General features: G+C 41.2%; 1 protein-coding gene and 1 pseudogene across 2 annotated transcripts; one reads left to right on the top strand and one right to left on the bottom strand.

Moving 5' to 3' along the window:
• The first annotated feature begins 18,658 nt into the window (after positions 1 to 18,658).
• On the top strand, positions 18,659 to 53,207 carry LOC308351514 (organic anion transporter 7-like). The gene is made up of 10 exons (XM_080817240.1): positions 18,659 to 19,376; positions 20,067 to 20,170; positions 29,312 to 29,466; positions 29,565 to 29,733; positions 31,072 to 31,195; positions 45,129 to 45,244; positions 46,404 to 46,618; positions 48,443 to 48,551; positions 49,241 to 49,444; positions 51,686 to 53,207. Exons 1-10 carry the CDS (start codon positions 18,975 to 18,977, stop codon positions 51,744 to 51,746), a joined length of 1,659 nt encoding a protein of 552 aa, XP_080673366.1. The 5' UTR covers positions 18,659 to 18,974; the 3' UTR covers positions 51,747 to 53,207.
• LOC308351550 (rRNA-processing protein FCF1 homolog) lies at positions 32,830 to 33,569 on the bottom strand (annotated as a pseudogene). Its single transcript has one exon. The product of its transcript is annotated as an rRNA-processing protein FCF1 homolog (transcript).
• Positions 53,208 to 53,432: the final 225 nt, after the last annotated feature.

Below are 53,432 nucleotides of genomic sequence, written 5' to 3'. Positions count from 1 at the left end.
TCCCTTTGCAATGGGATTACCAGTGAACACATTTCATTTACTTTGTGTTTTGTAGTCATTCTTTTTCTTTTTTTTAAAGATTTTATTTATTTATTTGAGAAAGAGAGAGAGAGCACAAGCAGGGGGAGCAGCAGAGGCAGAGGGAGCCCGACACCGGACTCAATTCCAGGACCCTGGGATCATGACCGTAGTCGAAAGCAGACGCTTCACCAACTGAGACACTCAGGCACCCCTTGTTGTAATTCTTGAAAGGATTTTTATAAAAAGAAAAACAAGTTGGGGAATGGATGGTGACATCAGAAAACAATGAAGAGATGCTAGAAATTATGGTAAATTCTCTGTCTTAATTGTAGTGTTAGAGCTTCTTCCTGGATACGGCCACAGACAGCCCCTTAAAGAAGGTTCTGTCAGCCCTCTCTCTCTGAGCCACATTCTTATTCCTTTCAGGATTCCCAGAGTCCTCGTTTTTATGGTAGCACCTGTTCAAAGTAGCCAATCTTATCATCTACATGAGGCGCAGACACAGATGAGGCCATCGGGCGTAGCTCCTTAACGACACCTCTGTAGTTCAGTAAGTCTTGTCTAATGCTACATAACAAGGCTCCCCTTCACCCAATTCCCATTACCATGCTCTGCATTTTCCTTTAGCCCTCTTACGATTTTGTTAAATTAGCATTTGGTAAGTGGAGCACAGGACACCGGATGTTACCCTGTGGTGCAGTAAAAGACCACAGGAGAAACTGACATAGAGAAGTTTACTACTCGAGGTCATACCTTGAAGGGCAACGTGGGGAGAGCAAGGCAGGTGCAGACAGAAAGAGCAACAAGACTTGGGGCCCAGGCCTTTATTAGGGGGTGTGGGTGGCGTGCTTTGGGATTCTCTGAGCTAGGGCTACACATTGGTCAGTGCAGACCAAAAGAGTAGGGTTTTGGTAATAAGCCCCATGGGGGGTCTTATTTCGAGGAGACTTGGTAGTTACTGTAGGGTGGGTGTTTGGAGACTTTAGGGCCAGGAATTAGCTTTAGAGAGTGGGGTAAAAGTTCTGCCCAATTGGAGAAACCACTTATTGTTTAAAAGCTTGAGGTTAAGTGTCTGACTTAACCGACACTTAAACCAACGTTTAAGCGTCTGACTGGCTCAGGTCCTGCTCTCAGAGTCCTGGGATCGAGCCCTGCTTCGGGCTCCCCGATCAGCGGGGAGTCTGCTTCTCCCTCCCCCTCTGCCCTCCCCCTGCTCATGCTCTCTCTCTCTATCTCAAATAAATAAACAAAATCTTTTAAAAAGTAAAATACAATAAAAGCTTGAGGAGCATGTCTCTGAGTAGGCCATTATGTCGCTCTCTGTCTGGCCATGGGGGGGGGGTCCATAAACTAGGTAGAAATTGCATGAGATCCCATGTTCTGCAGCTCATGATTGAACACTTGGGAGGTCTGAATCCATAATGTCTGGTGGGTCCAAGGGGATGAACAGGTAAGCTACCTGAGATGGTGGGTACATACCTAATTATCTCCAGCAGGGGGCAGCAGTGGACCGATGAAACACATTTGCCAGTCCTAGAGGAGTCTGTCACCCTGGGGCCCAAGTCTCCCCCTGGGAGACTTTCAGGGTTTTGTTTGGGAACAAAGGAGGTACTTATCTACCACCACTTTGGCTAGAGCCTGGGTGAGGGCTCCCTATGGGCCGTGTCTGCACACCCAGTCAGCGAGGACTGTCACTCCCCTGTGGCATGTAATATGGGCCTACTCAGCACTAGTGGGTATGGCATCTTGGAAGGAATAGTCATGTCTGGGGCAACGTCTGGTACTCTGGGAAGTCATTCGTGCGGGGTCTTGAGACACACATGTCTTTTGGATAAGGATCTGCAGTGTAGTTATAATGTTTCTGGTGCTGCCGATGTGTGTGTGCATGTGTGTGCAGGCACGAATGACCATAACCAGCATGTGTAAGTTGGCTATTTCTCTCAAAGCGGAGGCACCCCAGTTCGGCTTTCTCTGAATCATGAAAGTACCCTTTTGCCATTGTCTAGGCCAGACGATGAGCCCCTCGGCTACTTCCCAAAAGTCAGTAAAAATGAGCGTCCTTGGGAGTCTCATTTGTGTGGCCTGTACTGAGCCAGGCACATCATTACTGATTCTGCTAGTGGGACCGAGCCAGGAGAGCCCTCCTGACAGGGATAGGCCAGTAACAGGATGATAAGCTGTAGTGTCCCAGCGGGCTGCCTTGCATACAAGGATGTTGTTGTTATCAGTGAGAAATACAATTCCCCTTCCACTTTTTTTTTTTTTAAAGATTTCATTTATTTATTTGAGAGATAGAGGGAAAGCACTGAGGGAGAGTGACAGGGAGAAGCATACTCCCCGATGAGTAGAGAGCCCAACCTGGGGCTCAATCCCAAGACCCTAAGATCATGACCTGAGCAGAAGGCAGATTCTCAACTGACTGAGCCACCCAGGTGCCCCTCCCTTTCCATTTTAGACAGTTGGCTCCAGTGGGCTCCCTGGACCGCCAGAGGGGCTGGCATTGGGGGTGCTGCTAGCTGCACCTCAGTACCAGTGGGCAAGGGGCTCAGCATGGGGGAAGCCACATCCTCTTATAATTTGGAAAGGCCCTTAACATGAGGTTTAGCCCTTTCCTGAAGGGCCCAGAGGGACCTCTGGGGCCATGCCAAGCCTCTGCTGGGTTGAATCTCTGACCCAAAGCAGGGTAGCACTTTTGTGGGAAGCAGTAGACACTGTGAGCATATTATTGCCTCTTTAAAAGGGCCCTGTAGTCAGCCAAGATTTGGTGCTCACGTTGTGTGTACCAGGCTGCTGTCTAGGGCAGACGGTTGGTCCGGAACCCAGGAGCAACCAGATAGAGCCATGTTTAGACCAGCAACACCACCAGGTATAATCAGGTGTTGCCAGTAATTCAACTCAAAAGTCTGAGCTCAGACGGACTAAAGGCAGAGCCTGCTCTAAGTCACCTGACGAAGGTTGTCCCCGATGGAAAGAGCTGATTTGCTTGCAACGGCATCAGTGGGCCTCAGTAGAATGGATATGCATGGGATGTGTTGCCCACCAAGGGTGAGGAGATCTCACACGTGTTGTACCTGCTGAAGCAGGAGGCTTGATGGTGGGGTCGGTGTGTTCCAGAAAGAGGGACTCCGTGGCTCTCAGCTAGCCACCCTCTGCCCAGAAACCTGACAGGAGTGGCCAGGCCTTGGCTCTTACACTGGGCAATGATGCGTCCTCTCTGCTATAAATGTTGTGTCACCAGAAGTAAGTCTCCCTGTGCGGCATCCTCAGAGCCCCCTATGATGGAATGTCATCTATATGATGGCGAAGGGGGTGGCGGGTTAGTTTGAGTGGATTTGGATCTTGTCTGCAGAAGCTATGTGCAATGGGGGGCTACTCAGATCCCTGTGGGCAGCTGAGGAAAGGTATACTGGGCGGCCTCAAAAGTGAACACGAATTGAGGCCATGAGTCTTTGGTCAGGTGGAACCCGATAAGACATGTTGGTGACAGCTAGGACAGCAGAGAGAGGCCCTGAGCCTTTGCTCACCATATGTTATCTCTACAATACTGGGAATGGGGCCTCAAGCGCAGGAGCCTGTGCATTTAAGTTTGTATAGTCTATTGTTAGTCTCCATTCACTGGTGGTCGGTTTTAACAGTGTCTGGAACTCTTAAAGGGTGAGATGGTAGGCCTGATGACCCCAGGTCTCTAATGAAGGGCCAAAGGCCTTTAGTATTTTGTTTTGGCCAATATTTTGGTGTATTTAACATTTTCACTAGAGGAGACAACTGGATGGGTTTTCGTGGGAAGCTTCCAAGAGAAAGACCAGGAATTTGGGTTTATTCCCAGACATGTCACTGAGTGAGGGTCTTCATACCTCTCATAGGAAGAAAGAGAGCTAGGCGGCCACCACCACTGGCAACTGTTCCAGAAATACGGTGCCAGTAGACACGTCAAGATTAATATTTACTCCCTTTACAGTTTTACCCGCCATGCCTTGTAGACTGTGGGAAGTTTCCTTGGGGAATTGAGAAGGGTTGTTTGGAATTACCATGACTTGCACTTCTATGTCTAATAGGACCACCAGGATTGTAAATGGGTGTTTGTCCCTAGAAGGTGGGACAAGCTCCAGGGAGCCACTGAGTCCCTCAGGGTAATGCTCTAGGGGACTACTAAGCTGCAGTTGGGGAAGGGAAGTTTTGGGGGACAGAGGGGACCTTGAGACCTTGGGCCACCAAAATTGGGCTCTGTATTGAGGTAACTGCTTGTTTTAGGGAGAGGAGTTTGCACCAGGGCCATTCAGATACAAGGTCTTTAGAACCCTAACTGGCAGAGCTGCTCATATAAGGCACTCTCCTGTTTAGAATCATCTTAAGTGTTGCTTCTCAATAGGGTTAGCATGGGGCTCTGGGACCACGAAGTGGGAAGGGTATTCTACAAGGAGCGTTGCAAGGCCTAGAACCCAAGGGCTGGCACTGGGGTTGTGGGCTGTCTGTGTGTGCCCTGTAAACTCTGGGAGTCTGTGTGTCTCCTTCCTGGCAGACCACCATGTATGTTCCCTCCAGGACTCCTGAATAACATAGGAGGCCTCATGAAGTAAAGGAGTCCAGACTTGTAACTGGGGGAAGTCCCTGTAAGAAGGGACTTACAGGGGTCCCTGTAAGAAGAATTCTCTGGATTTGGGGTTGATTTGGGGTCTCTTTAGAATTAGATATATAATCCAGATCATCTGGGTTGCTATGTTCAAAAAAATGAGAAACCCGGGGGAGGAGTCAAGATGGGGGAGAAGTAGCAGGCTGAGACGACATTGGGTAGCAGGAGATCAGCTAGATAGCTTATCTAACCATTGTGAACACCTACAAATCCAACGGGAAATCAAAGAGAAGAAGAGCAACAATTCTAGAAACAGAAAATCGATCACTTTCTGAAAGGTAGGACCTGCGGAGAAGTGAATCCAAAGCGACGGGAAGACAGACCGCGGGGGGAGAGGCCGGTTCCCGGCAAGCGGCGGAGCAACGGAGCACAACATTGGGACTTTTAAAAGTCGGCTCCACGGAGGGACATCGCTCCAGAGGCTAAACCGGGGGGAAGCCCACACGGTGTCAGCATGGCCCCAGGTCCCGTGGGGTCACAGAAGGACTGGGGGTGTCTGAGTGCTGCAGAGCTCGCAGGTATTAGAGCGGGGAAGCTGGCTACAGCGACAAAGCTGAGGAGTGAGCTCTAAGCCCAGGGTTACCTTGTGCCGGTCGCAGGCTGGGTGGGCTCGGAGCGCGGCTGGAGGCTGTGGAGACGGAAGTGAATGGGCGCTTGTTCTCCAAGTGCCAGCAATTGACTGCTTTACTCCAGGTGCGACCGGAGGTCAGGGAGGCAGAGGCGGTTGGGGCTTTCCTCTGAGGGTGCACTGAGGAGCGGAACCCCAAGCTCTCGGCTCCTCCGGGCCGAGAGATTGGGAGGCTGCCATCTTCATTCCCGCCCTCCAGAACTCTACGGAAAGTGCTCAGGGAACAAAAGCTCCCGAAAGCAAACCCGAGCAGATTATTTAGCCCGGCCCCTGGCAAGGCCGGTGCAATTCCGCCTGCAGCAAAGACACTTGAGAATCATTACAACAGGCCCCTCCCCCAGAAGATCAACAAGAAACCCAGCCAAGACCAACTTCACTCACCAAGAAGAGTGGAATTCTAGAGGAGGAGGAAGCAAATCTTATCTGGACAAAATGACAAGGCAGAAAAACTCACCACAGAAAAAAGAACAAGAGGCAGTACCGAAGTCTGGGGACCTAATCAATTCGGACATTGGTAATATGACAGATCTAGAGTTCAGAATGACGATTCTCAAGGTTCTAGCCAGGCTCGAAAAAGGCATAGAAGATATTAGAGAAACCCTCTCTGGAGAGATAAAAGACCTTTCTGGAGAAATAAAAGAACTAAAATCTAACCAAGTTGAAATCAAAAAAGCTATTAATGAGGTGCAATAAAAAATGGAAGCTCTCACTGCTAGGATAAATGAGGCAGAAGAAAGAATTAATGACATAGAAGACCAAATGATAGAGAATAAAGAAGCTGAGCAAAAGAGAGACAAATAAATACTGGACCACGAGGAGAGAATTCGAGAGATAAGCGACACCATAAGACGACACAACATTAGAATAATTGGGATTCCAGAAGAAGAAGAAAGAGAGAGGGGAGCAGAAGGTATATTGGAGACAATTATTGGAGAGAATTTCCCTAATATGGCAAAGGGAACAAACATCAAAATCCAGGAGATGCTAAGAACGCCCCTCAAAATCAATAAAAATAGGTCCACACTTCGTCACCTGATAGTAAAATTTACAAGTCTTAGCGACAAAGAGAAAATCCTGAAAGCAGCCCGGGAAAAGAAGTCTGTAACATACAAGGGTAAAAACATTAGATTGGCAGTGGACCTATCCACAGAGACCTGGCAGGCCAGAAAGAACTGGCATGATATATTCAGAGCACTAAAAGAGAAAAACATGCAGCCAAGAATACTATATCCAGCTAGACTATCATTGAAAATAGAAGGAGAGATAAAGAGCTTCCAGGACAAACAAAAGCTGAAAGAATTTGCAAACACCAAACCAGCTCTACAGGAAATATTGAAAGGAGTCCTCTAAGCAAAGAGAGACCCTAAAAGTAGTAGATCAGAAAGAAACAGAGACCATATACAGTAACAGTCACCTTACAGGCAATACAATGGCACTAAATTCATATCTCTCAATAGTTACCCTGAATGTTAATGGGCTAAATGCCCTAATCAAAAGACACAGGGTATCAGAATGGATAAAAAAACAAAACCCATCCATATGCTGCCTACAAGAAACTCATTTTAGACCCGAAGACACCTCCAGATTTAAAGTAAGGGGGTGGAAAACAATGTACCATGCTAATGGACATCAGAAGAAATCTGGGGTGGCAATCCTTATATCAGATCAATTAGATTTTAAGCCAAAGACTATAATAAGAGATGACGAAGGACACTATATCATACTCAAAGGGTCTGTCCAACAAGAAGATCTAACAATCTTAAATATCTATGCCCCTAACATGGGAGCAGCCAACTATATAAACCAATTAATGACAAAATCAAAGAAATACATTGACAGTAATACAATAATAGCAGGGGACTTTAACACTCCCCTCACTGAAATGGACAGATCATCTAAGCAAAAGTTCAACAAGGAAATAAAGGCCTTAAATGACACACTGGACCAGATGGACATCACAGATATATTCAGAACATTCCATCCCAAAGCAACAGAATATACATTCTTCTCTAGTGCACATGGAACATTCTCCAGAGTAGACCACATCCTGGGTCATAAATCAGGTCTCACCCGGTATCAAAAGATTGGGATCATTCCCTGCATATCTTCAGACCACAATGCTCTGAAGCTAGAACTCAATCACAAGAGGAAATTTGGAAAGAATGCAAATACATGGAGACTAAACAGCATCCTTCTAAAAAATGAATGGGTCAACCAGGAAATTAAAGAAGAATTGAAAAAATTCATGGAAACAAATGATAATGAAAACACAACGGTTCAAAATCTGTGGGACACAACAAAGGAAGTCCTGAGAGGAAAATATATAGCAGTACAAGCCTTTCTCAAGAACCAAGAAAGGTCTCAAATACACAACCTAACCCTACACCTAAGGAGCTGGAGAAAGAACAACAAAGAAAGCCTAAACCCAGCAGGAGAAGAGAAATCATAAAGATCAGAGCAGAAATCAATGAAATAGAAACTAAAAAAACAATAGAACAAATCAATGAAACTAGGAGCTGGTTCTTTGAAAGAATTAATAAGATTGACAAATCCCTGGCCAGACTTATCAAAAAGAAAAGGGAAAGGACGCAAATAAATAAAATCATGAATGAAAGAGGAGAGATTACAACCAACACCAAAGAAATACAAACAATTATAAGAACATACTATGAGCAACTCTACGCCAACAAATTCAACAATCTGGAAGAAATGGATACATTTCTAGAGACATATAAACTACCACAACTGAACCAGGAAGAAATAGAAAGCCTGAACAGACCCATAACCAGTAAGGAGATTGAAACAGTCATCAAAAAATCTCCAAACAAACAAAAGTCCAGGACCCGACAGCTTCCCAGGGGAATTCTACCAAACATTTAAAGAAGAGTTAATTCCTATTCTCCTGAAACTGTTCCAAAAAATAGAAATGGAAGGAAAACTTCCAAACTCATTTTATGAGGCCAGCATCACCTTGATCCCCAAACCAGACAAGGATCCCATCAAAAAAGAGAATTACAGACCAATATCTTTGATGAACACAGATGCAAAAATTCTCACCAAAATACTGGCCAATAGGATCCAACAGTACATTAAAAGGATTATTCACCATGACCAAGTGGGATTTATTCCAGGGCTGCAAGTTTGGTTCAACATCCACAAATCCATCAATGTGATACAATACATTAATGAAAGAAAGAATAAGAACCATATGATACTCTCAATAGATGCTGAAAAAGCATTTGACAAAGTGCAGCATCCCTTCCTGATTAAAACTCTTCAAAGTGTAGGGATAGAGGGCACGTACCTCAATATTATCAAAGCCATCCATGAAAAACCCACCGCAAATATCGTTCTCAATGGAGAAAAACTGAAATCAGCTTTTCTGCTAAGCTCAGGAACACGGCAGGGATGTCCGTTATCACCACTGCTGTTCAACATAGTACTAGAAGTCCTAGCCTCAGCAATCAGATAACAAAAAGAAATTAAAGGCATCCAAATTGGCAAAGAAGAAGTCAAACTATCACTCTTTGCGGATGATATGATACTATATGTGGAAAACCCAAAAGGCTCCACTCCAAAACTGCTAGAACTTGTACAGGAATTCAGTAAAGTGTCAGGATATAAAGTCAATGCACAGAAATCAGTCGCATTTCTTTACACTAACAAGACAGAAGAAAGAGAAATTGAGGAGTCAGTCCCATTTACAATTGCACCCAAAACCATAAGATACCTAGGAATAAATCTAACCAAAGAGGCAAAGAATCTATACTCAGAAAACTATAAAGTACTCATGAAAGAAATTGAGGAAGACACAAAGAAATGGAAAAATGTTCCATGCTCATGGATTGGAAGAACAAATATTGTGAAAATGTCTATTCTACCTAAAGCAATCTACACATTTAATGCAATCCCTATCAAAATCTCATCCAGTTTTTTCAAAGAAATAGAACAAATAATCCTAAAATTTATATGGAACCAGAAAAGACCTCGAATAGCAAAAGGAATATTGAAAAAGAAAGCCAAAGTCGGTGGCATCACAATTCCAGACTTCAAGCTCTATTACAAAGCTGTCATCATCAAGACAGGATGGTACTGGCATAAAAACAGACATATAGATCAATGGAACAGAATAGAGAGCCTAGAAATAGACCCTCAACTCTATGGTCAACTAATCTTTGACAAAGGAGGAAGGAATGTCCAATGGAAAAAAGACAGCCTCTTCAACAAATGGTGCTGGGAAAATTGGACAGCCACATGCAGAAAAATAAAATTGGACTATTTCCTTACACCACACACGAAAATAGACTCAAAATGGTTGAAGGACCTCAATGTGAGAATGGAATCCATCAAAATCCTTGAGGAGAATGCAGGCAGCAACCTCTTTGACCTCAACCGCAGCAACTTCTTCCTAGGAACATCACCAAAGGCAACAGAAGCAAGGGCAAAAATGAACTATTGGGATTTCATCAAGATCCAAAGCTTTTGCACAGCAAAGGAAACAGTTAACAAAACCAAAAGACAACTGACAGAATGGGAGAAGATATTTGCAAATGACATATCAGATAAAGGGCTAGTATCCAAAATCTATAAAGAGCTTAGCAAACTCAACACCCAGAGAACAAATAATCCAATCAAGAAATGGGCAGAGGACATGAACAGACATTTCTGCAAAGAAGACATCCAGATGGTCAACAGACACATGAAAAAATGCTCCACATCACTCGGCATCAGGGAAATACAAATCAAAACCACAATGAGATACCACCTCACACCAGTCAGAATGGCTAAAATTAACAAGCCAAGAAATGACAGATGCTGGTGAGGATGCAGAGAGAGGGGAACCCTCCTACACTGTTGGTGGGAATGCAAGCTGGTGCAACCACTCTGGAAAACAGTGTGGAGGTTCCTCAAAAAACTGAAAATAGAGCTACCCTATGACCCAGTGATTGCACTACCGGGTATATATCCTAAAGATACAAACGTGGTGCTCCGAAGGGGCACGTGCACCCGAATGTTTATAGCAGCAATGTCCACAATAGCCAAACTATGGAAAGAACCTAGATGTCCATCAACAGACGAATGGATAAAGAAGAGGTGGTATATATACACAATGGAATACTATGCAGCCATCAAAAGAAATGAAATCTTGCTATTTGCGACAACGTGGATGGAACTAGAGGGTATTATGCTCAGCGAAATAAGTCAATCAGAGAAAGACAACTATCATATGATCTCTTTGATATGAGGAAGTGGAGATGCAATGTGGGGGTTTGGGGGGAGGTAGGAAAAGAAAAAATGAAAGATGGGATCGGGAGGGAGACAAACCATAAAAGACTCAATCTCAAAAAACAGACTGAGGGTTGCTGGGGGGAGGGGGGATGGGAGAGGGTGGTGGGGATATGGACGTTGGGGAGGGTATGGGCTATGATGAGTGCTGTGAAATGTGTAAACCTGGCGATTCACAGACCTGTACCCCTGGGGATAAAAATACATTATATGTTTATTAAAATAAATTAATTAATTAAAAAAACAAAAAAAAATGAGAAACCCATTGGACCATACCAATCTTAGGGAGAAGGAGTTGGGCCTCATCTAGGGTCTTCTGTTGGCGTGGAGCCTTTGGAGTGACAACTATGACAAAGGGGTGCGAGGTTTACATTTAGTGGGGAGCATGATAACTTCCTTAGGTGTTTTAGATACCAGCACCAGGTGTTCAAGCCATGCACAGCTCCGGACATTAGATCTTGTGCCACCATGCCCCAGAAGTGGGACCCATGATACCCCATAGGGCTGGGGTGGGGAGTGAGGTGTGATGGCAGCAAGGTATACAGCAATAGAGGGACCGCAGACCCAGTCTTCACTTGCCTTTTCGAGGAGCCATCCCTTCTCCAACCCTAAGCGCCCTGCCTGGTACCTTTATACAGCAGGCCCACACTTGGATGCAGGTCGCTACTCCCATGTCCCAGCCATGAGCTAATGCAACAGGGCCTTGAGAAAAATCATAGCTAATTTACCTAACAGTTGGCTCTACTTAGAGTTGTGAAATACACTCAAAGTCTATTCCCTTCTGGGGGAATTCACCCTCTGTGGGTATTAACAAGCAGAAGACACACCCACCACTGAGGTCTGAACTGAGTTCAGAGCATTCTTCCCTTTCCTTTAAAGATAATGCATGTTCACAACCAGGTAGTTTCATCGACCTATCCTGTAGAATCCCAAAAGTGTAACCACTTTCCTTTTTTTCTCCCTCTTTCTCTTGTCTTCAGTCCAGGCTGGCAGTGTTTCTGCCGGCATAAAACTATCTAGAAAGGGGCGCCTGGGTGGCTCAGTGGGTTAAAGCCTCTGCCTTCAGCTCAGGTCATGATCTCAGGGTCCTGGAATCGAGCCCCACATCGGGGTCTCTGCTTGGTGGGGAGCCTGCTTCCCCCTCTCTCTCTGCCTGCTTCTCAGCCTACTTGTGATCTCTCTCTGTCAAAAAAACCAAAAAACCTCTCTAGAAATGTGGGCCTTCCATGAAATCCACAGGAGTCTGAGTCATGAGACCACCCATCCCACCCAGATCTTTCCTTGTTAACCACATCTCCCCCCTGACTTCTGGAGTGATGGTGATTGATTTTCCAGGTCACACCTGAAATCACTTTAGCAAGTGATGGCCCAGGCACATTTCGGATGTTCTCTCCAGAACATTCTTTCTCATTTTTTGCAATATGTTTATGCCAAGAATTTTCAAAATATTCAAGTTCTGGTTACTGTTTGCTTACTACTTCTTCTATGTATCTCTCTCCTCTTCCATCTTACTATGAGAAGCAAGGAGAAGCCAGGTCACACCTTCAACGCTTTGCTTAGAAACCTCCTCAATTAAATATTCAAGTTCATCACTTACTAATTCTACTTTTCACAAAACATTAGAACACAATGCAACCAAATTCATTAAAAAAAAAAACCAAGGGGTTTTTTTTTCCTCTTCCAATTTCCAGTAACATGTTCTGTCCATCTGAAACCTCACTAGAGCCATCTTTAATAGTCACGTGTCTACAGATATTCTATTCAAGATGGTGTACACCTTCTCTAAGATAAAAAAACAAAAGACAAAAAACATTCTCTAAAGCTCTCTCTTTTTTTCTTCCTGATCTCTCAAAAGAATTGCCTTTAACATGCATATTTCTACCAACAGTTTCTTCAGGGCAATCTAGGCATTTTCTAGCATGTACTTTAAAACACTTCTAGCTTCTACCCATTACCAAATTTTAAGGCCACTTACTTCTATGTTTTTAGGTATTTGTTACCAAGGGTTAGAACTCCATATGACAGTACCAAAAACTGTACCAATACCCATGACAAGGAACAGTAGGGACAGAAGCTATACATTAAGCCAACAAGACAGGCTCCCACTGACATGTCTGAATTAGCTACTGCCACTGCTGAGTGTCAGAATGTTGGGTCAGTTAATAAGTCAATGTTGGATCAACAACACCATGCCATTTCTCCAGGAGACCAACTAGAACATGGACACCGAATTGGTCATATTAGATCTCTCTCAAGACCAAAGTGGAGTGATTCATCTTGACTGGAATCAACCCAGACTCTAAGTATTTCTCTTTCTTGCCTTTACGACTCAGCTAGAATAACTGTTCAAAGGCACAGAGGAGCACTGATTCACCAACATAAACGTATTCATTACACTTCATAGAGCCAAAGAAGACATGGGGTATGAAAAAACCCATTGCCTGGCAATGGGTTCATGACCACCACTTCCCTGATCCCCTGGTTGAAATTCACACTCTACCACATGGAAGCTTCCGGGATCATAGAGTGATGGGATGGCTTTGTTAAATTTAAAGGGCACTGGGGAGCCAGCTAGGAGATGATAGTACGCAAAAACTGGAAATTATTTCCAAATTAAATTACATACTCTAAATCAACGGCCACTCTATAGTTCTTCATTTCCCATTGGTAGAATAAATAGTTCTGGGAACAAAATGGTACAAGTTGAAATAGCCCCATTTACCAAACTCCTAGTACTCCACTTGGGGATTTTGTTCCCTTTGTCCCTGCAAATCAGGCTATGTATATGAGCATAGAAGTCCTGGTATCCAGAATGGGAACCTTTCTACCAGGAAACACAGGAAGAGCATCATATATTAAATTATGCCTACCCCCACTGTCATGTCCTTTTCCTGGGCTAAGAGGCCAGAATTCAAGGAAAGGAGTCACCAATTGGACTGGATTAATAAACCCTCAACGTCAGCAGGAGGTACAGCTGATCTTTCTAGTATGCCTACATATTCTTTTCCTCCAGAGTTGTTCCATTTGTGGGGGGGGGGACATCTTGTGGTACCTCCCTGTCCCACTCCGATGGTAAAGGGACATGGGAACTAGCCAGCCCCTGGAAAGAGCATGGTGTGTAGAAAGTCTGACCTCCCAAAGAGTAGGCCACTGCTCCTGGTATGACTCGTAGACCAGGACTGTGAGGGGTACCTAGAATATGTTGTAGCAGAGAGAGGGAGAGAGAGAGAGAGAATAAATAATACTCGTAGACCTTAGATTAGCTGCAATGATGGGATCTGTAGTTCACAGACTAATTTCCTCTTGTAAGTTTTCCCAGAAAGGAGTTATTCCGTGGTGATTGAATTTATTACATAAATCATATGCATGACCCAGCACGAGAGGTGGACTGTGTGGGTAGTTCCTGTACACCCCTAGATACCCCTAACCACTGGGAGTTTTGATATATGGTGGCTCATGGCAGGATTTAGCCCTTGGAATTGCCCTTGGCCAAAGGAAGGTATATGGTTCAATGTTACACCCCAGGGGCACTGCCTGTATCCAATAATCGGTCAATGTGGGGTTGCAATGGCTTATTCTGCGCCTCAGTTACAGACGTTTGTGAAGAGTCAAACTTGCCTTAAAAAGCACAAAAAGTTGGTTAAGCGACTGCCTTCGGCTCAGGTCATGATCTTGGAATCCCAGGATCAAGTCCCACATTGGGCTTCCTGCTTAACATGGTGTCTGCTTCTCCTGCTGACCTCTCTCTTCTCATTTTTTCTCTCTCTCTCAAATAATAGATAAATATTTTTTTTAAAAAAAGCAAAAACTTCTAGCTATAAAATAAATAAGCAAAAAATAAATAAAATGAACTTCCTGTTATAAAATAAACATTTTGTAAATATAACCAGGGGCAGCTGAACAGAACCTAATCTTTGGTTCACAAATTAATGTTGTCAAAGGAATGAATAAAGTAGAAAGTGACTTTGAATAAAAACCACAATTTCATTCTAAGTTATGTGATGTAATCTATTATGACCATCCAGAATTTTTCCAGTTTTCTTTGCACAGAATGTTATGTATTCTGGCAAATTTTCTAAAAGCAAGCATTTAAATCTTACAAACTGAAGTTATATCAATTTCTAATGTACTATGATTTTTCTCAGTTATCTATTAAGATGACTTTAGTTATATACTTACCTGGTAGAAAAACTGGATTGTTTCTGTATAGAAGACTATTTTCACATGAATGCTATTACAAGCATTTGGGAATTTATGTTGTAGGAGGTATTCTTAGAGGTAATAATGAATCATCTAATAATACGAACTTATGAACTATTTGACTTTTCAAATACATAGAGCATTGATGTTAATCATCTCTAAAAAGCTAGTAGAAACATTTCGTCTACATAGGGCCATTGGGGTCAGATTTATTTTAATGTCACTGAGCAAACAATTGCATTTACTTTAAATAAATTGCAAAATTACCAAATCTACTATTTGTATTATTGAACAAAATACATTACAGTTGTCAACTCTGAATTTCACTGGGCTGGTTTTTTTTGTTTTGTTTTTTGTTTTGTTTTGTTTGTTTTTTTTTTTTTTTTACTATGCTTTTGGAACTCAGTCTAACAAAATTAGAGAAAAAGTCTTCAGGTTTCTGCTCTGATTTATAAAGGTATGAAAGATGCCATTTGTATCCTCACAAAAAGGGGAAAAAACTACATTAACAAAAAGCAACTATTCTTTGAACCATGAGAGTGTTGAAGTCCAAGTTCACCCACCATTCCCCCAAGCTGGAGAGACAGAAAGCTACATAGAATCATAGCCTACCAGGAGTAGAAGCTCCCTGCTGGAGCTGGCAGGAAAATTTACAACCTAACTGAAAAATTACCACAGTGTAAAACCAGTTTGGGATTTAAAAGCTCTGAGACTGTGAGGCTCCCACACATTCACGGAGCCCCACCAAGTTCTCTGTGTGCAGATCAAAATAAAATACCTTTTCTTTCCAAGAGGAAAAAAAAACAAAGGAAACATTTTGAAATATACCCAGAGTCAGAGTAACTGCCCTTGGCTCTGCTCTCTGTAAAGAAGGAGGGTCCTGAAGAGAAACTAGGTTACCAAAGCTTTATCTGATGTGGAGAAAGGCAATCAACCGGCTTCAGCCCATCTAGCTTTTCTATCTCATATAAAAGGAGAGAAAAGAAAAAAACCCAATAATGAAACTCATCTGAAGATCACAGCACAGGGACTCTTACCCGCATCTCCCAAAGAAAAATAAATAAATAAATATATTCATATTATATAATGTTCTCCCTCCCCAGTATTCAACCATCACATCGACAGGGCTCTGGGACAAAAAACAGTGGATTACCAGGGAAAGAGCTGCACGACCCAGATTCTATATAAGGGATTTCTAGGAGATCCCATATAAGACCAAAGGCAATAAGAGAGAAGAACAAAGCTAAATAAAACCAAGTACGCTAGAGGAGGTTGAAGCCTCTGGCATATACAGATGCAGAAGACATTAAATACAGCCTATCATCTAGCCAGATTGACTTTAAACCTCACACTAAAAGCCTGTTCGTCTCCATCTGACCACTCGATGCAACAGACACAAAGCGAACATCAGATGGTCTCAGATAGGGCATAGATTTTTGGAATTATCAGACCAGGAACTTAAAATGACTGAGACAAAGCATGAGAGACTGTGGACACTGAGAAACAAACTGAGGGTTTTGGAGGGGAGGGGGGTAGGGGTATGGGTGAGCCTGGTGGTGGGTATTAAGGAGGGCACGTATTGCATGGAGCACTGGGTGTGGTGCATAAACAATGAATTCTGGAACACTGAAAAAATAAAATAAAATAAAATAACTGAGATTAACATGCTGAGGGCTCTAATGGAAAAAGCGGGCAATATGTTAGAACAGTTAGATAATATCAGCAGAGAGCTGGAAACTCTAAGAAGCAATGGAATGGAAATGCTGGAAATCAGAAACTCTGTAATGTAAAAGATGGATGCCTGTGATGGGCTCAACAGCAGCCTCATGGCGAAGTGAAGAATAAAATAAGATGAAATCAGAGAGGAAGGTAAACCATAAGAGACTCTTAACTCCAGGAAACAAACTAGGGGTTGCTGGAGGGGAAGTAGGTGGGGGGGGAGGGGGTAACTGGGGGATGGGCATTAAGGAGGGCACGTGATGGAATGAGCATTGGGTGTTATATGCAACTGATGAGTCACTGACCTCTATCCCTGAAAGTAATAATATGTTATATATTAATTAATTGGATTAAAAAAAAAGTATCCATAAGCGTGACGGCTGGTTGTTGGAAAACTTCCAAACTTAAATGCGAAGTGAAAATAGAATTAAAAAAAAAATTTTTTTTAAAGATTTATTTATTTATTTATTTGACAGATAGAGATCACAAGTAGGCAGAGAGGCAGGCAGAGAGAGAGGGAGAAGCAGGTTCCCTGCTGAGCAGAGAGCCCGATGCGGGGCTCGATCCCAGGACCCTGGGATCATGACCTGAGCCGAAGGCAGAGGCTTTAACCCACTGAGCCACCCAGGCGCCCCTAGAATTTTAAAATTTAACAGAATTGGTAATTGTGAGACAGCAGCAAACTGTAATAATCTTGTAACAGAAATATCAGGAGAGAAGAAGGAGGGAAAGGACCAGTGGAAACTTGAAAGTAACCATGGCTGAGCATCTTCCCAAATTAAGGACAAATACCACATCAAAATCAGTGGAAAGGCCCAAAGAAGATTGATTTCTTTAAAAAAGAGACACACGCATCCAGGTAGAAATTGTATCATTGTTGCCAGAGTTCGGGGGCAGGTAACCAGGATTGCATGTTAAGTCAACAGAACGGTTTCTTTTCGGAGGTGATGAAAATGTTCTAAAATGAAGTAATCGTTATGGTTTCTGAGTTTTCCCAGGTTTTAGACTTAGCAGAAAAAAAATACTCCAAAGCAGCTATTAAATATGTTCACAAAATACGTTTGAGAATGAAAGGCAGACATGGGAACAATGACCTCAAAGGATACGTCAGTAAAGAGAACGCATGACTTGGACGGTACAGTTGCTGAAGTGTTAAACCCACCAATTGTCTCAATGGTTGATCAAAATGGTAGCAAAACAGAATCATCGAACGTGAGGCTGGGGCAAGAGGGTATCCTTATGTCACACAAAGAGCAGAAAGAAAACACACTGGCAAATTCTCCAAGACAGCGTAATGGCCTTTGAGGAACAGAATGTAGCTTTTTCAGATTGGCTTCTTTGATTTAATAATTTACATTGGTTGCTCATCCATGTCTTTTCCTGACTTGATAGCTCATTTTTTTTCTTTTCTTCTTTTTTAGGGTGATAACCCCTTGTCTGGGTGGACCACAGTTTATTTACTCCCTTCGCCCCCCGAACAGACATCACAGTTGTGGCCAGATTTTGGCAGTGATGGAGAAAGTTGCTGCGCACATCCCTGTGCAGGGTTTTGAGTGGACGTAAGTTTCCATTTTATTTGGGTAAATACCAAGAAGCATGACTGTTCCCGTATTTTCTGTTCAGTTCCTCCATAGCCCATTGCGTGTTAGCCCCGTGAATGTTTTATACGGTCGGAGGGTCGTTATTTCTGTTCCTCTGTCACCAACTACAAGAAGAGACCCGTAGAGACCGTATCTTATCCACTACTGTGTTCCCAGCACAGAAAAGGTCCTCACAAAAGTTATCTGAAGGAATCAATAAGCCTGTGGAAGTCAGCCTCTTTAGGAACTTAACCACTGCCTTAGCCTCTGCCCTCTGTCACTCTCTACTCTGCCCACTTTTCAAGTTAACTTATTTTTAGTGTGAATTCGTGGTTCGATTTGAAGTGAAGCAGAGGGTCACTTTCCACCAGGGAAGGATTGCACCACACTTCACGTGCTTTTGTTTACTCGGGGTTATTTTCATTAACTCTTTTAATCAAAATCAGTACTACACTAAACCTTTAGGACTTTTCACAGGAAAATCAAAAAGCGTTCCCTTTAGGGGCTCTCAAGGGACACATTCTGCAAAGAACTGGGATCCTTGTAGTAGGTTTATTCTGTTATTTACAGATGTGGGGATCAAAGTCCAGTGCCATTTCAGGGCACTGCTGACGAAAAGACTTTTCACAAAGTGCACCTTTAAACAGTGCTGATGGTCAGCTGTTGGAAGCATCTCAGCAAAATACTTCTCTGGGACTTTAAAGAAAACAGCTACCCGCCTGATCCCCAAACAGTTTGGAGAATCAGCTTCCGTGGCCCTGGTGGAGGTGAAGCGGGGCCCATTGAGGAAAAAGTGGGGTCAGGATCAACACACGCTTGGTGTGACATAGTGAATGGAGACCCTTCTCCCTTTGAATTTTTCTAAATAAAGTCCTTTTGCCTTCCACGGGGGATCACTTGTTCCGCCTCGATGGCCTTTCAGGACCTCTTGGATCAAGTTGGAGGCCTGGGAAGATTCCAGATCCTTCAGATGGTTTTCCTTAGTCTCTCCAGCCTCATAGTGTACCCTCATGTTTCGTTGGAGAACTTCACGGCAGCTGTCCCTGGTCACCGCTGCTGGGTCCCCATCGTTGACAATGACACTGTCTCTGCTAATGGCACTGGGATCCTCAGCCAAGAGTCCCTCCTGAGAATCTCCATCCCGCTGGACTCAAACCTGAGGCCAGAGAAATGTCGTCGCTTCATCCATCCCCAGTGGCATCTCCTTCACCTGAACGGAACCTTCCCCAACACGAGTGAGTTAGACACAGAGCCCTGTGTGGACGGCTGGGTGTACGACCAAAGCTCCTTCCCCTCCACCATTGTGACTAAGGTAAGACATCCCGTTTACCTTTTGTGAGTACACAGTCTGGGTGTTTAGAGGCGGCACAAATAAAGAACATCCTTCAAGCCTTTAATCACCATATAGGTGTTCATTCTTCATTATTTCAGGAAGTATTCTTTATTAAATGCCACTGATTACGTATTTAATGAGTCTAAGGACTAAAAAGTAGATGTGACCTGCAGTTATATGGCTTTTATTCTTAGGAAGACCAAAGTTTAAGCAAGGAATTTATGTAACCGGTTAAACTTGTTACACTCGTGAATTAGAAACATCAGGATATTGATTAAAACCTCGGAGCACAGACTGTGCCCGGGAGCAGCCATGCGAGATCTGTAGTAAAACTCTGCCATCGGTAAAAGTTTAGAGCTTCTCCAATGATTGCATTCTGCGGCCAAGTTTGAATCACCGCGTACGAAATGAAACAAGGCATTAATATAGCCAACAAGTTTAGAAGAATCCTTCTAGAGGTAGTTGTATTTAGGCTGACACTTGAATGATAAAGATCAGCTAATGCAAAAAAAAAAAAAAAAGAAAAGAAAGGAAAAAGGAAGCTGGAAAGGAAGAAGGCAGCCTGATATAAAGAAATATATAAGTCATTTGAGTAGCTTCAATCAGGTTTCCACTGAGGGGTTATGAGGTGCTATGCAGCGCTCCTTTGCCGGTTTCCTTCTCTTCCAGTGGGATCTGATATGTGAATCTCAGTCACTGAAATCAATGGCCAAATTCTTATTCATGGCTGGAATGGTGGTGGGAGGCATCATATTTGGTCATTTATCAGACAGGTGAGTGTCTCTGATCAAGGGAGTATTTTGTTGAACCAACACATCATTCTTCCATGAAGACACACTTATTGTCAATTACACTGGCCTGCGGGCTTCTGTGGTCCCCAGGGATCTAGAAACCCATGGGGGTTCACAGTCAGTGTAGCAGGTGCTGTCAGCTGTGACTGCCACATACAGGACACAGAAACAGCATCTCCGTCAGACATGGGGACATTTGCGGACAGGGTTTAGAGAGGAGGTGACACAGCATGTGGTTTAGGAGGATGGGGAAAAGTTACCTCTGGGAACAGAGAGGATGTATCATGACATAAGATTTGGGCTATTTGAAGACACAGATACGTAAAACGATGTCCCAGACTTTGGCCAGGGAGGCGTGTTCAGTGCCTCCTGGACGCTGTGAGCTGAATGCTTATGGATTCCAGAACATGGTCACCATGTCCCTGTTTCCCAAGTGTGATGGGTAGGCATTCCTACTAAACTTGCTGTGTCCATAAATATATGTCTTGATGGTGTACAGAAAACGTGTTTCCAGTGACCTTGATTTTTGTTTTTGCAAAAACAGCACTTTAAAGGTAAGTTTTCAACCATGTAATTAATCTAATGACAACTGCCGTCACGATTTGTGGTGTTAGAAATTGGAGAATCCTGTGACTGACAGTACCACTTCTGAATTGCCAGCACCAGGCATGTCTCCTCTGGGGGTTATGGAGAATTAAGGTTCCCCTTACCACTTACCAACACGATGTCATCTGTTATGTCAGCTGGAAACTGTGAACTCTGAAGGTATGACAGTAAATGTAGCTTTTAATAGTGTTCCAAGTCAGAGTGTCCATTTCTAATGGTTCCATAACACAGAACCACCCACTTACAGAAATAAAAATAAAACCATATCTCTGCGGCTGATTCATTTTTTGAAAAGAATTCCAAGATCATTCGGTTGGTAAAATATAGCCCTTTCAACAAATGGCTCCGTGACAACTAGATAGCCACATGCAAAAGAATAAAGCTAGATCCTTACCTAAAGCCATAATAAATATTAACAAAAATGGGTTAATGACTTAAATACAAGAGCTAAAACCATAAAACCCTTAAAAGAAAATGGGGGAGGGTGAATCTATATGACTTTGGATTTGGCAATGAATTCTTTGATATGCCACCGAAAGCATAAGTGATGAAAAGTATCAATAGATAGACTGGTCTTCATCAAAAATTAAAAACTTTTGCACCTCAAAGCACATTATCAAGACAGTGAAATGATAACCTATGTAATGGGAGAAAATATTTTTTGTAAATCATATGTAAGCCGCAAAAATAGGAAAACAGACCAATGGAATGGGTATAGTATCGGGCATATATGAAGAACTCCTACTCTCAAAAACAAAAAGACAAAAAATCCAAATTTTAAATGAACAAAGGACTTGATCATACATTTCTTTTAAAAAGATGTACAAATGGTGCATAAGCACATGAAAAAGATGTTCAACATCATGATATTGAAAACAATGGTAAGTCAAAGTCACAGTGAAATACACTTCATACTTACTAGAATGGCTATAGTATAATATAACAAGATGTGGGGGGAGCTTCTGGGTGGCTCAGTTGGCTAAGCCTCTACCTTCAGCTCAGATCATGATCCTGGGTCCTGGGATTGAGTCCCATGTTTGGCTCTCTGCTCAGCGGGGATTCTGCTTCTCACTCTCCCTCTGCGCTCTTCCTTTCTCTCTCTCTCTCAAATAAATAAATAAAATCTTTAAAACAACAACAAACAAACAAAATACAACAAAAGCAATGGGGCACCTGGGTGGCTCAGTCAGTAAGTGTCTGTCTTGGGCTCGGGTCATGATCCCAGGTCCTGGGATTGAGCCCCATATCAGGCTTCCTGCTCAGCGGGGAGCCTGCTTCTCCCTCTCCAGCTCCCCTGTACTTGTGTTCCCTCTCTCGCTATCTCTCTCTTTCATAAATAAATAAAATCTTTAAAACAACAACAACAACAAAACCAAGATGGAAAATATGCATTCACAAGGATGTAGAGAAATTGGAAGTCTGCTGACAGGAAGGTAAGATAGTACAGCCACTGTGAAAAATACTTTGGAAATTCTTTAAAAAGTTTAATGTAGAGAAACCATATGACCTAGCAATTCCATTGCTAGGTATAAAACCAAAAGAATTGGAAAAGGGACTCAAAGAAATATTTACACAACAATGTCATTGCAGCATTATTCACAACAGCCGGAAAGCAGAAACAACCCAAATATCCATCAATGGCTGAAAGGATAAAAGGGGATCTGTACATCCGATGGAATGCTTTTCAGCCATAAAAAGAAATAAAGTTTTGGTCCATACGATAATACGGATGAACCATGAAAATGTTATGCAAAGCAAAATAAGACAGACAAAAGAGGACAGATACTGTATTCACTTCTATGAAATATCTAGAATAGGCAGATACATAGAGAAAAAGGTAGGTTAGAGATGCCAGAGGGTGGGGGAAAGAGGACTGAAACATTATTGCCTAATGGACACAGAGTTTCTGTTGAAGATTTTGAAAAGTTCTGGCAGTGGATAGTGGTTACACAACATTGTGAATCTAACTAATACCAGTAATTTATAACTTTAAAGTGGTGAAAATGGCAAATTATATTTTTTACATATTATATTGCAATGAAAAAGGAACAAAATCAAGAGAATAAGAAGACAAGTCATAGGCCAGGAAAAAGAATACTTGCAAAAGATTTATCTGAAAAAGGGGTTTTTATCCAAAATATAATCTTTTTTAAATTGTGTTATGTTAGTCACTACAGTACATCATTAGTTTTTGATGTAGTGTTCCATGATTCATTGTTTGTGTATAACACCCAGTGCTCAATGCAATCCATGCCTCCTTAATACCCATCACCCAGCTCACCTATCTTCCCACCTCCTCCCTTCTAAAACCCTCAGATTGTTTCCTGGAGTCCGTAGTTTCTGATGGTGCAGCTCCCACTCCAATTTCCCTGCCTTCATTTCCCCCTTCCTTCTCCTAATGTCCTCCATGCTATTCCTTATGTTCCACAAGTAAGTGAAACCATATGATAATTAACCTTGTTTGACTTATTTCCCTCAGCATAATCTCCTCCAGTCCCATCCATGTTGGTGCAAATGGTTGGTATTCATCCTTTCTGAGGGAGGCATAACATTCCATAGTATATATGGACCATATCCCCTTCTACAACCCCTATTGATCTATCTTCACATAGTCTCTCTCCTTGTCCACATGATTGCTAAATCCATCCAGGGAATTTTTTGTATTAGAAACTGCTTTTTCAGCTCTCGAATTTCAATAACTTTGGCTTACCCATATTGCTGTCCCTATGAGAATGTCTCTTTCTAAGCTTTGCATTTCATAGGTTAAAATCATAGTTTATTTCTCTTTGAGAATCGTTATATGACCACTTTAAAATCCTTGTTGGTTAGTCCCAAATTTTGTCTACTTTCAGCAGAAATCCAAAAGATTTCCATTCTCTAGGGAATGGAGTTCCATTTTCTTCGTTCTTCATGTAGCAGGATATTATGAATTATATCTTGAATATTATAAATAGTAAGTTGTGAAGATTCTGTTTCCCATTATTACTCACCAGTAATACTGATTCCTTTATTTTAGCAGATAATTTTCAAGCCTCGGACTGAACTAAAATCTATTTCCTTTCTTTTGAAGATTTTATTTATTTGTTTGACACAGACAGAGAGAGATCACAAGTAGACAGAGAGGCAGGGGCGGCGGGGGAAGCAGACTCCCCACTGAGCAGAGAGCCTGAAGAGGAGCTTGATCCCAGGACCCCAAAATCATGACCTGAGCCGAAGGCAGAGGCTTAACCCACTGAGCCACCCAGGAGCTCCTTTTTTTTTTTTTAAGGTTTTTCCTTAAAAAAAAAAATTTTATTTATTTATTTGAGAGAAAAAGTGTCGGGGGAGAGAAGCAGACTCCTGCTAAGCAGAGATCCCAACATGGGGCATGATCCCAGGACGCTGAGATCATGACCTGAGCTGAAGGCACATGCTTAACCAACTGAGCCACCCAGGCACCACTAAAATCTATTTCTTTTTTTTTTTTTTAAGATTTTATTTATTTATTTGACAGACCGAGATCACAAGTAGGCAGAGAGGCAGGCAGAGAGAAAGAGGAGGAAGCAGGCTCCCTGCTGAGGAGAGAGCCCGATGTGGGGCTCGATCCCAGGACTCTGGGATCATGACCTGAGCTGAAGGCAGAGGCTTTAACCCACTGAGCCACCCAGGCGCCCCTAAAATCTATTTCTTATGCAGAAGTTCCAACCTCAGTTCAGATCTTTGTCTGTAGTTGACCTGCTTTGAGCTTATTCTGCATGTGCGTACTCTAGGGGCTATTTAGGGGATGTGAGGTAGACACAATTTAAGGATCCTCTCTTTGCCACTTTCCCTTGCTGGGACCCTAACTCCCTTTGATGTTCCCAGTTTCCCACCTTCTGTGACCGGGTTCCCCAGATCACAAAATGCCTGCCATTCACTTCTCTCACTGTGTGGATTGCCCCTTGTTCCAGGCTAACTGCTCTGGAAATAGGATCTTCCCTGTATTGGTCTCCATCTGCCCTCTTCGACGAGAGCAAACACTCCCCACCACAATCCACCTGCTTCTGTTCACTCTCAACTAAGCTCAGGTAGTTGCTTTTTGTGTTCTGTACATGTGTCTTTTCTGAAAGAGTGAAAGACAAGCAGTAGGGTTTAAGACCTTATTCCTGTAATCTGAAATGTACCCATCAGAGCCTTTTAAGAGGATTATTATGATAGAATATTTTAAAAATATCATTCTTGATGCTCCATTGATAATTAAGTGGGAGAGCCGGAGTGGTGGTAGGGAAAACATTTAAGAGGCTATCAAAATAATCCTTAGGAAAGATGATGGGAGTTTCAATTAGGAAGGTGTCTTGGAAATGGTAACAAGTAGCTCTCTTTGGAACATACTTGGTAGGTAGATGCAACAGTTTCCTGATGGTTTCTGGTTTTTAAGAAGGAGGCTTTGGTGTGGCAAATAGAGGATCAAGGATTATATCTGTATCTTCAGCCAGAGCAAATGGATACATGCTGATATCATTTATTGAGATGAAGGAAAATAGGAAATGAATCATATACAGAGTAGAAAGTCAAGACTTCTGTTTGGGGTGTAATAAATTGGAAGTGCCTCTTAGTCATGCAGCAGGAGATTTCAAGTAGAGGAAAACAGTGCTGAGTATGGACTTGATTGAAAACAGTCTGTCCCAAATATAACCCCTGGCCAAGATTACACTCATCTAATAAATACCCAAGCCGCCATCTTCCCATGACTGTCCCATTAAAGGGGAATATATGGCCAACCAAGGAGAATCTAAAGTTTTATATATTTGAGAGAGGTAAGTGGCAGGGGAGGGGCAGAGAGAGAGAGAGAGAGAGAATCTCAGGCTGACTTCCTGCTGAGTAGGGAGCCCGCCAAGAAGCTTGATCTTAAGAACCTGAGATCATGAACTGAGCCAAAATCAAGTCAGACACTTAACCAACTGAGCCAGCCGGGCATCCTTAGAAACTACTCGTGTTTTTTAATTCATGCATGCTAAAAAAAACTAGGAGTGATGTGTCACGTGGTTTGTAACTGCCATTCAGATGGTTCAACAGAAAAGAACGTGTGTGTGTGTGTGTGTGTGTATTCACAAAGGCAAAGAAATACAGCAAATATAGCAAAATGCTCTCTAGTGGTGAATCCGCTTGAGATTTACAGCAGTGTTCATTTAAACTTTCATATCTGACAATTTTCAAAATAAAGAGCTAAGAACAAGTCCACTCAAGTGGGAGCCACATACATTCCGTTGTATGGAAGATTGTTTTTAAGACACTTGAAACTTTCTATTATAGTTTACAGAGCTTTAAATAAAATGTTTTAAATAAAATTGGTAAAAATGTATACGTAATTTTGTAACCTCTTTTTATGCACATGTTTACAGTTCTACATCATGTTTTCTTTTCCAATTAAAAAATATTTTAGACAGAGTCTCAGGGGGAGGGGCAGAGGAAGAGGGAGAAAAAGAATCTTAAGCAAACTCCACACCCAGTGTAGAGCCTGACTTGGGGCTCAATCTCTTGACTGAGATCATGACCTGAGCCAAAACCAAGAGTGGGACATTTAACTGACTGAGTCACTCTGGCACTCCTCAAATAAAATATTTTTTCAAATAAAGTTGAGAAAACTATACCAAAAATGATATACACGTACAAAACTTCTCTAGTTACATCATCAAACACAGTTATTCTAACATTACTGTGTTAGCCAAGGTAGCTAGTTACAGTAAGGACCCTAGAATCAAAATTGAGATTTTAATAAAATCATGATTCTCACTGTCTTCACGGTGTGGTGTGGGTCACGTGGCCCCCCCCTCCTCTGAGCAGTGGCTCAGGGAACCAGCGTCTTCCGTTGCGTGACTTTTTCACCTGCACCTTTTTTGTTTCCAGCCACGCTGTCCAAGAGAATGAGCAGGACCTAAGCGGACCTTGTATGAACAGGCCTGGAAGTGGCCTTGGTCACTTCTCTCCACAATCCATGGTCAGAATGCAGACCTGTGACTCTAACTTAAATAGAAGGTCAGGAAGAGTCATCTTCCTCAGCATCTGGAAAACAAAAAACAAAAAACAATGGTGAACATACAACCAAATTGCCCAATCAATGATTAATGAAACAATCGTCTTTCTATTTTGCATGGCACAAATTGTTCTTCCTTTGACTATCAACCACAGACGGTTGAATTATACTCATTTCATGAGACAGTGTCCTCATTAGTTTGGCTATGAATTCCTTTCATGTTTGTATATATGTGTTTCATTTTTTCCCTTATGTCCCAATCCCATTTCCTTCTTCCCAACAGGGGTCATTATAATGCATTAACTGTATTTCTTTAAATTCATATGTGCTTTTTTCAAAATAAATGACATTGGTTTACATATATTTTAATTCACAGAGGTATGTAAATGTGTTTTTTAAAAGATTTTATGTATTTATTTGACACAGAGAGAGATCACAAGTAGGCAGAGAGGCAGAGGGGTGGACTCTACTGAGCAGAGCGCCTGATGCGGGACTCAATCCAAGGACCCTGAGATCATGACCTGAGCTGGAGGCAGAGGCTTAACCCACTGAGCCACCCAGGCACCCCGTAAATGTGTTATTATCTTATACTTTCTCTTTTGTACCCATTGCTATGTTTTTTGAGGTACATGCACATTCCTATGTATACTTTTAGTTCATTCTTCTAATTGGTGCACGGTGCTCTACAGTGAAGATCCATGATGACGTTCCTCATCCATTTTTTGGTGATGGACAACCAGACTGTTACCAAATGCCTGCTGCTCTAAATATCACTGTATTTTAAAGATTTTTTATTTTGTTTATTTATTTGAGAGAGAGAGTGCACACGAGCAGGGAAGAGGGAGAAGCAGACTCCCTCCTGAGCAAGGAGCTGGACATGGGGCTTGATCCCAGGATCCTGGGATCGTGACCTGAGCAGAAGGCAGATACTTAACCAACTGAGCCACCCAGGCGCCCCTAGATATCACTACATGATATATCTTTAATACAGCTGCTTTTCATTTTGACTGACCAGACTTTCCAATAGTTGTCATTACATCGTTTCACTAACCATAGCATTTCTTTACCTAGATTTAATTCCATTTCAAATGGAAATGTGAGTGTATGTAATATAAATACTCAGAATATAAAAGATTTAACACTATGTTATAATGGAAATATTCTGCAAGCATAGCAAGGATTTCAGGGTTTTTGTGCAATCCCACTGGTTGTCCACTCCTGGTTATACAGAACCAGCACAGGTGTCTCGTCCACATTGTCCAGAGAAAGGTCCTCTCTCCCAGAAAACTGAAACACTGAATTCTCCTTCCTTTTTAAAAATACCTTCTTGGGGTGGCTCAGTTGGTTAAATGTCTGCCTTTGGCTCAGGTCGTGATCCTGGAGTCTTGGGATCAAGCCCCACATTGGTCTCCCTGCTCAGCGGGGAGTCTGCTTCTCCCTCTCTCTCTCTCTCTGCCTACCACTCCCCCTGCTTGTGCTCTCTCTCTCTCAAATAAATAAATAAAATCTTTTAAAAAATAAATAAAATAAAAATACTTTCTTCTTCTCTGTTTCTTTACCCTCATCTTACCTAATCTTTTCCTCTGACAATTCACTCTAAACTAAGTTCTCTGAGTTGTGGCTCCCTTCTTACTTTAGAGAAACATGTTCTAGGCCTATAAAGCCAGACTGAGCAGAGACAGGCTCTAATGCAACCCATCAGCAAGTTTGCTGTATTGTTCCCTGGATGTTCCTTTCATATAGTGTGTTCATGACCTGCATGGTCCCGGAGTCCCAAGTATAGATTTAGATCTTATCTTAGTGAGCTCAAGCTACCACAATAAAACACCAGAGACCAGGCAGCTTAGACAACATAAATTTATTTTCTCAAATTCCAGAAGCTGTGACGTCCAAGATCTAGGTGCAGAGAGATTTGGTTCCTGTGAGAGCTGTCTTCCTGACTTCAAGACAGCTGTCTTCTTGCTAGAGCCTCACATGGCAGAAAGAGGACAACAATCTATCTTCTTATAAGGGCACTAACTCCATCATAAGAACCGCCCTCTCATGACCTCATAGAAACCTAATTAGCTACCACAAAGCACATCCCCAAATACCATTTCACTGGGTATTAGGTCTTCAATATATGAACTGGGGTGGAGGCAGGGGATGCAACTCAGTCCATGGCAGCTCCCTCATGTTCTAGACACTGCACAGAGTCTAGTGTGTCATCTGTCTCTGTTAGTACAAGGGACCTTTGTGATGTGTCAAAATTTCCAGGATAGCAATCGGTCTCATATGGCTTCAGTGGGTCTCAAAGGTCTGGTAACAGACTGGGGAAGAAGCTTTGTTATACTCAGTATCTATTTACAAACAGGAGGGTTTCTTCTGGGATGACCTCCTGATGACTAGCTCTTGATTTTTTCAAGTTCCAAGGGCAAAGTTTCATTTATCAAAACATGCACTAAATTTCAAAGTGTGCCTTCTTTTTGTTAATTTTCCCCACAGGTTACTCTTATTCCCCCATCTAACCTGTTCCCATTCCTCAGGTTTGGGAGGAAGTTAATTCTCAAGTGGTGTTTCCTCCAGCTGGCCATTGCCGACACCTGCGCAGCCTTTGCGCCCACCTTTGTCATTTACTGTGTGCTTCGCTTCCTGGCTGGCTGCTCTACCATAAGCATCATGACAAATAATATCATGCTGTGTAAGTAAACACTTGGCGCCTTTGACATTTTCTAAGTCTGGACTTTGACTTTGAGATTCCATCTTGGAATTCAAAATCCTGTTTGTGTTTTCTGTCAGTTGTAGAATGGACAGTGCCCCGATTCCAAGCCTTGGGAATAACTGTGGCAGTCTGCACGCCTTGCGTAGGACAGATGATCCTAGGAGGACTGGCTTTTGCCATTCGAGACTGGTACACCCTTCAGCTGGTGGTCTCTGTACCATTATTTGTCTCTTTCCTTTTCTCAAGGTAAAGGCTTTATTTTTCCCTTTGTCTTAGAGGATCCTGGGATGCAAGATACATGGAATCAGGTCCTAAGAATTCTGTTTGGTTCTTAGTTGAGAACTCGAGCACATGTTCTCTTAGTAAGGTTCCTATGCACACTTCAAGAAACTGAATGGGTAGAGTTGCCAGATAATTTCAAGGACACTCAGCTAAGTTTGAATTTCAGGTAAACAACAAAATCTTTTTGTATAATACTCCAAATACTGCATGGAGCATAGCTACACTAAAAATTATTCACAGTTTATGTGAAATTTCTCTCTCTCTCTCTTTTAAAGATTTTATTTATTTATTTGACAGAGAGAGATCACAAGTAGGCAGAGAGGCAGGCAGAGAGAGAGAGAGGAAGAAAGCAGGTTCCCTGCCAAGCAGAGAGCCCGATATGGGGCTCAATCCCAGAACCATGGGATCATGACCTGAGCCGAAGGCAGAGGCTTTAACCCACTGAGCCACCCAGGTACCCCATGAAATTTCTCTTTATCTGAGAGTTCTGTATTTTTTATTTCTCAGCCTGATAGAATATAGGGTGTCTTATTCAAGTAAAATTTCAAATAAACAACAAATACTTTTTAAAAAATTTTTTATTTCTTTTCAGCGTACCAGTATTCATTGTTTTTTCACCACACCCAGTGCTCCATGCAATCCATGCCCTCCCTAATACCCACCACCTGGCTCCCCCAACCTCCCACCCCCCGCCCCTTCAAAACCCTTAGGTTGTTTTTCAGAGTTCATAGTCTCTCATGGTTCACCTCCCCTTCCAATTTCCCTCAACTCCCTTCTCCTCTCCATCTACCCTTGTCCTCCATATTATTTGTTATGCTCTACAAATAAGTGAAACCATATGATACTTGACTCTCTCTGCTTGACTTATTTCACTCAGCATAATCTCTTCCAGTCCCGTCCATGTTGCTACAAAAGAATGGATAAACAACAAATACTTTTCAGGACGAGTAGGTCCAAAATATCACATGGGAGATGGTTATACTCAAGAATTACTCATTGTCACTGTTTATCTAAATTCAGATTTAACTAGACACACCATTTTTATTTGCCAAACCTGGAAATATTCCCCAGAATAAGAGTGAGGGGCAATATGACTCCTGCTTTATATTGCCAGTAGTGAAAAGGTACTGCATGGAGAGGTCATCCTCCCAGTTTTCTAGTTATGGTAAAGGAGAACGTAAGTTTGTGTTTCCTGGTATAACAGAACAAGAGGTAGATATTAGATGGGAAGGGAGAGGCGTTTCAGGACAAAGCATATGGACACATGAGAGACTTGGCTGCACCTCTGTCTTCTTTGATCAGGTGGCTGGTAGAGTCTGCTCGGTGGCTGGTTATCACCAATAAATTTGAGGAGGGCTTAAAGGCACTGAGAAAAGCTGCACACAGGAATGGAAGGAAGAATGCTGGAGAAGCCCTCACTGTGGAGGTGAATAGGAAGAGGAGTGGGGTATGGGGTATAGGAAACCTGTGACCTTGGTGTCTATAAGGTGAATAAAAAGTGGGGACACAGTTCTGGCTTCGGGTCCTCTTACCTCATTGTCCTGGTTCTCAGTGGCCATCCACGTTGTCTGAGTTGATATAAAGAGAATATCCTGTTGTTGGGAACTGAACACAGATATTTTTACTCAACAAAAGCAGATAGCTCTTAGTGTTTATGATCATAAAGATTGTGTATTTGTTAAAGAAAGTAACACAAACGAAACCATTTCTTTCCATTCATATTCTGATGGCCTTTTTGAGGAGAGTAAGAACAGTAGAAGGGAGGCTTAGTGACCATGCAAAACAGAGCATGGCAACTTGGTCATACGCTCTTTCACTCATGGTAGTTACCCCGTGCCTCCCTGGAGAGAACGGCATTGGTCACAGTAGTCCACACATCTGCTTTGTGGAGTTTACATTCTATTTATTACAAGTTCCAAGAGCATGACAAGTTCCAGAGAAGTCTCCCTCCCCACCCTGGGCCTGGATGACAGTTATTGTTGTGGATCATTAAGTAAACCATTCATCATATCATGAACATGTACATTATTTATCAAAAAATTATAATGTTCTAGTCATGGTGCTTGATCCTAAATTGCAGTATGGGACAGAATTCCATTTTTATTAGTCTTAGTATTTATTAGTCTAGTATTAATAAGAGAAAAATCAGGACATCTTAAAATTAACACATATTATGAGATCTGGCTTCTTAAACTTTTAACTGTATGATAACGGTGTTGTTAATTATAAATACAATGATCTCTCAAACTTTTTCGTCTTGCATGACTAAAACTCTATACCCATTGAATAGCAATCTCCCATGTTCCTGCTCCCTGGTCCCTGATAACCACCATTCTATTTATTGTTTTATTTATTTTAATATTTTATATACTTCATATAAGTGGAATTGTGCAGTATTTTTCCTTCTGGGACTGCCTTATTTCATTTAACAAAACTTCCTTGAGATTCACCTGTTGTAGCATCTAGCAGGACTTCCTCTGTTTATGAATGAATCATATTCTGTTTTTACGTATGCATCACATTTTCTTTACCCATTCATCCACTGGTGGACATTCAGTTGGTTTCCTTGGTTTGGCTATTGTGAATAGTGCTGCAGTGAACATATGTGTGCAAATATCTCAAGATCCTGTTTATAATTCTTTGGGGCTTAACTTTAACCTTTCTGTTTGCAAGGGTAGGGGGATGGAAAGGATTCTCATAGAGACAAGGAACCATCATCTTCCCCTGTTTAATTGGAAAAGGAGAGGATTAGGGTCTTGACGGTCAAAGAGGAGCAATAAAACATGTTTGAAGACATGTTCAATGGCACATCTGAAGGATTTTTCTTAAAACCACTTTATGTGAGTGATGAATAGTGAGATTCTACCCCTGAAACTAATAATACGATATGTTAACTAACTTGAATTTAAATGAAATCTTTTTAAAAATCCCCAACTTTATGGAGGTATGACTAACATACAAAGAGCTGTCCGTATTTTTTTTATGAGCAATCATCTGATTTATTAAAAAGTGCAATATTTAAAATGATACAAAACATCAGTTTCAAAACAATACCAAAAAGTGAGTGTATTTAACCATACTTAGCTCATAACAGGAAAAGGGGTAAGAAGAATAATTCATGCTATAGCATGTTGCTAATATGAACCAGCAACAGAAAAAGCTGGTAAAGGAAGGCAGAGGAACTCTATCTTTTAAGAATTAGAACCGAGGGGCTCCATAATCATCTGGCATCCGCTCAATGTTGTACCATGGTTAGAAATGTACATGATGGGAACTCCAGGGATCTTCCGGATCCTTCGTTTAAGGTCTCGGTCAACTGTGGCCACGATGTAACACTTGTGCTGAGTTATTCTCTGCACTAAGCAGTCATCTGCATAGGTTCCTTTGTGTGTGCATGGTAATCGTTCAAATCTTGGATCCTTGGCAATCCTTAGAGCCACTCGATACTTCTGCCCCAGTTTCTCAATTTCAGCCATTACACAGTCAGTTATACAAGGGATACACTTGGCATAAAGACAGTCCATCATTGACTGTACTAAGTCAAGTTTGGCTTTAATGGAAAAGTTGATAAAGTTGGTATCAACCAGGATGTGGTAAGGTGGGCCCAGCTGTGTTTTATATTGGAAGACTAAGCAGGAAGGATGTTGGGGGACTTCTCTTTCCTTGAGTGCACTGGGATCTTTCTTTTCTTTTTTTTTTTTTTTAGGTTTTAATCTATCCTTTTCTTTAAGCCTCTGATCTCAGAGACAAAGCATTCGCTTCATAGTCGCATACTTCCTTGCTTTCTTTTGCTTCCCCATGTTCACGTAGTACTCTTGTTACGTATTTAATATATACAAGTTGATGAATCTGATAAGTACACATCTAAACGTCGGCACCACAACCCATGCAATAAACATATCCATTATCGCCTGAAACTTTCTCCTGCCCTTTTTACTCATTATTTTTGTGATAACACTCAATACAAGACCTACTAATAGCAAATTTTCAATATATGGTATAGCACTGTAACTAGAGACACTATGCTGTACAGGGGATCCTTAGAACTGATCTCACATAAGTGAAACTTTGTACCCTTTGACAAGTATGTCCCTGTTTCCCACACCCCCCAGCATCTGGCAAATACTATTCAGTTCTCTGCTTCTTTGTTTCAGATCTTACATCTTAGTCTTTAACCCTTTGTGAGTTGATTTTTGTGTACAATGTAAGATGTTTCCGGTTTCAATCTTTTGCATGTCAGTATCTGTTTTCCACAACACCATTCATGGAAAACACTATTCTGTCCCCAGTGTGAATTCTTGGCACCACTGTCCAAAATCAGGCGACCGTGTATGCTTAGTCTAATGCTATTCTGTTCCATTGGGCTATATGTTTGTTTTTATACTAGTACCATACTGTAGCTTTGTAATATATTTTGACATCAAAACATGTGATGCCTCCGGTGTTGTTTCTGTTCATAAGTTCTTTGATTGTTAAGGGTCTTCTGTGTTTCCATATGAATTTTAGGATTGCTTTTTTCTCTTTTTTTTAACTTAAATTCAATTAGCCCACATACAGTACATCATTAGTTTCAGATGTAGTAGTCAATAACTTACCAGTGCTTGCGTTTTCTTCCTTCTAGTGAGGAATAGCTGACACACAACATTGCATTGGTTTCAGGTATACGGCATAGTGAGTCAACAACTCTACATTATACTATGCTCACAAGTGTAGCTGTTGTCCCCATACAGTGCTAGAACCCCACCATTGGCTATATTCCCCATGCTGTACTTCTCTACTTCATGACTTATTCATCCCATAACTGGAAGCCTATACCTCCCACTCCACTTCATCCATTTTGCCCATCTCTCCATCTCCCACCCCTCTGACAACCACTGGTTTGTTTTCTATATTTATTGATCTGTTTCTCCTTTTTGTTTTGTTTTTTAGATTCCAAACATAAGTGAAAATGTATGGTATCTGTCTTTGTCTGACTTATTTCACTTACCATAATATCCTCTAGGTCCATCCAGATTGCCACAAATGGCAAAATTTCATTCTATTTTTATGGCTGAGTAATATTCCACTAATATATATGTCATATACATACATACATATGTATTATGCACATACCACACCTTCTTTATCCATTCATCTATCAGTGGACATTACATTGCTTCCATTATCATGGCTATTGCAATAATGCTGCAATAAACACAGGGGTTTTCTTTGGGTAAATGTTTAGTAGTGGAATTACTGGATCACATGATATTTCTATTTTTAAATATTTTAAAGATTGATTTATTTATTTTAGAGAAAGCATGAACATGCGTGTGAGCCAGGGAGAGGTGGGGGCAGAGGAAGAGGGAGGGAAATCCTCAAGCAGACTTCCTGCTGGAGCCAAATGTGGGCCTTAATCCAGGGACCCTGAGATCATGACCTGAACTGAAACCAAGAGTCAGATTCTCGACTGACTGACCCCCACAGTGCCCCTCTATTTTTAATTTGTGAGGAACCCTCCATGTTGTTTCTGCACCAATTTACATTCCCATCAACAGTGTTATAACCTCTTATTGAACTGCTCCCTTTATCATTAGGTAATGCCCTCTCTGTCTCTTGTTACAATCTTTTTTTAAAGTCTATTTTGTCTGACATAAGTATTGCTACCTGGCCCCCCCTTTTTTCTTTTTGCTTCCATTTGCATGGAATATCTTTTTCCATTCTTTCACTTTCAGTCTGTATGTTTCTTTAGGTCTGAGCTGAGTCTCTTGGAAGCAGCATATGGGGGGTGGGTCTTGTCTTTTATTTATTTATTTTTGGGGGGAGGTCTTGTCTTTTTTAATCCATTCTTCCACCATATGTCTTTTGATTGGAGCATTTAGATGACTTACACTTAAAGTAATTATTGATCTAGATGTACTTATTGCCATTTTGTTCATTGTTTTCTGGTTTTTTTATTGTCTTTCTCTGTTCCTTTCTTCTTCTTTTATTCTCTTTTCCTGTAATATAGATGACTTTCTTTAATGTTGTGCTTGGCTTTCTTTCTTTTTATTTTTTATGTATCTATTACAGGTATTTGGTTTATGGTTTTCGGTTTATGGTTTTCATGAGGTTCATATATAGCATCCTAAATGTATAGTAGTCTATATTAAGTTGATGACCACTTAAGTTTGGACACATTCTAAAAGAACTTCCTTTTTATTTCCTTCTCCATATTTTATGTATATATCACCATGTTTTACATCAAATTACTGTGTGAGCCCTCATAACTAATTCTTTTTAAAAATTATGTTATTTTGGTAACCATACAGTATGTCATTAGTTTTTGATGTAGTGTTCCATGATTCGTTGTTAGCATATGACACTTGGCACTGAAACCCAGTGCCAATTCTTTACATGTAATTGATTTTACTACTTTTATCTTTTAACCTTCATACTAGCTTTGTAAGTAATTGCCCTCTACCTTTACTGTATGTTTGCTTTTACTCATGAAATTTTTTCCTTCCAGAATCTTCTCACCTCTAATTATGGTCTTTTTTTTTTTCCATGTAAAGAAGTCCCTTTAACACTTCTCACAAGGCCAGTTTATTGGTGATGAACTTTTTAAAAAGATTTATTTATTTATTTATTTATGTATTTATTTTATAGAGAGAGCACATGCACATGTGTGGTGGCTGATGCAGAAGGAGAGGGAGAGAAATCTTAAGCAGACTCTGTGCTAAGCACAGAGCCTCACACAGGGCTCAATCTCGTGACCTTGAGATCACGATCTAAGCTGAAACCAAGAGTCAGATACCTAAACTAGGTGTCCCTGGTGCTGATGAACTTATAAAACTTTTGTTTGTCCGGGAAACTCCTTATCTCTCCTTCCCTTCTGAATGGTAATCTTGCTGGGTAGAGTATTCTTGGTTGTAGGGCTGTTTTTTTTCTTTTCAACACTTTGTCTCTATCATGTCACTCCCCTCTGGCCTGCAAAGTTTCTACTGAAAAATCAGCTCATAGTCTTATGGGGTTTCCCCTGGTATGTAACTAGTAGCTTCTCTCTTGCTACTTTAAAAATTCTCTCTTTATCTTTAATCTCTGGCATTTTAATTATTGTGTCATTGTGTGGAACTCCTTGGGTTTATCTTAATTGGGGCTCTCTGGCTTCCTTAACTTGGATATGTGTTTCTTTTCCCAGGTTAGGGACTTTCTCAGCAATTATTTCTTCAAATAAGTTTTTTTTGCCCCTTCCTCTCTTTTCTTCTTCTGGGGCCCCTATAATGTGAATGTTTGTTCACTTGGTGTTATTCAAGAGATCCCATAACCTATCCTCATTTTTAAAAAATTCTTTTTTATTGTTGCTTTCAGTGTGTTTTCCATTATCCTGTCTTCCAGATCACAGACATGTTCTTCTGCATCCTCTAATCTACTGTTTATTCCCTCTAGTGTCTTTTTCATTTCAGTTCTTGTATTCCTTAGCTCCAATTAGTTCTATATATATATATATTTTTTCTATCTCTTTGTCAAAGTTCTCACTGAATTCATCCATACTTCTCTCCAGTCTGATGAGCATCTTTATGACCATTACTTTGAACTTATCAGGTAGATTGGTTATCTCCATTTCATTTAGTTTCTCTTCCGAGATTTTGTCTTATTCTTTCATTTGGAGCATGTTCCTCTGTCTCCTCATTTTGCTTGGATTTTTGTGTTTGTTTTTATGAATTAGGTGGAACACCTACTTCTCCTAAACTTGAAGGAATCATCCTGTGTATGGTTATTGCCTGTGTAGACTCTCTGTGCCTGATGACTTGTGCTGGATGGCTAGAGCTGTGGCTGGTGTGGGCTAGGGACTCTAGGACACTCTGTGTTGGGACTGTCCCTACTGGGTTGTCTGGCGCTGAAGTGGGCATGGGCCAGGGTGTCCCAGGGCTCTCCATGCAGAGGGCTCCCTGTAAGGACAGCTGAGCTAAAGTGAATGCAATCCTGGGGTTCCTGGGGCTCTCCATGCAGACGACACCCTAGCAGGATAGCTGAATCTTAAGCAGTGACAAGGTGGGATATTCTCTGGTCTCTCTGCACAGAGAGAACCTTGGTTCTCTGTGTGAGCTCTGAAGCTGAAGTGAGTGCAGGCTAGGGAGTCCCAGGACACTCTGTGCAGGGGACACTGTGGCAGGCCGGTGGGAGCTGAGGTGGGTTCAGTCCAGATAAAGAGGTGGTCCAGGGCAGTTCACTCAGGAGATGCCCTGGAAAATCATTTGGGACAAAGGTGGGTTTAAAGTGGGAGGTCCTGGGGTGCTCTACACTGAGGATTCCCTGGTAAGTCATCTGGAAACAGAGTGGTGCTGGCCTGGAGGGTTCCAAAGTACTTTGCACCTGTGTCATATAGGTGAGACAGCTGGAGCAATAATGAGTGTTGGCCAGAGGTGTCTTGGTGTGCATCACACTGGGTCACCTTGGTGGGATAACAGGCTGGTGTGAGCTAGGGGTCCAGGGCTTACTGAGACAGTAGACTGGTGAAGCTGCCTGGACCCTGCTCCCATCTGCACTATCAAGGTTGTAAGGAAATGTAAACCCTGGTGCTTGCCAACTCCTCTGATCTGGAAAGAGTTCCAGCAGCTCCCCACCATTTGGCAGAGTTGTAGGGCTTAACCTTTTATATTTCATATGCTCCTTTAAACTGGCTTTTTTTTTTCTGTGCCCCAGGGCAGACAAGTCTGCTCATAGTCCCACTGCAGTTTGCAGTGTCTGAGGTGAGAACTCCCTTTGTTATCACATCTCCATTTCTCTAGCCATTCTCTGCATGGTCTATCTTTTCTTGTGCAGAAGCTGTTCAGTCATCCCTCAGATCTTCTCCAGGATTAATTACTCTATAAAGAGATATAGATCCGTGTGTTCTATGGAGGAGGTGAGTTCAGGGTCTTCCTATGTTGCCATCCTGGACTACGCAGGATTGGTTCTTTCTTTTTTTTGTTCTTTTAAAAACATTTATTTGATACTTCATTCTAAAGGATTCGATGCATTTTACAACATTCACATATGTGAATCACTTGTGAGGAAAACAGAAATCAAAATTTAAAAAACATTAAGACTGTATAAAGAATAACACTAGGGGCGCCTGGGTGGCTCAGTGGGTTAAGCCTCTGCCTTCGGCTCAGGTAATGATCTCAGGGTCCTGGGATCGAGCCCCGCCTCGGGCTCTCTGCTCAGCAGGGAGCCTGCTTCCCCCCTCTGTCTGCCTGCCTCTCTGCCTACTTGTGATCTCTCTGTCAAATAAATAAATAAAATCTTAAAAAAAAAAGAATAGCACTAACACATAGACAAAAAGATTATGTGTGTGTGTGTGTGTGTGTGTGTGTGTGTGTGTATTCTCCACATGTATTTTGAATCCATCCAGCCATTTTTCAACTCCACTGCTACCTCTATAGTCCACATCCTTCTTCCCTCTGGCCTAGTTTCTCTCCCACCTCCACTGTTGCTCCCTTCTCATCCCTTGCTCAGAAAGTAGCTAGAGTGAGGCAACTGAATGGCTCATTCCGTTAAGCATTCAACTCTTGGTTTTGGCTCAGGTCATGATCTCAAGGTCCTGAGATTGAGTCCTACTCAATCCCCATCAGGCTCTGTGCTCAGTGGGGAGTCTGCTGGAGATTCTCTCCCTCTGCCCCTCCCCCCCCACTTGTGCATGCTCTCTCTCAAATAAATTAAATTTTTAGGGGAAAAAAAAAAGGAAAACAGCCAGAGGATACTTTAGAAACATAAGCCTGATCCTCTAAACCACCTTCTCCTGCCTAACAACATCTATAGGTCCTCTCTTGAATTTAGGATAAAAGTCAATGTCCCTACATATGACCCACTAAGCCTTTTGTGGTTTGGTGCTGACAACTTCTAGCAGCCATTGTTGATTTTGAGCTTCCCATTAACTATTTGTACTTCCTAATTGCAACCTAGTTTTCTTTTAGGGAATCACCTCTTTACCTTTGGATAAAACAGTCTGGTGGAACCCTCAGTCTGGTGCCCTGTCTTTTCCTAGGCATGGGGCAAGCTTTTTTTTTCTTTTCTTTTTCTTTGTTTCTTTCTTTTTTCTTTTTTCTTTTTCTTCCTTCCTTTCTTTTTTTTTTTTTTTTTTTTGCAAACAAATCTTAAGAGCAAGGCCAATAGACCCTCTGAGAATGAGTTGATGGACAGAGGTAAAAGTTGGTTAAAGTTGACTGATCCAAGAGGCAAGTACCCAGACCTGGCCATACCTACTACAAGACTCTTCTTCCTGGACTTCCTGCTCCTAGCACTTTGGAGATTCCTGAACCCCACCTATTTGAAATTCTTTCCATCAATTCAGGATTGTTTTCTCTATTTCTGTAAAGAAATCCATTTGGATTTTGATAGGGATTTTATTAAATCTATAGATCACTTTGGGTACTATGGGTATTTTACCAGTATTAATTCTTTCAATCCATGAATATGGGATATCTTTCCATTTTTTATTTGTCTGCTTTAATTTGTTTCTGTAGTGTTTATGATTTTTAATATACAAGTTTTTCATCCCTGGTTAAGTTTATTTCTAAAGACTCTATTACTTTTAAATTTATTGTAAACAGGATTTTTAAAAAATACCACACTCAGGGTGGAGCCCAGTGTAGGGCCTGAACTCACGATCCTGAGATCAAAACTTAAGCTGAGATCAGGAGTTGGATGCTTAACTGACTGAACCACCCAGGTGCCCTGAACAGGATTGTTTTCTTAATTTCATTTTCAGATAGTCTGTTGCTGGTGTATAGAAATGCAACTGATTTTTGTATTTTGCTCTTGTGTCCTGAAACTGAATTCATGTATTGTTTCTAACAATTTTGGAGGTGTCTTTAGGGTTTTCTGCATAAAAGATCATGTCATCTGCCAACAGAGATAATCTTTTTTCTTCCTTTCTGATTTGAATGCCTTCTGTTTCTTTTTCTTATCTAATTGCTCTGGCTAGGACTTCCCAATCCTATATTGAATTAAAGCAGCATTCTTGTCTGGTTCCAGGATCTTAGAGGAAAAGCTCTCAGTTTTCCACCATTGAGTATAATGTTAGCTGTGGGCTTTTCATATATGACCTTTAAGGTAAGTTCCTTATTTCTTGAAAGTTTTAAAAATCATGGATGTGGGTCGAATTGTGTCAGATGCTTTTTTACATCTATTGGGATGATCATATGTTTTCTAACCTTCATTCTGTTAATGTGGTGTATCACATTTTTAAAAATATGTATGTGTTGAATTATCCTTGCATCCCAGGAATAAATTCCACTGAGTCATGTGTGCAGTGTGTGTGTGCTGTTGAAGTTGGTTTGCTAATATGTTGTTGATGATTTTTTTCACTTTTGTTCATTGGGGAAATTGCCCTGTAGTTTTCTTTCCTTATGGTGTCTTTGTCTGACTTTTGTTTCAGAGTCATACTGCACTCATAAAACAAATCTGTTAGTGTTTCCTGTTTATTTTTTGGAAAAGATTGAGGAGGATTGGTGTTCATAACTTAAATGTTTGGTAGAATTCACCTGTGAAGCCATCTGGTGTCAGGCTTTTATTTCTGGGCTACATTTAAAAAAAAAATTCGAGTTAGTTGACATACAGTTCAATATTGGTTTCAGGAGAAGAGTTCATTGGCTCATCATTTATATATAACACCCAGTGCTTATCATAACACATGTCTTCCTTAATACCCATTACCCATCCCTCCCATCTCCCACCCACCTCCCTCCTTCCATCAACCCCCTTTGTTCTCTATAGTTAAGAGTCTCATGATTTGTTTCCCTCTCTCTTTTCTCCTCCCAAATGTTCATCCATTTTTTTTCTTAAATTCCACATAAGAGTGAAATCATGTAGCATTTGTCTTCCTCTGATTGACTTATTTTCCTTAGCATAGTACACTCTAGCTCCATCCACATCATTGCAAATGGCAAGAATTCATTCTGTCGATGGCTGACTAGTATTTCATAACATATATACATACACACACACACACACACACACACACACATACATATATATCACATCTTCCTTATCCATTCATCAGTTGATGGGCATTTGGGCTCGTTCCCTAGTTTGGCTATTGTTGATAATGTTTCTATAAACATCAGGGGGCATGTACTCCTTTGAATGTGTATTTTTGTACCTTTTGGGTAAATACCTATTAGTGCAATTGCTGGATCATAGGGTAATTCTATTTTTAGCTTTTTGAGGAACCACTATACTATTCTCCAGAGTGGCTGCAATAGTTTGCATTCCCACTAACAATGTAAGAAGGCTCCCCTTTCGCCACATCCTTGCCAACATCTGTTTCTTGTGTTATTAATTTTAGCCATTCTGACTGATGTGATTTGATATCTCATTGTGGTTTTGGATTGTATTTCCTTGATGATGAGTGATGTTGAACAACTTTCCTTTTTTTTTGGGAAGCTACCTGTAACTTGTTTCTTTCTTTTTTTTTTTTTTAAATTTAAATTCAATTAGCCAACATATAGTACGTTATTAGTTCCTGACATTGTGTTCAATGGTTCATCTTTTCATGTGTCTGTTAGCCATATGGGTATCATCTTTGGAAAATGTCTATTTGTATCTTCTGCCCATTTCTTAACTGGATTATTTGTTTTTTGGGTGTTGAGTTTAATAAGTTCTTTATAGATTGGATACTAACACTTTATCAGATATGTCTTTTATAAATATCTCCTCTGGGATACTTTTTATTACTGTTTCAATCTCCTTATTGGTCACTAGTTTTTTCAGGTTTTCTATTTCTTCTTGATTCAGTTTTGGTAGTGTGTAGGCTTCTAGGAATTTATCTATTTCTTCTACATTGTTTGTTTTGGTGCCATATTATTGTTATATAGTCCCTTGTGATCTTTTTTTATTTCTGTAGTATCAGTTGTAATGTCTTCTCTTTCACTTCTGGTTTTATTTATTTGAGTCTTCTCTCTGTTTTCATGGCCAGTCTAGCTAAAAGTTTGTCAATTTTTTCATCCTTTAAAAAAAACCCTAGTTCTTTTATCAATTTTTTTTTCTGTTTTTTTTTTTTTTTCCCCTCTAATTCCTTAGAGCCTTGTACTGGTGTTTGTGCATTTTAAAAAATTTTTCAATTAGCCAACATATCATACATCATTAGTTTTTGATGTAGTGTTCAACGATTCATCAGTGACATGGAACACCCATGCTCCTCACAACATGCAGCCTCCTTAATACCCATCATCCCAGGGTGTTTGTGCATTTGAAGAAGGAGTAGCATCTACCAGTCTTTACAGTCTGCTTGGCAGGAAAAGCCCTTCACCAGTCATCATGGCTGGAGATTCTGGGTAAGCCAATTAGCAGGGTTTATCAGTGGGTCTTCTCCTTGGGTCCATGGATGTGTGGACCATTTTCCAGGGTCTGCAGGTGGATCCACTTTCAGATTCATGAACAGGTGGGCCAGGTTGTGGGCTTGCTAAAGCCTCTTTGAAGTAAAGCAAGGGTGAATAGCAAGAGAAAGACATAGCCTGGATTGCAGATGTGCAGGAGCTGAATGCTACTTAAACATAGTTACATTTGAAATGGGCCTTACAGGTTGAGGTAGAACTAGCCAGGTTTAAATCAAGCAGAGATATGACTAAATTTGCAATTGAGAGCAGACCGCTGAGGGGCCAAGCCAGTGGTATACTAGTAAATGTTTAACACCTAACATTATAGGAGGGGGAAAAAAAGCCATAGATCTCAAATTTGTGGTGATTATCAATTTCTGTAGTATGAATACTACCACCATTGTCAATAAAAGCCACCAGCATCATGGTGATTGCTTTACAAACTATCTAAAAATTTAATGAAGGGCTTTTGTGTATTTGTACCTGCTAATTCCAGGACAACAATGGGCAGTTTCATGCTTTTCACCCCAACGTGGTGTTATGATGGGCACAAATAGTTTTGTTTGTTTGTTTGTTTGTTTTAACTAGCAAAGGACAATCAGAGAAAAAGAAAAGATGCATTTAAAAAAACAAAGATCCAGCAGGCTCCCATTTTAATATAGGTCTCCTCTTCCTTAATTAAGAATTTTACCAGGTATGAGGAGCTCCTTGACTTCCCATAAATGACCTGACATCACCTCCCTAAATTCTTCCAGAAATCCAACTCACATCTCTGCTCACCAAAAGTGAATGGCCAGTATGAAATAACCCATCAGCATCCCCCAGACGTTTACTCTGATACTGGATATGACTTGAGGCCAGTCTCACAGGCAAGGCAGCCCTCATCTGGCCCAAGTTTAAGGTATGCTTGGAGCCCATCCTTAGAATACTGCCTATGACAATGACCTGTGATCATGAGTTTCTGGTGTTAGTTGAAGGAAGGAGATGCTATCTTGACTCTTCTCTTCCAAAAGCATAAGTCCAGCATTTTGTTGCTTGAACTAACTCTGCAACTGAAAAGGACATTCTTAATCTGGTAGGTCCTCACTTAGGTGACCGTACATTTCTCTAAAGTCCCTTCCTCATGGAATTTTTCCAATGGACTTCATGGTATTGTAGAGGCAGGATGAGAATTAAGTCAATATTATTGGAATAATTAGTAAGTAAGTGAGGTTTGCTGGATATAATTCCATCTGTATTTATAACCTAATGTATGGCTAGAAAGTCTTCATGAAAAGGTGCTATTATTTTTCTCTACCTATTTCTTCTCCCCCTCCATCTCCTCCTTCTCCTCTCCTCCCCTCCTTCTCCCTCCTCTTCTCCTTCTCTCCTCCTCCTCTCCTCCTCCCCCCGCTTCTTCTTCATGACAGAGATTGAGGTTTAGAAATACTTAATAACCTTCTGCAAGGTATACACCTAGCGTGCTGCAGGGCCATTAAGCAGCTCCAGTTTATAATCAACTTGGGTATGAGTTATTCTACATCAAGCTGCCACCCTGGTTTCATCCTCAGATTTAATTCTAGGCATCACCTTCATGGAAGCACAATATGCCAGGAATTCCCTCAAAGATACTGAATGAAGAACCAAAATAAAGGCTCTCAGGAAATGTCATTTTTCCTGAGGTAAACAGTTTCTTTGCAAAGGATGGCTGGCTGAGAACCAAGCTTAACGTCCAGGTGTTTCACGTCCATCTACCATAAATGGAGCTTTGGACCTTAATCCAAGTAACTCACATTTGATTCACTTCCTGATCTGAATATCTAACATGCACACCCTTTCTGATGCCCGACAGCCCACTCAGATCTTGTGTTTAAAAAGTCCTTTATTTTCCCGAGGCTCCTTTAACTCCCTAATTCACCTTTCACATGTCAGTGTCTTTTTGAGGTCTTGATTTCCTCCTAAATATAACAGCAAATGGTCTGGCTTATCCTCTGTGGGGGGCCTCCTAATGCTCACATTGTGTGACAACTGAACAGTTTCTTGTGGTGGTTGTTGTTGAAGGTTTTGAGATCCACCGTGCAGGAGGAGCTGGAGATAGCACAGAAAAAACCTTCCTTGCCTGACTTGTTCCGCATGCCCATCCTGCGCAGAAGGATCTGTTTATTGTCCTTCGTGAGGTAGGTTTCACACTGTGCATGAAGAATATTAAAATAGTGGAGACATGAATCTATTCCTATCAAAGGATACAACAGGTTATAGGGACAGATTTGGAGATAAAATATGAGGAAGCCAAAGATAATTGCATTTTTTAGTTACAGAAAGACTGACCCAGAACTAATTGTGCAATGAGTTTTGTTTATTAGGTCAACTTACCAGTGGAAATGAAAGCTGTGAACTTCAATCACAGTAGAGATTTTAGCTTTAAGTTTCTTCACTTATTAGTTTCCATCTCAACAGAGATAAAATCACAAAGAGTTGGGATGCCTGGCTGGCTCAGTGAGAAGAGCATGTGACTCTTCATCTAAGGGTTGTGAGTTTGAGCCCCACACTGGGTGTAGAGATCACCTAAATAAACTTTAAAAAAATTCTTAAGTGAACCAATGTATATAGCTTGATGGATATTTGTATATGTAAATGTGCAACCATCACTCAAATCAGGATATAGAAAAAAACTCTAAAACCCTTGAGGGCCTCATTATGTATTCTTTCTTTCTTTCTTTTTAAGATTTTATTTATTTATTTGACAGACAGAGATCACAAGTAGGCAGAGAGGCAGGCAGAGAAAGAGAGGAGGAAGCAGGCTTCCTGCTGAGCAGAGAGCCCTATGCGGGGCTTGATCCCAGGACTCTGAGATCATGACCTGAGCCGAAGGCAGAGGCTTTAACCCACTGAGCCACCCAGGTGCCCCAGTATTCTTTCTTTTTTTAAAACAAGGTTTTATTTATTTATTTGAGAGAGAGAGAGAGAGAGAGAGAATACAAACAGGGTGAGAGGCAGAAGGAGAAACAGACTCCCTGCTGAGCAGGACTCCAAGATCATGACCTGAGCCAAAGGCAGATGCTTAACTGTCTGAGCTACCCAGGGGCTTCCCTCATTATATATTCTTAAGAATACCCTCACCCAACAATGGTTACCAAAAAGCAACCATTATAACCTCCAATTTATGCAATATTTTGTGACAGTTTTTAAATCATCACCATGTAGAATATTCTACAAAACAGACCATGCCTTTGTGCTTGAACACCAACTACTGGCTGCCTGTCTGATGATATTTATGATTGTGGTTTGTAGAACCTAAGGTCTAAACGTCATGACATCTTCTTTTGTTCCCTGCAGATTTGCAAGCTACATGCCCTTTTATGGCCTGATTCTCCACCTCCAGCACATTGGGAACAATGTTTTCCTGTTCCAGATTCTCTTTGGCATGGTCAACATCCCTGCCAATTACGTTGCCCTTTTGGCACTGAATCATATGGGCCGTCGAGTAAGCCAGATGATTTTCATGTCCTTACTTGGAATCTTCATTCTGATCACCACGTTTCTGCCTGAAGGTGAGAAAAGAGCACAGGTTGAAGAAAGGAAATATCTCAGGGACTTGGGGACTAGACTCACACAAGGAAAGGAAGAATATGGTTCTAATGATTCCCCAAAACTGATCTGAGGATTTAGGACAGATTCTACCATTAAGCAGCTGGGAAAGAGTCATAGCTAAGTAAGAGCTGGTACAGACGTATGGCTATCCTTATCACATCTGAGAAGTATCTGGTGCCGTATCTGTTGGGTCTGTTATCAAAGGAATGAGACTGAGACAAAGTGAAAGTTATGCAAAGCCTTATTCTATGCCAAGCAGTAGAAGTGAGACTGACCGGCCAGGGCCGCCTCGGAAGAGAGCGACCCACCTTGGTCTTACAGGCTAGTTTTTATAGGGTACAATCGCAGACCTCTACGTATATGGTTTTGGCTGATTGGATGTCTTTTACCTGTCTGGCCTTATTTTAGGTGTGTGTTTTAGCAATGGTTACCCGGAACCGATACCACTAACTGCTGAGGTGCTTATTTAAACAACAAAATGGCTACCTAGGCAACATGGTATAACAAAATGGCTACCCAGGCAACAAAATGGCTATCTAGGCAACATGGAGTCACTCTGGCTAAGCAGGCCCAGGCAGGCCCTAGGGGTTTAGCAGGTTTTAACGTGGAATTGGCCCCAACAGTATCTTCCTTAAAATTTCTCTAGGGGACCAATTAATCACTTACCCTTTTGGCTTTGACCAATCACACTTGTAAATGACAGTATCATGTCCAATACATATTAATTTTATCTCATATGAGAACACAATACCCTCATTTCTGCTGCCTGGTTATTTTCTTATGACTACGGCTTTGGTGACAATTTACTCCGTGATGTCTACCTATATCCACTTGTGTGTCTTGTATTAGGTCACCATCACTGCAATCACGGTTTAGGGAAGACTTTTTGATTTCAAGAAAATAAAAGTATCTTGTCTTCAAGCAGAGAACCAGGCAATAGGAACAAGGAGTGAAGCAGTTAAAGCCTCTCTTAGAATCTATTTTACGAAATTAAATGATCTTATGTAATGAATAGGGGAACCGTGGTGGTCCCATGCTTCACCTAACTCCCAGCATAGCTGTGTATGTTACAGGATCCCAGATTGGTAGCTCTGCCCTCATCTTGGATGTGTGCACTGATGCATGTTTGCTGCTTTACCACAAGTGTACTCCAATGTTGTAATGCTCTCATGAGATTTTTTTAAAAAAATTAATGAGTAGAAAATGGACTCTGAGATTTCCTTTCAGAGGTTTCCAAAGTCCAGCAATCGTTCCCCTAATACAGGTCTTTATTCTTAAATCTTCAAATATTACTCTAGATCAAGCTAGTCTCCAGCTTATCCAGAACATGAGGCAAAGGTCTTACTACTCTCTGCCGCAGTACTAGCCCCAAGTCAATATCATGTGTGCACCCAGGTTTTAAACTTCTCAAGGACATCGATGAGTTTTACATCCCTCGGTAATTGTTCATATGGAGTCCCACTTTATACATGAAAGGCAGAGGAGATACTGGACAAAATAAATGAAATTGAACTCACGTTCCCCTCTCCGTCTTTGGCAAATCTCTGATGTGTAAGGGAGAGGTAATCAAATGACTCGGGTGTTCTATTCTCTGTTTAAGTTGTAACATACAGATAAGTCACATTTCTCCGCTATTAGTCACTCCATGTTCTCTGCCTCTGTGCACTTTTTCTACAATGTATTTAACACAAGCAAACATGTCCAATTGTGTCTTTTTCACTTGTTATTTGGCGGATGATTCCTTTAGCTCTGATTTCCTGAGTCTCACTGGTCTTTCTCTCCAGAAATGCAGACTCTGCGTGTTACTTTGTCAACTTTGGGAGTAGGAGTTTCTTCTGCAGCTCTCATGAGTTCTTCTGCCCATGGAAATGAACTAATCCCTACCATAATCAGGTACAAATCTCATGGAAGCTCTAGCAGGGTCAAAACAGACCTTTCCCAGCTAATTAACATTTATAGTGGAAAGAACACTGGTGAGTTATCAGAAGCATCAATTGTAATAGCTTTTTTAAAAAGATTTTATTTATTTATTTGACAGAGAGAGAAAGAGAGAGAGGAAATACAAGTAGGGGGAGTGGGAGAGGGAGAAGCAGGCTTCCCACTGAGCTGGGAGCCCAATACGGAATTCGATTCCAGGACCCTGGGATCATGACCTGAGCTGAAGGCAGATGCTTAACGACTGAACCACCCAAGTGCCCATAATAGTATTAATAGTAACAAAAATTACAACCAAAACTTATTAAAATCTGACTTTGGCAAGGCACTGTGTTCTTTTTTAACATACCATCTCTCATAATCTACAGAACCACTAAATGGTAGATGCTATGGATAAGAATATTTTAAAAATATGGACAAGAGTATTTTTTAAATGCTATATTTTAAAAGTATGTGTTAATGCACTTGTGCACTTGAAAAAAATTGCTAGCAAACAAGACAGCATATTTGAAATGTAAGAGTATATCATCAACTTTTGTGTATCTGAACACTATTATGATATCTCCCATAATTGAAGCAAAATAATAAATCACAAATTACCCGCATGGATTTATACCTAACTGTGTTTGTGTTGTTTGCACTCCAAGGGCAACAGTGACAGGAATCCTGGGAATTGCTGCTAATGTTGGAGGAGCCCTGGCTCCCCTCTTGATGATCCTAAGTGTGTATTCTCCCCACCTGCCCTGGATCATGTATGGAGGCTTCCCCATCCTCTCTGGTCTTGTTGTTCTCCTCCTTCCTGAAACCAGGAATCAGCCTCTGCCCGACTTCATCCAGGATGTGGAAAAGGAGTGAGTAGACCCCCTGGCTGCAACTTAGGGGAACTGTGTTTTCTAGGTCTGTGACGAGAAAGGCAAGACACCATTCAGGATCACTGTCCCCTGGGAAAGATTTATGAATTTTTAAAAATTTTTTGATTTATTCATTTAAGAGAGAGAGAGAGAGCACAAGCAGAGGGAGAGGTAGAAGGAGAAGGAGAAGCAGACTCCCTGCCCAGCTGGGAGCCCAATGTAGGGCTCGATCCCAAGACTCCAAGATCATGACCTGAGCTGAAGGCAGACACCCAATCATCTGAGCCACCCAGGGGCTCCTATGAATTTTTTTTTTTTAAGTGAGCTATATGCCCAACGTGGGGCTTAAACTCATGACCCCAAGACCAAGTCACCTGCCCTACCAACTGAGCCAGCCAGCTGCCCCTCCCAGGGAAAGATTTAGACCTAGACATTATGTCATGTGGTCAGTGCCTTTGGTTTAGCTACAGCTTTGTGCCTCTTCACACTGACTTCAGACTCCCCCGTGGCTCCCCAGGTCACACAGACTGGCTCTGCCCAGCGGCCAAAATTAGGTGCCTTAGGGTGACAAACACACCCTGAAGGTATTTTATAGACACACACAGATCCAGACACCAGGATTTCATCCCTCAGACCCCGGCAGCCCCCAGCTGGGGGAGTGCAGTGAGCTCCCCGGAGCGTCTGAGGACTGCCCTGGTCACTGAATCTGAATGGGATCAGGGAGATGACAGGAGCCCCTCCCACAGATGACCGTGTACCTCAGGGGAAGGGTCTGGTTGGGCTGCCGGTGAGATCCATACCAGCTGCTGTTTTCTGCTGCAGATGCAACTGTTGAGAAAAGTGGAAAAGGAGGAGTTAATATAGGTTGGTTGGTTGGTTGGTTTTACACAGAACAAGAAATTTTATTATCTTGAATGCTGGTGCGTTCAAACAAATAACAAGCTTAATCAGAGGAGGAGGCAGAGGGAAACCTCATATACTGTGGTGGATTTCTGGGCAGGTTTCAATCCTTTAAAGGTTGAAGGCGTAATTGTTCAGTCTTCTTTCAGATGGAGGTCTTCCCTTTTACTTGACATTTTTACTTTAACAGTTGTTATGAAGTTCAACCGAAGTCTTTCACCTGTAAGGTTAAATGAAAAACAGAGTGACTAAAACAATTGTTAGTTAGAGTTTGTTTTCTTTGTTCTTTCATATGCATGGTAATGTCTAACTTTGAAATTTTCTTATGGGCATCTTAATTTTTGAGTTTTTAAAAATGGTAAGACCATGAATTTTCTTGCTTTATGGATCATAGTAGCTTCACAAATGAGTAAGATACATGTACAAACAAAATTTCAGATGCTCTCAAAAACATATTTGGAGATATAGCACATGTGATATATATTTCTTTTGGGTCCTTATCCTTTTGGGATACTGAAGAACACCCAATTTAACATATAGGCATTTTTTTGGTCATAGGCCTACTCAAAAAGGAAGGAAGGAAGGAAAGAAAGGAGGAAGAAAGGGGTGCCTGAGTGGCGCGGCTTAGTTACATATCTGACTCTCATTCTCAGGTCAGGTCTTAATCTCAGGGTCATGAGTTTAGCCCATGGGCTTAAATGGGCTCCATGCTGGGCATGGAGCCTACTCAAAAATAAAATAAAATAAATAAAATATAGGCATTTTAAGTGATCAAGAATTTTTAAATTTTTAAAATTTTGAAGAATTTTTAAAATTTTTAAAAAGTTTAAAAATTTTAGAAAATTTTTAAATGATCAAGATTTGGAAAAGGGGTGCCTGGGTGGCTCAGTGGATTAAAGCCTCTGCCTTCAGCTCAGGTCATGGTCCCAGGGTCCTGGGATCGAGCCCCACATCAGGCTATCTGCTCAGCAGGGAGCCTACTTCCTCCTCTCTATCTGCCTGCCTTTCTGCCTACTTGTGATCTCTGTCTGTCAAATAAATAAATAAAATCTTAAAAAAAAAAAGAATCGGAAAGGATTTTTAAACTTTTGTATATTGTCTTTACCTCTTCCAAATCCCTTTGGCCTCCAGATCCCTTGGCCTCCAAAAGTGAGAGTGGGAGTTGAAACTATGGAAGCTGCCTTCCCAGAATTTACTCAGATCCTTCCAGCAGGGGTCCTGGTTTTAATCAAAATTGATGGGTCAAGAATCGGTTTGCTTTAAAGAATGCAGGACCTATATGTTGACTTGATGTCTTCTCATTTTTGTGCTTCTTTGTTGGTTTCATTGTATTTTTACCAGGAGACAAGGCCTAAGAAAAACAAAGAAGGACGATACCTTCATGAAAGTGACACAGTTTTAAGGAGTTCCAGTAATGAACTGCTAATCAAGGAGCAAGACAGAGGAAGGAAAGTCAGGATCATCCCCAGATACTGGAAAGATCTGTAAAATAAACAAAACAAAAAGCTATAATGGAAACATGGATCCCATTTATAATTGCAGGACTAAGTAACTACGCAATAGCTACTGTTAATCATAATGAGAAGTTTGAGGAAAGCCCTAATACTTGAAAAGGTTTTTTTTATTCTTGAAGTCTCGTAGATATACAATGTTCTGTTAGTTTCAGGTGCACCACATAGCGATTTCACAATTCTATGCATTCAAAGTCACAATATTTTTAAAGGAATCATAGTAAAATATGTGTAAAATTATAGATGTCTAGCATCTTTCTGGACAGAAAGGTAGAATAGAATTTAAAAACTTTGATTTTGCCCCAATTAATTGGTAGAGTAATTGCTGGAGTAATTACAATGGAAAACTCCATCTTTGGGGACAACTCCAAAAAGAGTTCCATATGTATCTACAAATTAATAATAGGCAAAGTGATTCAGAAAAATGAGGCTCATGGAGGGAGGATGAGGTAGGTTTTGGGGGCAGCATATGCTGGAATGAGACGCAATAGGTCAAAAACACAATAGCAGATGCCTTTACAAATCCAAAAGAGTCCAGAATGATATGGTAACATATTTGACACTTGAAGCTTAATCATCATCAGTGATTTCATTATCAATGATTCATTGATCATTATCATTATCAACCAATCATTATCAACGATTTATGATGATTAAGGGCATCATAAATCACTGACAGAAATAAGTAATTACATAATAATTACCATTAATTGACCTTATGAATAAATGTCTGGGGCACCTGAGTGGCTCAGTTGGTGAAACATCTGTCTTCAGCTCAGGTCATGATCCCAGGGTCCTGGGATCAAGCCCCGCATGGGGCTCCTTGCTCAGCGGGGAGCCTGCTTCTCCCTCTCCCTCTCCCTCTGCTTGTGTTCCCTCTCTCGCTGTGTCTCTCTCTGTCAAATAAATAAATAAAACCTTTTAATAAATAAATAAATAAATAAATAAATGCCTAATTTTTAAACTTCATTCCCTAAACCAAAAAAAAATACTCCATGTGATTAAAAAGATATATAGAACAATTAAACCATGTTATTCAACACAAAATCTTGGGGTTACAAAAGTGTTTTGCATAGTAAAGTAAACGCCAGAAATCTATGTAGAGGTAGATTGAACTAAATACTCGTTTAAAACCTCTGTTGGACCAGCCCTAGAGATAGAAGAGAAATCTAGAACAATACTCATAAAAATTACGAAAGCTGTAAACCTCTAGTGGTGTACCTTTATGAGATTTTTATTTTCTTTTTTTGTAAGTCTCTGTATCCTAAGTTTAAAAAGGATAATGCACCATTTAAAAATATTATAAGGAATCATCAAAAATAAATTTCGGGGGCGCCTGTGTGGCTCAGTCATTTAAGTGTCCGACTTTTGATTTCAGCTCAGGTCATGATCTCAAGGTTGTGAGATTCAGCCCTGGGTCAGGCTCCAAGCTAGGTGTGGAGCCTACTTAAGATTCTCCCTCTCCTTCTGCCCCCCCCCAACTAAAAAAATTGCAAAAGACAAATTAAAAAATTTCAAAATGGCTCTATATTAATATGTATATCTAACAAATATTCATGAAAAGTACATAATTCAAG

This window comes from Martes martes (genome assembly GCF_963455335.1).
Source record: "Martes martes genome assembly, chromosome: 10".
NCBI classification, from domain to species: domain Eukaryota; kingdom Metazoa; phylum Chordata; class Mammalia; order Carnivora; family Mustelidae; genus Martes; species Martes martes.
The sequence above is the reverse complement of the archived record's forward strand: the minus strand, read 5'-3'. Positions and strand labels throughout refer to the sequence as shown.

Excerpts from the sequence above, each read along its gene's own strand:
- LOC308351514 (XM_080817240.1), top strand. The coding sequence starts at position 18,975 with ATGGCCTTTCAGGACCTCTTGGATCAAGTTGGAGGCCTGGGAAGATTC. Across the intron at positions 20,171-29,311 it reads TTTGGTCATTTATCAGACAG|GTTTGGGAGGAAGTTAATTC; the intron begins GTGAGTGTCTCT and ends CCCATTCCTCAG. Across the intron at positions 49,445-51,685 it reads ATCCAGGATGTGGAAAAGGA|GAGACAAGGCCTAAGAAAAA; the intron begins GTGAGTAGACCC and ends TATTTTTACCAG.